This window comes from Spea bombifrons, chromosome 3 (genome assembly GCF_027358695.1).
Source record: "Spea bombifrons isolate aSpeBom1 chromosome 3, aSpeBom1.2.pri, whole genome shotgun sequence".
Classification (NCBI taxonomy): Eukaryota; Metazoa; Chordata; class Amphibia; order Anura; family Pelobatidae; genus Spea; species Spea bombifrons.
This window is the reverse complement of record NC_071089.1, coordinates 36,737,677-36,809,765: the sequence shown is the minus strand read 5'-3', so window position 1 is coordinate 36,809,765 and position 72,089 is coordinate 36,737,677. Positions and strand designations below refer to the sequence as shown.

General features: G+C 36.3%; 1 protein-coding gene across 1 annotated transcript; it reads right to left on the bottom strand.

Moving 5' to 3' along the window:
* Positions 1-12,757: 12,757 nt before the first annotated feature.
* THBS2 (thrombospondin 2) lies at positions 12,758-57,756 on the bottom strand. The gene is made up of 22 exons (XM_053458761.1): positions 57,422-57,756; positions 45,004-45,075; positions 43,822-44,384; positions 42,616-42,700; positions 35,600-35,793; positions 35,310-35,450; positions 33,982-34,075; positions 33,163-33,333; positions 31,689-31,865; positions 30,964-31,137; positions 29,408-29,535; positions 29,171-29,323; positions 27,574-27,792; positions 26,801-26,908; positions 22,012-22,171; positions 21,460-21,578; positions 20,447-20,681; positions 18,837-19,064; positions 18,317-18,588; positions 17,853-17,950; positions 16,925-17,064; positions 12,758-15,503 (listed from the first exon to the last, which is right to left on the bottom strand). Exons 2-22 carry the CDS (start codon positions 45,068-45,070, stop codon positions 15,496-15,498), a joined length of 3,534 nt encoding a protein of 1,177 aa, XP_053314736.1. The 5' UTR covers positions 45,071-45,075; positions 57,422-57,756; the 3' UTR covers positions 12,758-15,495.
* Positions 57,757-72,089: the final 14,333 nt, after the last annotated feature.

Here is a 72,089-nt window from a genome sequence, read left to right as displayed (position 1 = left end):
TTTATGCATGCCAAAACCATATTGGCCCTCGCAGCTGCTTGCTGGCATTGCGCACTGTTGTCAAGTCAACCGTTATTCCTAAATCCTTCTCACTGGTAGTTTCCCCCAAGGATATTCCATTTAAAGAATAGGTTGCATTTTTATTATTTTTACCATAATGCATCAATTTGCATTTCTCTATATTGAACCTCATCTGCCACTTGCACGCCCAGTCCCCAACTCTGTCTAAATCTTCCTGCAAAGAAGAAACATCAAGATTAGTCTGAATTACCCGGCCTAATTTTGTGTCATCAGCAAAAACTGTGACATGGCTCTCAATGCAGCTTGGGAGATCATTTATAAATAAATTAAAAAGAAGAGGACCAAGGACAGACCCCTGAGGCACTCCACTTAATACCTGCGTACAGACTGAGAAACATCCATTCACAACACCCTTACGAAAAATTACTGCAGTTTTTCTGAAGTAATACTGCTATTTTTTGGACATGAAAAAACTGCAATACTGCACTTTTACTGCAGTATTACTGCACATTTACTGCAGTTTTACCGCATTTGTACTTCACTGTACTGCAGTTTTACTTAATTTATAGAGTAGTCTTTTATGATCAAGCATAAAACAATTAAGAACCTTGAAAGTGGATAACAAAGATATATCAGATTGTATTCCACTCAATATTCACTTTTTATAAACTGAGCACACGTTGAACTCCCCTTGTTTTCAGATTAAAAACAATATATGTATGAAAGATAATTGCATTAGGTTACCATCACACATGGGAAACAAACATATGTCCATGCTCTTATTCACTGTATTTTTTACAATTGTTTTTTTATTTGATGTTTCTGTGATCCGGAATGCTGTTTGATGTTCTTTATTTTTTACTATGCTGGAATTCACAGCTGAATATTAAAGGAACTTGACTGGAGGATTTTTGGCCAAAAAGGCTTATCTCAAAACCTACAGATGGTCTGTTTTAAAAAAATTGCCAAAACACAAACGTTTGCTGAATCCACATTTGCGCAAAATCACATAAGTAATACATCTGGCAATAACCATGTCTGCGTTCTTGAAATATTCATGGATTCACTAAGCAAGTCTTATAATTTTTTTGTGCCTTACCAACCCTGTTATCTTGATAGCCGAAGACTCATCTTTGATGATGCCTGAATAGTAACACTGCCAAATGACTGACTAGACAGCCTATATCAAAGCCATATGTTTGGAAAACAGATATTATTCATATGTTTTCCAAAATAATTTAAGGTGTCAATTCATTTGTACATTCAAATGAGTTATTCCTTGGGAAAGTATAGTTTAATGCAGAATATCACCTTGGTTTAATATATTTAGGTGCACGTTATTCATAATGTCTTCAGTTGTAACAGAGGTCTGTCCTGTGTATTTAATTTTTGGCACATATTCTCTATTGGACAGAGATAATCTTGAGAAGAATCCAATGCAGTATGCATTCAACCAAAGTTCAAACATCCTAAGTATGATCTTTCCTTCCCCTGGTTTGTAGTATTCTATGCGTTGACCAGTTTTGTACTCTTCATCTTTAATGGCGTTATCGAGTCAACACAGTCTTTCTGTTGTCTGCATTGTCACTAGTAGATTCTGATTGTATGCTGTTAATGGTAAAATACACCTCTGTTGCCCACCCGTATCAGGATTAATGAAATATAGTCTGGGAAACTGCAGAGCACATAGATTACAAGATAGTAACCTTGTTCAACAAAAATAAAAATGGCATTAACTGACACTCTTTCTGGATGACCAATAGATTTTTGTCTAGAATATATAGGAGGAAGTTTAAGTTATGTTAGCATAATAGATTTTGACTAAATGCACATAAATAACAATATTATAATCAGGGTCGGCCTTAGGGGTATGCAACCTGTGCGGCCGCACAGGGCGCCATGGCGACAGGGGCGCCTGCCCAGGACTTAAATTAAAACATCGGGGTTTTTTTGTTGTTGTTTTTTAACTTTATTTAACATCCTTCATGTTAAAGTTTTTTTTTAACTTTATTTAACATGGAGGATGTTAAATAAAGTAAAAAAAAAACAAACCCTATGTTTTAATTTAAGTCCCGGGAAGGGGCGCCGAGCGGTCGGTCGTGAAGTTTTCAGCAACCGCTCGGTGCCCCCACGTGACTCCGTCACGGTGCCGGCATTTCACGCTCAGCTGTGAAGCGCGCACAGCGGCAGATCGGGAAGATGGATGCCTCACGCTCCCACCGCAGGACTCAACAAGGTAAGTAAGGGAGGGGGGAGGAAGTCAGTAAGAAGGGGCAGAGGGGGGGCTGTGAGAAGGGGAAGGGGGGGCAGTGAGAAGGGGCAGAGGGGGGGCAGTGAGAAGGGGCAGAGGGGGGAAAGGCAGTCAGAAAGGGCAGAGGGGGGAAGGCAGTCCGAAGGGGCAGAGGTGGTAGATAGTGATAAAGGGGGAGAGGGGATAGATAGTGACAAGATTTTTTTCCTTTCTTTTTTTGGGACGGGGGGGCACCAGAGGAGTAGTCCGCACAGGGCGCCAGAACACCTAAGGCCGGCTCTGATTATAATTAATAAGCATAGTCTTCACAGCATAGTCTTCACTGTGTAGAAATAATGTAAACACAAGGAAGTCTTACTAAGTACATTTATTGTGCATTCACATTAAAATACACATCTTTTAAATTTTCCAGAAATGATCAGACATACCAATTCCCAAAGAACACAGATGGGTTAGTTCTCTAATGAATGATTTGCATTCTTCTTCTTTAGAACTCCCAGATTGCTAGGGACAGTTTTCCTGTCATACATCATGCTTTTTGTAGCCTGTAGTTGGACTCTTTGTAGTCTGTGCCAGGCCTATGAGATGTTTTTCTTTCATCAACTTGTATTTGTTTCCATACAGCTCGGTTACAATTTCCTTACATATGGGTGATACTTCCAGTAAGCATTCCATTATACCAGCCATTCTTCTTGGAATCATTAGTAACTGTAGGTATTTTCTTATAGTCTAGAAAGCTGAAGCTTCTTTACAGATCAGATATGTCAGGTTAACGATGATCAAATACACATAACACAAACTATCACTATTTAAATTATTTACTCTCTTCATTAGCCTTGTAACTGTGAAACATGAATACAGATCAAGAAATATGGTCAACATTAAAAAGAAAGTTCAATACATAATATATTTTATGGAAAGCCTTTGAACATAGGCTATGTGCTATTATGGTGCTAGAAACCATTGTAGTAGTAGCAACCTTTTCCTCCAAAAAATATTGGCTATAGTTGTGAGAGTGGAGCTATAAAACAGTGGTGCTACGAAGGGTGGAGCCATAATGCAATGAGTTACAAGTAGTGAAGGCTGGAAGACTGGAGCAGTGTCTGACCACCTGTGATATTGACACTCACACTTCTGGAGACTGATGTAGAGCCCGCGCTTCCCTCCTTTGACGTTTATGGCACAAATGTGCACAGTGCACCATCTCAATATGTATTTGCATATTCTGTCAGCTTGCTGCTCCCCGTGGCCACCATCAGTAGTTTTGGGTGGCCCCTTACAAAACAAATGGTCTGGGCCCACGAACCACCAGCGATAAAAGGAGACTGGCGACAGCTCTACCAGTGAGGGCTAGGGTGACCACATTTTATTTTTGCTATTAAGGGACACAGTATGGAACTGATTAGATTACACGCCCAGGTGTACATTATATATTAGACTTCTGCACAGGCCTAAAATCATTTTGGACTAATTTCTTGGTTTTTTTTGGCTCATTCGTTTTTTTAGACAACAAATTTGGTTTCCTGCCCTTTGGGAAAGGGGGATTTTTTACTTGGAAACTAAATTTGTTGCCCAAAAAAATGCCATGCCCGCTGTCCCTCAGTCCTGCCTGTGCCCCCTGCACTTGTATCGGCTCCTACCTGCTCATTTACCTTATGCAGTCATTTTCTGGTCTCCTCTGATCTCTCTTTGCAAAAGCAGGAGAGGTGGGAGAGGGTAGTAAGAAGAGTGGAGGAGGGGGTCAGAATGTGAGGTAGTGTCCTGGTGCAGAGAAAAAAGACAACAGAAGAAAGCGAGTGGGTATATGTACTCAATGCCTGCAATAGAAGCTGTCCTAAATTATAATATGACACTTGCTTGTCTGTAGTGGTAAATACTTACAGTCATTGAAATCGTATGCTCAAGGGAGCATATTATTTATGCTCCCTTGTTATTTTTACGTTTTGCTTAAAATAACGAAGATGTCCTTTACTGAGGAGGTGGTGGATATGTGAAACAGCCTCCCAGAAGCTTGAGAAGCTTGAGGTTCACAGAACCCCTTGAGATTTGTACTTTCATTTAATGTAATAGTTGTATTTGCTGTATTTGCTAATACTTAATAAGCAGCACCTGTTACTTTTATTGGACACACTTTGAACCTTAACCACATTTTCTGGGAAAGCTGCCAAAAATGCCATTCCCAGAAAATATAGAAGTCCACACTGCACAAAAAAAATACTAGCTTTTGCATTGCTGGTATTTTACTGATACCCACACCGGCTTCAAATAGTTGATGAGGCTGTGCCTGTAAAATACTGGCCAGGTGGCAACCCTACGTAGTTTCGATGAGTGAAACTAGTCGATCCTTTCTAAAATGTCATGCCATCATAATTATTCCACATGAAATTAAAATGCCATTTATCAACAGACTTCTTCATTACACCTCCAGTTGTATTTGTGTGTATCTTTCTCACTGGGATCTTTTCACTATGAAGTAGAGTGGCTAGTGAAGTTAAAGGTCAACTGTCCAGACCTGACTGAGGCAGCAGCCCTTGTACAATAACACTTGCAAAACAACTTCTATATTCACTAATATACAGGTTGTTTGCAACCTGGAAGTATTAAAGTATTAAATTCAGGTGAGGACATTTTCCCTGACTCAAATAGTATACCTACCCATATGTGACTAAATTCATAAATAATTATAGGGTACTTGGATGGAACACATCCCCTTACCTTTAGAATTTGAGGTAGCATTTTTGTTTTACTTTATTTCTTAAATTAACCCTTCCACGACCAGGGATGGTGTTGTGGCCCTGGTTGTACAGTTGCCACCATCATAGCCATTACCAAGCCAGCCAATGAGACAGTCTCTACACATCATGCCATGATTGTATTGGCTACTTCTATCAATCACTTATTTAATACCCTTCTACACATAGTCCCTTCCCATTTTTCCTGCTGAAAGATGGCCAAAACAGGTTGTAATAGTGCCACATGTACAAACAAATGAATGGATGACAAATATGCAGAGGTTTTGCGTCCAAACTTGTTTAAAGAGATTCCTACAAATGCAAAACTTGGATGAACCTAAACACACAAGTCTAAAATATATTTATACAAGGGACGTTCAAGAAGTTTCCACACTTTTTTTAACCCATACCAACTTTTTAATGCCATCAGCAAAAAATGATTTTCGTTGAATGAGTAGCCACTGATGCGCCACTGCTTTCACATCATAATCATGATGGATGCTTCCACTGCATACTCTACTCTTCTGCAGAATATCATCACTTTCTTCACAATAACGGGCCATGTGTCGGGAACAAACGTCTAAACTCTGTCAGCTGCTTAGGCACCCACCTGGCACCCACTTTCCTTAACTTATCGCTGCCATGAATCAGGGCATAGGAAGATCCAAGACTCACATTCAGCTTTCCTGCAAACCTCATCATATAAACACACATGCAGAGATAAATTTGTGCTCCCAGCATACCTTCTGCCTATAAAAAATGCTGTTCCTCTTTGGCGCAATTTATAAGTTTGCTTGTTTTTCCAAGGAGAGCTCAAATGAAATCATCTATAGATATGAGCTAATCAAATTAAAATGTGATCTAAAGATTCTACCACTACTACTCATCTACAACTACCATCAGATACCGTAGATCAGACTGTTAAGTTGTCTATTCTCATATTACCATAAAAACTAGGAACTCTCCCCAGCACACCTGTTTTGCCCCATTCTCAGGATGTCAGAATGAGGGGGTAGATTCTCAGGGTCACGCAGTCTGGAGCTGACTCCTTCCTATTCTCCAACTCTGTGATCATATCCATTTTGTGCCTTTGTTCCCAGTATGTTAATACATTCGGCGAGTTATTACAAAGAATTTTCACAATGGGGAAATAAAAGGTTAATATTTCGAGACATTCAGGGTTGGCTTATTTAGAAAGTTCCCAGGTATGCTGCCCAGTTCCCACTGGAAAAAAAATAATATTAAATATTATAAAAGCTTAGCTCTGTGGAAATATTTAATCTTTGCTATTTTTTGTGGGGAAAGGAACGAAGTTTGTTTCAAATTTATGACTAGTTCTTTAAAATATTTTTCTCCTGGATGGCTTCCACTATCACCCTTTGTCACAGTTAGGCCTAGAAAAAGACACAGAGCTTTGAAATGTATCAACCGTATGTTTCTTATCCTCTGCTCACCCTGCAAAAATATGCTTGAGTCAGCACAAATAAACATGTATTTTTGCCTCAGCAGACGAGAGTGTATTGTGCCAAAACTGACTGTAATATTTGTGGATTTACATTCCCTTAAGAATGTGGCTAAAAGATAAAATAACATTCCTATGAATTTATCTGTAGAATTGTTTATCAATTAATATATTTTTTGTGCTATGATTTGGCACATAGATGGCTTAAGAGATATGGAACAAAGGGCTGAATGCTTGTAACTTAGTCTCCTTATAATGTTTTCCCTGCTGTTTCTCACATTTTCATTGGGTCCTTTAGGATGTGGATGGATAGATGGATGAATAACCATATCAGCTGAAACGTATTATAGTGGAAACGCATGGAATTATACAGTGGGAAGTGAAACACATAATGAATCCAAGTGACTTAAGTGCACCCAAAACCTCCTAGTATTATATGTGAAAACATTTTGGATTCTTCTCAAGTAACCACTGAAGAAATAAGTTAAAGAAAGGAGATATACATGTTTGTAAGGTTGCTTTTTAGGTATTTCTTGTATTTCTTGTGGGATTGCTTTATTTTAGTGTATTAAAGTATATTATATTAGTGTATTAAACTTGAAAAACTCGTAGATGTTTGATCATAATCCAATTCTCCATCAGGGATTGTGTTAAGTATTATATGGAAATCATGCTTCCCTGTGAGTTGCGTAGCTGTAAGGGTAGATATTTCATAGTTCAGAACACATACTTGTTTTAGTTGATATGGAAGACAAATTAAATGTACATAATATTCCTGCTCTAATTAGCAGTGGTTACAAATAATTCTCAGATTGTAACGTCCACGGTCTTTATTTTAACTTAATGCCAAATGTAACCATCTTAACTATATGTGCTTATTTCTAACACACATTAGTTTTTTCATTACTTTACAGAAACACCACCACTTAATTGTAAGTGCTGTAAAACATCCTCTTCTGTCCCGCTGTAAAAAGTTAAACATTAACAAGCACTTCACCTTGTCTTATATTCAGGACAACCATATGGCTATACCATGAATGTTTAAATTCCTTCACTTAAGTAAAAACAAAAAGAAAAAAGGATAGTATATGAATATAACCTGTTTTCTTGTTTTTTTTCTATTAACGCCTACAGTGCGCGATTTCAGTGAAGAACGTGGGATGTTTGGCCAAGCCACACCTTTCTCAAAAGAATATTAAGCTCAATGGACTTAATGATTTTGATGATTCAGAGGACCCACTGATTTCTGTCCATAAAAGCATAGAATTTGATGGCTGATAAGAAGCACTCAACCCACCTAGTATGCCCATTTTTCCTGCTTTCAAGATCTTAATCAGTCCTTGGTCTCATCTTACTGTGATTTTTGTATGCCTTGTAAGATATTTAAATGTGCAAATCAGATGATGGATTTGTGATTGCAAAATACATCTGGTTTATTGCTAACAGCAGCTGCAGATATTCAAAAGTATGTATGCTCACTGTACAAATCACCCTTGGAAGACACATTAATAGTAAAGAAAGAAAAAAGGATTGTGCAATCATTTGGTCAGAGGAAAATAAAACTATTCTTATTAGTTATTGTTAATTTGATTAATATAAAATGACTTAACTTTGTTAAAGGATAAAAATAATGACAGCCATTCTGGAACAATTTGTTCTACTAGGATTATTGAGACAATAGCACAATACCCCAGAATCTATATTTTTACAATGTTCTTAATATGTTCTGCCAGGCGAATTTTCAAGCAATCACTGGTGCAGTCTTTCCAAGTAAAGTTTACCTAATCCAATAAATATAATAATATAATTTATAACATAATATAGTTTGTATTTGTAAACACTGGTAAGACAATCACTAGACTTGCACAAATGGACGCTTCAAATGTTTCATTTTTTGGCCATTATTTTTGGACAATAAATTTAATTTCCTGCCCTTTCGGTTGAAACAAAATTCATAGGGCTTCCTAGAGCTCTTCCCCAAAAGGGCAGAACCCACGCACACACCCTCTTCCCTGGTTAAAGTAACCACAGCACTGAAACAGGGGTCTGTAGAAAATACACGCTCCCACCACAGGAGTTAAGAAAGGCAAGAGATGGGGAGAGAGGGGAGAAATAGACTTGCACATTCATTTCGGGACCCATACCATATAATGGCCTGCTCTGTGTAGGGGCAAGTGATGGGGTAGATTTTCTATGCCCCCCAGTAAAGTGTGGCCCTAGTCCTAGTCAGCCTAGGACAAGATACAGCCTTGCCCCTCTGTAAGTCCTTGGTAGTAAATAAAATCACGCTTTACTTTGGTAGGTGCGGTGTACTAGATTTTATCACTACTCGAGCAAAGATGTTCTGTGTTGCCGCTGCTGCATGTGGCTCATTATAGTTTTGACTCTGAGCAAGAAGGTTTTAGACTATTTGGGACTGGGATACCAGGAGTTATCTGACTACTTTTTCATGCATGCCTGCCACCGATATTTATCTATGATTTACTGTTTTGTGTTGTCCACAAACTAGAGGTTTTGCTGGTAGCATAAATTTGCAACTGTCTTAAACTCTACTCTTGAACAGAAACACACAGTGTGGAAGCACATTTAAATGGCTACGTTTGCCACCAATATTTTAACCCCTTAATGACAAAGCCCGTACATGTACGGACTCAAAATGCATTGTTTTCAATGGGTTTAGGGACCGCCCATTGTCCTTAAGGGGTTAATGATTTATTGTTTTGTGTTGTTCACAAACTAGAGGTTTTGTATCAACATTGTAACTGTTACTGACTGTCTCATACTTCAACGCTCATCAGTGTGCTACTACTACTACTGACAGGTTAAAATGGCGTCAGCACTCTTAGATATTTAATATTTGTGCTTTCCCCTTATAAATGCTGGGTGAAAAAAGTAAAGAAAAAACACCATCAAACCATCAATCACAGCCATAACTATCAATGAGATCATCCCCCGATGATTTGGCTCCTTCTACCTATCAGTCACTTGACCTCATCAAAGAGCACCAAAACAGGTTATAATATATAAATATGGCAAACAAGTTACCAAATCTTAAAATGTCTTAGATTTTGCAATTGTTTTGTTGGGGACCCTCAAAATTATTATTAGTTATTTGAGATTGTACGAAAGCTAAAAATGTACACATTTTTTTAAAAATAAAGTTTGTACGAATCCAAATGCACAAGTCAACTCTCCCCACATTTGTTCTTCCTAAGCAACAACCCTGCTTGCCCTAAGTGTTGCTCTAGACATGCAGGGGCATGTGAGGTTATACGACCCAGCATCCAGCCATTGGTCTCTGTAAGTCTTCTAGATCAGTCTTCTAGCAAGAAAATGTACTAATGGCCATGTTGGCAAGATATGGCCCTGCATTTATTAATATTGTTAAGCTCAGCTTATACATTTAAATACACGTCTAGTCCATGATAACTTCCATCAAGTTCTAATACATAGTAAAATATGCCCGATAAATCAAAAGTGTAAAATCAGTATTCTGTCCTACATTAAACATCTTAACACCTTAAAATATTAGAAAATAAGAGTGAAAAGGTTTAACTGAAGCTGTCATGTTGTACGTCTCTTACTTTGCTTCTTCCATATCCACTTTGGTGTGTTACTGTCTCCAGAGGAATCCCTGTTTAGGTTTCTCCTCCTTCCCCTAGATTATGCTTAAGAATTCTCAGTCCCAGTAAATCATTCTCTTTGTGACCCATTATGAGACCATTTTGAATTATATTTATTTTGAATTTATTGCATTATTTACAGTATAATGTATAGGATTTAACATTCATTACTATGGGATCATATTTGTATGTGCTTTTATGTTTCCAAAATGCATTTTATATATATATATATATATATATATATATATATATATATATATATATATATATATATATATATATATATATATATATTTCTTGTCCATTTGGGGCCATTGTTCTTTCTTTCAAAGACTGGTGTTTTGTGATTTATTTGTGTATGAATCTTTGTTTGTTTATTTGTGTATAAATTGTGTCCTTTTTCATACACTATCCCCTGATGATGTTTCTTTCCAAGCTTGTACGCATTAACATTTGTATAAATATTATGCATATTGTTATTTATAATGCGCCTCCTTTGTCTGCTTGAAATATTAACATATTATTAGATATTAATATAATGAGTAATAGAACACTGAACAAAATAATAATAATAAAAGTAATGTCAGTGATTTATCTCACATTCAGCACAAGATTTCCCAGGCTACATTTCTTGTCCATACTTGTCCTATGGGATATGTATATCAACCTGGTAGAGAATTCACCGTGTGTTATAGTTTCAGGAACAACTGCTGCATTGTAAATTAACCTTCCCCCCTTGACAAATTTAAATATATTTTAGCTAATGTTGGTATTTGTATGGAATGAGTTTAATTTAATCATAAAAACAATATAACTTAATTTCCAATGTTGCAGAAAGGTCAACAAACAATATTGTTCATTTTTTAACTGAAAACATTATATTAATGTCATGGTCTATTCTAAAATAATTTAAAAATGATGCTGTTTGAAAACCAAAATATTGTGGTTTTTATATGACCTTGGAGTTCAATTTTCTCCACTCACTTTTTATGAAACAAATCTCTCTATTTATTGAAGTTATGTTGTATTTCACCTACTAACCCAATGCTAGTTCTGTGGCAAACCAATTTACTTTATGCCTTTTTTGTCAATCCTAGGTCCCATTGATATGAATTATGTCTCAGGGGTATTATAACAAAATGTATGGAAGTAACAGATTCCAGACAACTTTAGGTTCATTATACTTATATAGTGAAATAGTGTGTTTTATTGAATGTATGCTCTGTAAATGCATGTAAAAAATGCATGCTGTAAAGTCTATGTGTCGTTTCCAAGTTAGTTTATCTTATCACGTCTATAGTCAATGGGTTCATTGCCGGGTCTGCCCAGAGTTTGAAAGTGTTTTGTTTCCTATTTGTTTTTTAATTCCTTTTAAAAAAATTAAGATCATATTAAAGTGTTTATGGGATCACTATACAGTATGTATATATATATATATATATATATATATATATAAATATATATATATATATATATATATATATATAAGATCGGTACAATGATTATCCACATTAAAATATAAATTCAACTTCAGCTGTGCCTGGACACCCAACTTTCTTGGCATACTCTGTAACTGTTGTGTAAGTTGTGCTTCAGTTATCCCCTGTATTTCTTTTTATTTTCTGGCTATCACTAAATATGCTGGTCTGGCAGTTCAACACATTATACAGCGTGTTCTACAATAGTTGCAATAAATAAAGATTTCAGACTACTTGTTGCGAAACTCAACTGGAAACTCATCTAAACCTCCTACTATTTCCTGTTTTCAGCTGTTGTCATGAGACAAGATTTTGATAGGCAGCCAATCAGCAAGAGGTGGAAGCTGTGTGCTTTGATGCATCTTTTCAGTAGATCGCTATGAGCTTGTGTGGCTTAGAGCCCAACACTTGCCCCAGTGAGGGCTGGACTGGAAATAAAAACTAGGCATGGAAATAATTGAACAGCAGTCCCCAATGTCATAGTGTCATCATTGCACAACACATTTGTGGGGTATTTGCCTCCATGTTCAGGTAGAACATGCAGATCTTCACAAATACAGCATTTCTGATGGTCCGACTATTCAGGGTTACAAATCCCATTTCTCACATGATTCTGGAGGAGTCATGATATCTGTGTGACATCACACTTACTGACTTCAGCATGTTTTTTCCCTCAATGCTGTCAAGCTAAACAAAACATTAATTGGTAACATATCGATACTTTTACCTCTTACTATATAAACTGCAATAGTAGCAAGCAGCCTTATTATGCTTTCTGCACCCATGGACCTATTCCTGTCTAAGGGGATCATATTTGTCCTCAACTTTATTAAAGCTGCCGATCAGTCTTTAAACGGCTTTCAGGATTCTGTTCTTTGCATATAACTGTAAATGCAAAGTATCTCTTTAAAAGATTTCTGTTGTACCTGCAGGACATGTTTGCCCTAACCTTACCTATTTTGTGATCCCATTATGCAATTATTATGCAGTAGTGGTGGGGGTGGAAGGGGAAGGGGGTTTTACCATGAATGGGATACATAGTTGGCACCCTAGGTCCACATTGCCAACCACATATCACTGAAAGAGTTAAATCAGTATATTGCAGTATACACTAAAGTGAAAGGTTTTTGGATTGATTATTACTATCCAGGTTAAGTAGAAGAATGTGGACAAAATATAAAGAGAAATGATCCTTTGTTTATAGTTTATTTCCTAATATTTTTGAGTAGTATAAAAAGGTAGTAGTACCTGGCTGAATGAAGGACGTCCATTTGTAAAACTTTGTCCACGTAAACAAATAAATAATTATTTACAATTTTTGGCAAACAAAATTCTTTTTTTTTCTGAGTTCAACAAAATTAAAAATAAGCAGAAAAGAAAAGAAAAATAACATCACAAATAATTTACACAGGAAAAATATAGTACAGTATGTTAATATTAACATCATTTGTCCCACTTTGAAATTTGTGGAACAAAACCTCAGACTACACATCAATTACAATGCATACATTTAATGAAATGTGCTGAATAGGAAAAGGGCATTACAAAAACCAAATTCAAACAAAAAATTCTTTTTTTTAACAGAACAGTTAAATAAAATGCAGTAAAAGCCAGATTTAGTCTAACAGATAAAATAACAAAATGTAGGAGAGTTAAAGAAGTATTAATAGGATTTCTTCTGAACTAGTTACCAATATTATGATTCCCTTCTATACATCCAAAAACCTTTTTTTATATTAAACATAGTAATGAGGAAACAAATTATAAAAATGGTAAAGTATAACTGAATATTTTATTCCTTCTTGTATATGTCAATAATGTTTAACAAAAAAGTCTTATTTACACCAGCATTCCGTAAGTATAAAAATGACTATGACCAAGCAATACATTAATGTGGTATAAATTTCTAGGTGTCCAAATAAAATCACCAGATTAAGCCTAAGTGCCATACGACTGAAAAAACACTAGGAGGTTACGTATAAAAAAATAACTCCAAAGCAGGGTCTGAAAAGTGGTCTTATCATCTTAGCAATCAATGTTCCCGCATACTGGACCACTCGATTGATTACTATTAACCCCTTATGGACAATGGGCGGTCCCTAAACCCATTGAAAATACATTTTGCATTTTTGTACGGGCTTTGTCATTAAGGGGTTAAAATCAAACCACTTTACACACTTCGCACTACCATTACTTCTCACACCAACGGCACTTACAGAGCTAATGTCAAAGAATGTCTGGGATAGAGTGACGGTGCTACAAGTTAAATGTTAACAAACCAATGTAATGTTAGCCGTTAAAAAGCACATTGCGTATACATTTGCATGTTATATATATAAGGCTAAATTGTTTAGATTTTGCAGTTTCTAAAGACAAAGGAAGACAGCTGAACCACTTAAAAAGCCAAGCTAACTCTTGGGGGTGTTATCTATTTACACTCTTTGCATTGTTACGTACACAACAAAAATGAATGATCCACCTAAATTAACTAAGATCCTTGGCAGATCACAGGTAAACAATATAAAGTTATAAAGTGCCATTGTATCCTCTGTTTTGTTGGCTATAATCAAATTCCCCTGTACACAAGTTTTGGCCTATGATGCTACCAATAGCTGTGGAACATTTGGTTGGGCATGTCCTCTTGAAGGAAGGCTCCTGCCCATAAAGATTAGGTTATGTTCTTTCCCGGTATGTGTTTATTATGACCTATTGTGTTAAAATGTAATCACTTGACACCAACATTTTATTTTGGTGTGCAGTGCTTAACACTGTGTTTAAGCTACAATATAATGGAAGTCGTAGTAAAGTTCTTCTGTGCACGTGATAAACAGATTTGCTGAGGGATTTATTATATAGTACATCTAGCCATAATCGGAAAACATTTCAGGCTCAGCCACACACCAACAAAAATAATAATACAAAAATACACCTTATAGGTGAGGTATAGATGGAACATTGGGAAACTAGGTTGAACAATGCATAACAATACACAGAATATAGACTAAAGTGGCTTCCTATGGTATTTTTGAAAAACAGGCTTTGCATGCATGTGCTCAGACCACATAAAGGCAATCTGGTGTTGAGTGCTGGGGTTAATAATCTCTTTAAATAAGCCCTTGTAGCATTGAAAAATTACTAGATCCGCCTGTGCTATGAGTCTCCTCTGGTCTAGCCTAATTTGTTATTTAAATATATCATGAAGCATGTTCCATTAGCGTCCACCTGAAACTTGCAAGCGTTATACCTAAGCTGCTTAAAAATATGAGGGTTGTGGGAAAATGTCACTGTTTTAGTAAAGACATCATTTTTTTTAATTTTTGGAGCATTATTAAGGTACTTGTTTTTAAAGTAGACATCACACATTGTATCAAAAGCACTAAGTACACTTATGGGAAGGTCATGTTTTTGGTAAAAAAAAAGGGTAATGTGACACAACAGCATCTTAAGAATCTTAAACTATCAATTATATCATCCTGGAATAAAATGTATTATTTAAATAAATTCTTCAAACTTCAGGTACAATATTTTAAAGTGTATAATGTAGAAAATTATATAATTGAGAATATTAGTTACATGAAGGCAATACAAGAGTATGTCAAAACATGTACAAAACTTGTCCAGAAATTGCATTTTATATTCACGTCTAATTTATCTGTTATTACTAAAATATCATCAGAGAAAGTCTCAAAAATTCACCCATCTCTATGTTGCTGGTTTGTCAACATAAGAAATGTATAAGATGTCATTTTTGTTCCTCTTCTCTCATGAGTCTGATGTTCACCCTTTGTTCCTCTTCTTTTTGTGTTCAAAATGTTCTTAAACAATAGCCCATCCCTGTTGCCCAGAGGTAAACTAAATTACATTTGGAGGTGTATTGGGGTGAGCTGAGGTGTCTTGGTCGCACAGCATGCTCAGTTCACCGTGAATCTTAGAAATCTGCAAAATATAAAATTTTCCAGAATGTGAAGCTGGAATTCAAATAGTACATACCAGCAGAATGCAATATAAATACACCATAACAAGGACACTTTTCCATTTTTCCACTTGGTCTCTTGTTACAAATAAAAATAACCTAAACAATGCTTTTCTATTATGTATGTGATTTATATATACTTTTTAATTATTCAGTGTTATAACAAAAGGGGGTCCTCATGTGCCGTTAAGCAATGCTCTTGTTCAGCTTCTATGGAGCATACTGTATAACCTGGTTATGGTACCACCAAGTACTAACAGTATTGCAAAGGATATCTGTACACCTGTTATATTATATACCCATTCCCCCAAGGGATCAGTAGGCTGATGGATTAAGGAAAAGACCTTACTTATTTTCAGCGGGGATTTTTTTATTCTAAAAAAATGAATTGGTATTTCTGCAAACACAAACACCTAAACACAAATTCCCTCTGTAGTATAAGTAAAGGATAACATGCATGATTTTCACTTAATAATTATTTAATAATTAATAACAATTTTATAATGATTGGGAACTTTTGCATAAAACTTCAAGCAGAGTTTATGTCTATACTGTTTATTTTATTTTATCCCTTCAGTGTCGATAGAGAATGGGGTGTTAGATGAAGCAGGAGGGTTTTTTATTTTTATATTGCAGATTAAGATTATAATTAATAATAACACACAATCATTATATTTTTTGTATAATGCATAATAGTTATAGTTTTTTGTATATTTGAAGCAAATGTACTCCAATGCATTTTTATGCTGATTATGCTAAAAACTCAGCAGATGTTGAGAGACTAAATCCTCCAGAGATTCCATACAGTTACATTATAAAAAGAATTACTTTTTGGATGCACACAGAAAGATGACTTAATGCACTGTATAAACATATGGAGTTATTAATGAGGACTCATAAAGAACAGGCTCGTTTCAATCAAAAAGTTCTTGTGGGATCAGAGACAAGTATTAAACTCTGGCCAGCAGCGTTTCCATGGAAACACTACTTATTTTCTCAGGCTCTCCACGTCTGCACTTCTTCCACATTCCCTTTTTATAAACCTTATTTAATAGTGTATTCTGCCCTTCCACATGAATTCCACTTTTTTTATCCAGACAGTTCTTTATACCAAGTGTACACTAAATTTGTACTGATCCGTAAAAATATTTCCTTTGTATGTTTTTTTTAGTATGGTATTGTAGCCCATTTGTATGTGACATAGCTATTTTTTTTTCTTTATAAACAGTTTAATTTTACAATTTTATTTATGAAACTAAAAATGCAAAAACAAATTGGTTCCAAGACCATTTCAACACTGTACAACAGTAAACCAGGGTAATCAGCATTTCAATGCTTCCTTTTAATTGTGTACATTTTCAAACATAAGTAGAGTACTACTAACCTTTACATTCATATTTAAGATCAGAAAAGAAAACCATTTCTTGAGAAAACACAAAGAGTCCCAGCCTTCCACCTGCATATGTCTTGTCGTATAGTGGCCCAGAGTCTGCCATTATCTGTTTTCCTTCATACACAACTACCCTGTAAGGCAAAACAGTCACTTTAAGCATACATATATCAAAAAACTTTAAACCCCCCAAAACCACAATCTGTAACAGCTGTCTGATGTTACTGATTTATTGGCTGGTGACCAAGAAATGTGCAAGCCCTCCCATGAAAGCTTCTCTTTGTTGGGCCAGATCTATCATTTAAAAACCTCCAGTAGAGCTCCTTAAAGTACTAAAATATTGTTTTTTGAGATTATTAAACCTGCAGCCAAATGGAATTCTTGAAACTACATCTCACACTCTAGTATGTTATCTATTAACCAGACCAGGTTTTAACTTAGTTAATCTAAGAGTTAATACTCCAGAAAGGTGCAATGATTACAAATACCACTATTTTTTTGTTGTTTGTTACCAATGTACTTTGTTACCTTATAACTAATACTTGAATAATGAACCAAATAGCCGCCAAAAGTAGATGTATTTTGACATTAGAAATTTGTTAAAGAAATCTTTATCAATATCTTATAAAGAAAACATTACTACATTGTATTCATTCCTATAAAAACAACACAGACTTTTAAGAAGCCGTTTCTGTGGAAACAGTCTATATAATTGCTGTATTGTCACTTGTTCCCAGCTAGAACTATATCTCAGGCAAAGTTTTACATCATAAATACATTATTTCTGGCGTAGCCTTAGGAATAATGTTTCTTATTGTGCAATTAGTAACAAAAATAGTAAATTCAAAAAGGGACTTGAAGGAGTGCCTTTAAGGATGGCATGTTGCGTGCTGACAATGTTGTCTCCTGATGGTTAACATACCTAATAAAGCCAGTCCTAGGCCTGTGGGTTAGATGCCATCTGTAAGCTGTGTAGTCCTTCCAGCCAATGTTTTTGGGGTCATGCCACAAGGTTCTTACCTAAGGAGAAAAAAAAACAGAACATTTCTTTATATGTCACAGATAAACAACATATTAAGGTCAACCTATTTCTTTCTTGCAACATGTTGGAACGTAAACATTCTATATATATATATACACGCTAGTTCTATTTCTCAATCTCTGAATGGAGACTGAAAACACAGCTGGGTTCCGCTAGCATACGTGTCTGAAGATAAAGCAAGAGTCACAAATTAAATAAACAGCTTGTAAGGGAACTGAACTTTGATATATCTTCAAAGTGCATTATCACTGTTTTGCATAACCTTTAAAAAGCAACAATGTTTTATAGAAATGAATTTCATAGAAGTTAAAATTGCTGAAATGAAAGGTAAGCTTGCTTCATACCTCTCCCTGTGTGTTTCCAGTGTGCCAAAGAGCGTTTCTCAAGTGTTCCCCAGTGCCTGTTGTTGAGTTGACGACTTTTAGAGACACACCAGAATATCCATAAGCTCTAGAAGGCTTGTCTTCCCAATACGTCTGGGTGGTCTGTTTCCACATAAGAACGTAGAATCTGCTGCTGGATTGATAGCCAAACACAAATCCTGCGTAATCATCATCACGATCGGTGTTGACGTAAAAAGTGCCACTGAAGTCAACTGCACTGAATTCATCAAAGCCTGTGCATCAGTGGAAAAAAATAGGCACAGTTTAATGTGCGGAAATACTATAATCAATAACGTAAATATTCTAACGCCATGCAAATATAAGCTGTATTTTCTATTATTTTCTTATTTTGTGGCCTATACGTTAAATAGTAAAGATTTATCATTTAAATCATTACATTATTTAGATATTTTGAGGAGCGTTCTTATAAAAATAGAACAATTATTGATTTTTTTTTTTGCTAAACATCAAATGCACCTACCCACTGCAATGCCAGGATCTGAGTTTGCAGTCTGTACCAGCTCCTTGCCCTGATGGCGAATGACCCAGTTGGGATCAATTTGAGCTGTTCCCTTTGGATCTAATGGAACCATCTGGAATTTCCTAAAATCAGTCTCGCTAATTTCACTGTTCTCTGGGCAGACATCAATTATGTCAGGTACGCTGTCATTATCAAAGTCATCCTTGCAGGCATCTCCCCGGCCATCCCCTAAAAAGAAATCAAAGCGTTGTTAGCAGAATATTTTTATCATACATGTACTACACAGCCTTCTCCGCCTTGGAGTTGAATAGGTTGCTGCTTGCACATGAAATTATGCATTTTTCCGCCCACCACCCTATCAGTCAATATGCAACTCATAGCACACAAACTGTTCACTGTGATTCATTTTGTATGACAGTTGTGGTCACATCTATCACAACAGGGCAGTATATATCTCTGGGCCTCTGTCCTAGTAATGTTGGTGGTGATACCTGGTAAAGTCAGATGTTCTTGATTCATTATATTATGGCATGCAACCAGGTATGTTATTTAGCTGTGACCGGCTTAGAGCTTTTATCCTGACAAGGCTGCCTGCAGCAACATTCCATGACTGATATTTAATATCAAACACATACTCTTGTAGCCTTTCTATCCAGAAAAAGATACAGTAAATCACAAAAAAAGCTTTGGGCCATATGAGTGTGAAAAAAAAAACACCTTTTATAAAATGGTTTTCGTTAAAAAAAAAACGCAACATGAAAGGGAACGTAACTCTAAAACACAAAATTGACATATCAATAGCAGGCCATTTATTTTATTAGACCACACTACCAACTGCTCTAATACAGGCATGGAATCTTGAATTAGTGCTATCTACCTAATTGCTTAATACTTCAGAAGCAGCGAGTGTCCACATCCTACACACTGCGTCATCTGCTACGTAAGAATAACCATGCGCTTATCAGCATACATTTTTTTCCCAGTGCTTTTCTCAGCTCTCTTTTAGCTTTGGATAAGTATAAACACAATGTGGTCAAAAAATAAAATATTAATATATAGAAACATATTTTTTATTACGCAAAGGGAAAAAGATCAATAAGAGTGTGCTATCACCTGTGAAATTCAGTAAAAATTTCAAAAAGGAATTTTAGCAATTTAGTTGATTTTGTTTTATCAGAGAGACATTATGTTCTGCACAATCTCCATTATTTAAAAACATACATTAGTGACTGGTAGCTGATTCCCAAGAGAATCCAAAAAAGGTGAGGGCTTTTCTTTGGACAAGCTACACTTGTATCTTCTTTAAGTTATGAAATTACACTGCACTGTTTGTTCAGTAAAATGGTGCCAGTCGGATCCCCATATCTAATGTTTATACTGTGTGTGTATTTACTTGTAACAGATACAAGCTTCTGACCTTTTTAAAAATGTTTATTCAATATTTCCAGAAAATCTTACACAGAAGCATGGAAACATAGAATCTGAAAGCAGATAAGAACTATTTGGCCCACCTTGTTTGTCCGTTTTGCCTGATGTATAAATGTTATATCTTTAACAGCACTGTAACATTCCTAAGAAATGAATATAAAACACACTAGAATGTTTCTTACCATTGGAATCCTTTTGATCTGGGTTATGAACCAGTCTACAGTTGTCTCTGTCATCAGGAACACCATCGTTGTCATCATCTGAATCACAAGCATCCCCTCTCCCATCCTTATCATGATCAGCCTGATTAGCATTGGGAATATAGGGACAGTTATCTAAATTGTTCTGGTGTCCATCATCATCAATATCTTGGTTGTTGTCACACTGATCTCCAACAAGGTCATTATCCACATCGGCCTAAAAGTAAACAGCAATAAATGGTTGTGAAGGACAATAGGGCAGCTGCGTACACAACAGGTGTCATGCAAAATTATCTTGTTAGCTATACTTGGTGCATTTTCTCTGTGGTTACATGTTCATGAACACGAAGAGAGATTGAGTAATCTTCAAATTCACAAAACATCTCAAAATATTTTATACACTCATCACTTTAACATTCAGGTTTTTACAGAATATAGTTTGAAAGTGATCAATCAAAATATGACTCTCGAAGACAGGTTTTAAGTTTAGAATTTTAAGTACAAGGGGACATTGTTACTCAACTTGTTACCAAACGCTCAGTATTGTCAGCAACATTATCTTCGCTAACTGCATAAAAAAGTTTCAGAGTGTTTTCACGGACAATGGGTATTTGTAATTTACACATGGCTGAGTTTGTATGCGAGGCATTCTTACGGTGAACTGCGAGACTCTGAATTTCACATTGAACTGCCTTGTCCAAACAAAGCCCTTAGGCTGTGAATGACTGCCATTGACTTTCGCTATTCAGCTTGAAGGTACACTTGTGTGTAATTCTACATTCCACAGCTAATGTCTTGGTTAAACAGAAAACAAAATTATCGAGCGCTGCATGTAAGCCTAGAGACTGTCAAACTTCTAATTAGCCCATTAACTCGGTGTGCAAGACACACCATGGTTATTTTAAGACAGGCTTTTTTTTTAAAATCACTTGCTGTTTAAGGAGTTACATTACTTGTGCTTTCATTGATTAGACTTTTTTCAGAGCATACTATACCTGATCTGGATTGTGCATTAATGGGCAGTTATCACACTGATCACCAACTCCATCCTTATCTGTATCAGTCTGATCGGTATTGTACACATATGGGCAATTATCCCGCTCATTTAAGACATCTAAAGATAAAGATATGTGAGATATAGCAAATCAATAATAGTCTATAGTTACTTTTAGAGGAAACAACAATTTATTTTCATGTACTCTGTATAAAATAACATGCACAACACTGTATTGTCCTAAATATGTGTGCCCCGTGAAAACCTTTAATATTTATCGTAAATCATATTTTTTATTCCCAATGCAATGTCCCAAATTCCAAAACTGTGTAAGGCATATAACTAAGGGAAACCTATATTCAGATTATTATACTATTAAAGTCCACTACACAATCATTTTAAAGCTACTAGTGATTTACTTACAAGATTCTTTAAAACAAAAACAAAGAATACATTTAAAAAAAATCTTATCCTTTTTGCGCAATTACAAAAAAATAAAATATGGGTCATTAAAAGTGTCACCCTTATTACATTGTATATTGCAACAACATACCATCGCCATCAATATCCACTGAGCAAGCATCACCCTCTCCATTGTTATCCGTGTCGATCTGAGCAGGGTTGTGCACATAAGGACAATTGTCACAGCGATCACCAACCTCATCCTTGTCGTAGTCAAACTGACGGGGGTTGTACAACAGGGCACAATTATCCTAGAAAAGAAGATGGTATATGTTCAACAGACCACCCAATGATTTGTATACCTTACACCAAGCCCCTAGAGACAAAAACATTGTTAGGATATGTATTTCAACATTTCGGTATATATTCGTAGCACACTAAAGAAGTCAAGTAATGTATTCCATTAAATGCCCAATCTGGCCAGTCGGTTTTCCTATTCGCCTCACTAAGATGTTTCTAAACATCATGTTCATTGTTATCATGACTATAAAGATTCTGTTTTATTTATTCAGATAATATAGTCCTATTGCTCATATATTCTACACACCAACCATCATATACACTGCCTGATGTGCCTCTGTGCTTCCAAGCTTTTTATGGTAAACTTGGAACTTCAGTCCCTTACCTCCCCCTAATAATGACATATAAATCTAAATCTTTAGATTTACAAATAAAATGTTATCGCAAAACTCTTTTGACAGGCAGAGAGAAACCAATACATTACATTTTGAAAACACTATGAGCAAGCTTTTAGTCTAAATCTCTCTGGAGCAGTTTGATGACATTGAAAACGAACTGGTATTACCTTGTATTACATAAATAAAAAGTAACTGAAGAAAATGAAAACATGTCCACCTGTACGATAATAGAACAGTTCACAACGCAAAAAAATGTTGCAATTGAACTTAGTAATGCTAAAATATTTTAATAGATGATACTCCATCCACCAAGTATCAAGTATTTTTTCTGAAGCTAAACTAAAGTAAAGCAGCTTTAATGGGAGTCAGATAATCAACTCTGAAGTTCCTTGTACGTGCATGCCTAGTCTCTTCTTGAAAAACGAAGACATTTGCTTGCCAACTAAAAATGACGGCAATCAAGACAACTTCTGAAAGATCCTACCAAGTGAAACTGACTGTCAAGTTATTTGTGAAAGATTCAAGTTTTGCTCCCAGGTTCCTTTGGGCAAACCTTATGTTGGTAAATGCCACAAAATCTAGAGGTTTCCAAATACGATCAGTAATTTTTTCAGTGTTGTCTAGTCTGTTAGTAAAAATGACCATCACAGAGCCAGACTCTGAAGGAAATAGATAATTAGAGAAGGGTGGGAACTTCCATATTCTCTCTGGACCAATTTTGGTATCTGTACTGGAAATGGTATGTTTTTTATGGAAAATTCCCATAAAATGTTAATAAGAGAAATTCCACCAAACTGACTGTTGTGAGTTCGACAAAATCCTGCAGGAGGCAGGAAGTGCAGTTTTTTGTAGATTTCTCCGATCCCTATAGCATGCATTTATACTATGGTGAAAGAACATGTGAGAAAAAAAAAATATGAAATGATCTGCAAAGACATTTTAAATTGTTTTTATGTCCACAAAACTTAGAGACTGGCTGAATTTTCTCGAGACGTTTACCTACCATGATGATAAGATGTAAAGGATTTAACCAATTTCTGTCGTTTCAGACACAATGATTCTAAATGATATTGATCAGTCTTATGATTTATTAGATCTGCCTAGAGGGGTTTGAAGTGAGCGTGACTTGATAAGTAAGGAGGAGATGAGGTTTATGTTTGAGCTTGTTGTCGGGGGTGTATTTATCTTACAGTAAATATCCAAAATATGTAAAACCAGTAAGCATTTTTCGAAAAACCCCAAACAACCTTCTGCTTGCTGGGAAGTTACGATAATCTACATGCTGTGCCTTTTTGTATACTATTAACTCTTTAGTGATTATTAGTTCCTATATTATAGTGAAGAGACAGTTTTGTTTACATTTTAAACAAAGTACTGAAGGGGTACAGGTCAAGTTCTGATTGCTTCTACATTGGAATTTGTCATGATTGTGTTGGGTTTAGTGGAATGTTCATTTAAGGCTGCTCGTTCAACTGTACTAGAGAAACTAATCGTGACCAGGTTCGCTGCAAGTTCACAAGTTCAGCTGCAGCGTCAAGCTGTGGAAAGTAGCTCAGCTCTGACTTAGTGTAGTGGTCTAGAAGTTTGGTCCTCAAGGCCCCCTATCAGTGCTGGTTTTCAGGATATCTGCAGAAATCTCCTTGTTTCTCCTTTACTGCCACTGGTGCAATTAACTAAACTGCCTGCACTGAGGACATCTGATACCGAAAAACCCAGCAATAGAAACATAGAAGTTAACGGCAGATAGGAACAATTAAGCCCATTTTTCCTGATGTAAAGACCTTAATCAGTCCTTGGTTTTTCCCCTAGATTAAGGATAGCTTTAGAACATTTGTTCACATCTTTTCAAGGGCCAATGAAGAAGCCTTCTCCCTGTTATATAGCCTTTTCAGCACATATGGGTAAGCGTACCATTGCTGGTACTAAAATGGTTAAGTCATATAAATATGACCTTGCCAGAAGAAAAAGAATGCATAGAGCTGAATTAAAAGTAATTGCTTCAAATTTCCCATGTGCAGGAGGATTACATTGTAGAAGAATTATCTTTACATTGCACTACTTTGATTTGACAAATGTTTTCTTAAGACCAACAGTCAGACATTGAAAGTTAGTTGGATATACATATTCAGGCATTAACTCAAAATATCTCAATTGGATTTACATGCTACTCTTAGACATAATTACTGACAAATAGGTGGTATAAAGAATTTGTCTACATTGTTGTATATTTATTGCACAAGAATTCCATGCTTATGTTAAATAAGCATCTTTGTCATAAGGCTCAATGACCATGTGGGTAACAGGAACAGTTTGCCAAAGAACACCTTGGTGTTTATACAACAAACTAGAGAGTGGTAAGATTTTGGTCTTATATTTCAGAAATTCGGAAATAACATTTCCCACATTTTGGTACACTGTAAATACACAATAATATAGTGAAAGTAACTTTATTGTCCAAGGGTCCTGTTTGTAATATAACTTCCCCAAAATTGAGCTGGACAATTTAAAGAAGAATAATATATTTTTATTTCACTCTGCCCCAGCTAAAATCTCAAGCTAAATCAGGCTAAAAACTGACAGCAACTAAATATGTTTATTCTGGCACTATGTTGATACTTATATCCCTATAGAATGAAGCAATCACTGGGCAGAAATACAGCCTTTACAGGGATCTTTCATATACGGCTTGATTTTTACCAGATGGGTTCACTAAGTTCTCATTTAAATTTTCACATCATGGCTTATAACATTCTCATCTGTAACATCCCTTGTATTTGTGTACAATATGTTTCTAGGGAATTTATATTGTGAGTTTTACAAAATATATAATAAAGTAATCTGAGTGTAACATAATATAATTCTTATGCTTTTTAATTTGAAGGAAAATGTTTTATAACCCTAGAACACATAACGTGGATCGAAAACAAGTGCTGTTTTCCTTTTAAACAACAAGAATATTTTGTGAGCCTATTTCTTATATAAATTGCTATATGAGTCAGGTGTGTTTCAATGAGTGTAACGGATGCTGGAGCCCTACTTTAAGGAAATTCTTGGGACTGAAATTTTATGTTGACTTACAGGGGTTAAATTGTGATATTTTGTATTTTCACCCTCTTGTTTCCATTTGTATGTATATTAAGAATGCCTTACTGTGTAGTCTATGTTGAAGTGTTAGTTCCCTAATCCTTTATATCTGTATTCGCCATTGTCAAATGTGTGAAGCGATTAGTCTGGAGCCGTTGTTGTCTACATAATCCCGTTGTTGTCTACATAATAACATAAGTTATTTATGTATCTCCTTTCCTGTTTATTGTGTTTGCAAATTTACTCTCCCCTGGTAAAGTGGATACAAAAACTATGCCCAGTCCAAAGTGATTTCTTGCATCCTGACTGTTGTGTGGTGACTGGTGGCAATGTTCTTTGGGAGACTCTTTTTCCCCAGAGGAACACCATTACTCTGAGAATCATAGTTGACTTTCACTACGAGGAAGGTCGCGACAACAGGCAGAGATGTCCCACTGGACCCCTGGTTAACCACTGTGTGGACACACTTCATGAGGCAGACATGTTGGCAGCAGGCAGCCTCACATTTATTAACCACCGGCCTTAACGTGCCGGGACCCATTTTAACTGCCAGTCTAGCCCTGATGAACAGGATATAGAGTATGATGAATCTTCATCAAAAGGGAATGAGAAAGATCAACAGAGACAGGGCTGACTTTCTTTGAACAGGAAATTGGATATTCACTAAACGTCTAGTCTTGTCATGTTTGAAATGTCATGTCTTCTATTAAGTTGTGTCAGGTTGCAGTTCAAGAAGAAGCAAAGAGATTAAAATGTGTCTTCTCTCTCACTTAAATGGTTTGTAGACTAAGTCAAAGGGTCAGTACTGTTTTTATATACACATGTTTTATACACAATAACACACCAAGAGAAGATCATAAATACATAAAGGCCATGCTATTCATTTCAAAGAATGCAGGTAATAAAAGTGGGATTTCCTAATACAGCTAGTTTTTAAACCATGGTTACTGGCCACAAAATATGCAGACTATAAGGACAAACAGTGGCTTCCTGCCTAAAATATTATAAAAGCACTGAAAACACTAAAATTACCAAAACGCCCATTACATTTACATACATAGTTAAACTACTATAAGTGAGATCCTCCATATACGTTTAACCTACTGTGATTGGAGGTATTACTGTGTGTTCAAAGTAAAATGTCTATTGTCAACTTACCTTTTCATCATCCACTCCATCGTTGTCATCATCTTTATCACAAGCATCACCCATGCCATCCTTGTCAAAGTCTTCTTGTCCTGAGTTTGGCAGAAGGGGACAATTATCCTGTGGAAAAATAGAAGAAAGTAAGCAAAGGACCCAGTCCAACAAATAGTTTACTGATCAGGTCCTGATGAAAGTCTAATAAACAGACTGAAACATTGATTGGAAAACTGGAGTTTCTCGAGTGATTATTTAAAGAAGTCCCTGGAGTGCCGGTAACTATTTTTGGATATTATATGAATTGCTGTTTCAGCTACTTGGCACCGGGCAGAAAAAAGTGGTAATTGGAGTGCAATTGTTAATTTTGGACTTTATATATATATATATATATATATATATATATATATATATATATATATATATATCTATGTTTTGTAGTTTCTGCAACTTCAAGCCATGTTATTATTTAACAGTTTAACTTTCACATATAAGAGAATTCAAGCACGATAATAAAACAGACCCCCCTTTATAACATACTACAAGATCATCATGTATGTCACTGTTACCAGGAAGGAACTACCATATAAGATAATTAAGCAGCCCTTTTAAAGAGCTTAGGGACTTCAAAACTAGAAACACCACCATCAGGTACAAAAATATATATTTTTTTTAATGAAACAAAAACAGGTCCTGACAGAGACATAAAAAGATGTGAGTACCTACTGGTACTATTTGTTGCACTTTAGGCTTATCTATTTTTTATCTTTTTTTATATTTTATCTATTTACCTTACTGCAGTGATATGTAGCATTAGTAGCACAGACTAAATCGCTATTTGGCCATCCATCTAAATCTGAGTCTTCTCCACAGATAATACCGTCCCCGGCATAACCTGTTCGACATTCGCACTTGTAAGATGGGTCACTGAAGTGGCCAATGTAGATACACTCTGCATATTTGTGGCAGTTGTGAGTTTTGTCTTTGCATGGGTTTACAGGTTCACATTCCTGAAAGTAGATAATTCATATAATTAAATATGCCCCTTTTATCTTCAATGATAAAATAAAAGTATGTGTCAAAGCTGAATTGTATACCTGGAATGTTCAAAAACATCACAATACATACAGGAATCATCTGAGTTTAACATATTTACTGAAACTACTAAATAAACAACAAGCTGACCACGTTCCAATCTCTTCCACCAGAAACTTTTTTCCCCATTTTCCCCATTCTCCCTGTCAGTCTTCACAGTGTCTGATGACAGATGTTGCTCATTTAAAATGCAGAAAACATTTCATCTCAGGCTGCTAGAGCAATCAATGACACAATGACAGCTACCTTGAAGGCCTTATGACCTTATTTTAAAACAAAGAACACATGCATACCCTTGTGTGGTCCCTAACCGTGCTTGTCAAAATGGTTTCTTTTTATAGTTAGTTTGTGATCTTGTGGCTATCATTGTTTAAAGGAGGGGTTTCCAAACTACAGCCCACAAGCCACATCCGGCCTGCCACGAGTTTTTATCTGGCCCGCAACAAGTTGCTCAGGCAGCAGGGACAGACTGTCCTACAGGGATACCAGGAAATTTCTTGGTAGTGCGCCTCACCCTTGGGCCCGTCTTGAGTCCGCCCCTATATGAATATTTGATATCTCCCATCCACTGTATATGTGCAAGTTGGCACCTATCATATCATATGCAGCCCGGCGCTCATGGGCAGGCTCGCAGAGCAAGACCGCAAAGCAGGCAGACTTACACACTTGGCCAGGGACAGGGAAAAACAATACGAATGAGGGCATGCTGGGGAAGGGTTTGCAGGGGAAATAATAAAGGGTACAGAGATGGAGGAGGACGATTTTGGTGCAATATGGGTTGATAGGAAATGGAAATGATGGTGGGGAGGAATATGTTGATGATGGTGGGAGGTATGAATATGGGGACATGACTTACATGAATTATCATGTGGGTTGGTGTAATGATGATCCTGGGCAGCTCTACACTTACATATACACACACAAATATTCTAACACCTTGCGCATACATACACACAAAGCCACTCCAACACTATAAACTTACACATACATATGCACTTTTTAATTAAAATTGAAGATCTTGTTAGGATATTTATTTTTAAAAAATGTTATAGGCTTTTTTGCTACACTGTGTTTCTCACTTTACACCTGCAATGCTAATTACCCCAAAAATATCCCCCAAAAAGTTATTCATTCATTTATAAAACTATTTTTTTTTCTTTGGCCTGCAAAAGCGTATAAAATATACTAGTATGTGGCCCTTGTACTGAAATGTTTGGAGACCCCTGCTTTAAATTGTACTAGACAGAAATGTGGCTTTCAGATTCTTCAATTAGTACTGTAAGCTACACATACTTGCTTTTTCTGCTTGGCTACTTCTAGCCCGACACCAAAAGGCTGGTTACCCTTGTACCGTGGTGGACATGGAAGACAGTGGAAGCCAGGATCTGTATTTACGCAGCGATGAACTCCACCGATTTTGAAGCAGGCATCGGTTACCAATGCACACTGGTAAGAAAGGAATAACTCTTGAGTATTTGGGATAAAAACACATTTAACAGACAACAAATATTGCTAAACAGAAGGTTATACCTCATCCAGATCCTCACAAAATGTTCCATTACCAATGTAGCCTGCAGGACATGCACCACATGACCAAGACCCATCAGGGTAGCTATTACACTCTGCTCCATGGAAACAAGGATTGGACAGACATCCATCTAATAATCAAAATGAAAAGATTGTGTTCATAAAACAATGACGCTTCAACCTAGGAAGTATTTCACTTAAACAGATGGCCGACTAACTCATAGGCAATGGGAATTACTCTTGTGTTCCTATAACGCTTTCTACTAGTGGTGGAATCCAGTGCCTTATTAAGGGATCATAATGTTTCCTGAAGTAGGGGTTTTTAATGTTTAACCAAATTGAAAATACATTGTAAAAAACCCAAACAATAATATACACAAATGTTCTTTAAAAATGCTATGTAGGTGAGGAGTATGGAACAACATGAGTGGGCCACATGTATAAATGGGTGAAGCATGTTTGAAAATGAAAAAAAAAGAATTGTGTGAAAAGCAGAGCAAACTGACTTTTATTGATACCTTGGGGGGTTATGTATAAAAATATTCTGTTGAAAAGTGGTTTTATCGTAGCTGCTGGCGGATTGTCCTAATATTTTGTTTAAATATCTATAAAACTCTAGTACTAATCAGCCAAGATATAAAACTAAGGATACAGTAAATTACCTAAGATAAACAACATTAAAACAACATTCTCTATTATGATTTATACAAGGATTCTGAGATAAACCTCATGGTATGTTTATCAAATGTAATTTAATCTAGCTGTTTACTCCATACCAGTATTGTATTTAGCCATGAAAGTAAAACTCTTTATTTAGACCCTATTTCCCCAGAGGTGTTTTGTAACAATGTCTAACAATAATGGATGAGTGAGTCATGGGTAACAGAATCTGCTTTCTATGCGATTTATATGATCATCAGAATACTGCTAAGCTAAGCAGTGTAATATGAGAAAGGCATTCTTTGATGAAACTGTATAATATTAGCTCATATTACAAAAAGTAACAATGCGTGTGCGTCTGAATTATTTGTTGAACGAGATCCTTCTGAAGTCAGTACAAAATGCATTAGCAGCTCCAAGAAAATGAAGTAATGAGGTGTGGTGAGTTTCACTTGAGTGGAACCTGTGAACTTAATTCACACTTAAATCACTGGTGATTTAGTCAAAGACACTTATATTTTCTAAATTACCTAAAAAAAATTCCATAGCAATAAATACATTTTAGGTGGAAATATTTAGTCCAGTTTGGGATGTTTTCTTTATTAGAGAATGACATTCAGCTCCACTGAAATGTTTCCTTAATATGAATTCTATCACAGACAAAACCAAAATTATTTTAATATGGCTGCCTTTTATATACTCTTTTAAGTGGGAGTTATACACAAAAATTGAATAATTAAACCAACAGAGACAGAAACAAGGTAAAGCATTATGAAATAGGCTCACACGATTTTTCTAGCAATGGCAATTGCTAAATTATTAATACACTGAAAAAAAAATAACACATAATTTTATAAAAGGAGAGCTCAGATAAACCTACGTAATACTGATTTACTTACCAATAGGGCAGTCTTGCTTATTGCATATATCCTTCTCTTTGGTATCTCCTGTACACTTCTTCCCACCATGCTGTGGTTTTGGGTTATTACAAAGTCGAGACCTATCTCGTAATCCTCCTCCACAGGTGACACTACAACTGGACCACGGAGACCAAGGACCCCATTGACCATTAACTGTAAGAGAAGGAATTGTATTGTTACATTTTGTCTAAGCACAGAATGTTATAAAGTCAATGAACCATTTCCATATGGGTCTTATCCCTACGCACATAGTAACAGATTTTAATGTATCAGATAACAGGACATTCAACCAGTTACGTTGAAGTACATTTGCCGCTTCGCCTAATCTTATATGTTATAGTTCAGTAGACTAAACAACATGATGGTGTGCATCAATCTAAACTAGAATCTCACCTATTGACACCTTAACTTACTTTTCATGGAATTATTCTCCCTCCTCAATAAAATGTTCCCCCCTCTTTGTTAATTTATTTCTTCTCCTTTGCTAATGGGACATTCTTAAACAGTCTCACCAAGGATCAAGGTACATAAAAGTACTTTAATACTTTATGCCCTCCCCAGAAGAAACTACTTACATAATCTCAAGATTCAATTATGGCTGCTAGAGGAAGCCAATAACTGGAAAGAAATGTATCAAATACTTTGGTTGCCTCTCCTGGTTTACTTACTATATAAATATAGGTATAGAGTGTAGTGAATCTTACTTGGACATGGCACTCCTTCACATTGTTTGGTTTCACGTCCAGCTCCTGTGCAGTTCTTTCCTCCTAGTTGTGGTTTAGGAGAGTTGCACAAGCGAATGCGAGTAATGTTACCAATACCGCATGTTACAGAACAAGCAGACCAGGGAGACCAATGACTCCATCCTCCGTCCTGACGTACTTTAAAAAAAAAAAAGAAAAAAGGGGTTATGTCATAATTAATATCAATGGAGTAAATTGAAAATAAAACTGTGTTTTTGATTTGTAATGCCATTATTTCCTGAGCAGACTCTTGTAAATTTGACACAAATTCCACCTAACAATTGTCAAAATGTAACAATGATAACAATTCATGGGATAGTTGAGGCAATTCTTTACTTTATAACAAAATACTAATCTATCAAACTGTTCCTTGGGGCTCCGGTAAACACCTGAAACAGTCCGAATACATCCTGATGTCTTGAAAAATCAGCAACTTGACTAAGGACTTCCTGCAAGAATGCTTTAAATGGAATTTTCATTACCATGCTACAAAATGAATGCTTGGATTTAGTTTCCCTAATCATATATCTTCTTTAAGCAAAGAAGACATAATTGCCAGAGAGTCATTTTGAAAGATGATATCCCAAGCATTTCTCAAGAATGTGTGAAGACACTTGTCAGTTTTCACAGTCAACATATAGCGTCTCGTGAAAGACATCTCTTGTTGCTACTAAATTACATGATCCACATTTTACCAGAGACCCACTGAACTTTCTATTTAATTCTCTTTTATTTTTTGGAATATGAGACACACTTAAATATAAGATGAAGCAAAGTATTTCAGTGCAAATTTGGAATTTACATAAAGGTTCCAGCACTTTGAAAATTGAAGACACATACGGTATGAATGCCAATGAAAAACTGAAGCTTCGTTACTACCATAATGAGATAAGAGTGGAAAGTTCTTAGTTTTTGTAATCTGTGAATGCTAGAAATTCCCTTTTCCCACTGTCAAGAAACAAATTGATTGAACCTCCATTAAACCTTTCAGTGCCATGGTCAATAATTATCAAAGGAATACCATTGCTAAGCTACAGGCTCCATGTACTAATACCTGTTTATTTTGCTTATACACTTTGTACATAATGAAAGTCATGTATATACATTAAAACCATGCAAGGCATTTCCAGGATGTTGGGGGAAAGCGCTGCTGATCATCTTAGCAGCTGGTCAGCAGTGCCAGTGCGGGCAAAAAAGGTTTCTCCTCAATTGTGGAAGAGATGGGTTAGAGTGCCATAATGCATGGTCTAAATGGTTGGCACTCATGTGTTCAACATAGTGTATCAGTATTGCTTAGACCACAGACACAAGGACATCTGAGGAATCAGTGACGTATTCCCCAAGCCTTTGTTGGCTTTTTCTCATGTCTTCAGTAAAGAATAGCTAGGATGGGCCATGTGCAAGCATTAAAGGTCAGCCATTGAAGTCAACTTACTTCTGAGGTCACATTTGCCAAGGTTACATGTCCTGGTTTGGATTGATGAACCTGCGCATGTGCTACTGGTGGCATCACATGATCTTCCACGCTGCTGAGTTCCAGAGCCACAAGTGACTGAGCATTCTGTCCACTCAGACCATGGAGACCAACCAGCTTCACTATCCATGGCTACAAAAAATGATAAATAAAATATAAGTACATTATAAGCAGGTTATACACATAAATACTTACACAAGTCCTATAATGATTCTGCTAACAGCAATTGCTCCTTACTACCTTTCCAACATTTCCTTAATTCTAGACATCTCAGAATACAAGCTACAATCACATTATGCTAAACTATTTCCAATCAGTATGCTTCATATACAGAGCTATTATGGTGCAAAGTTGTAAAGGTGGTGTAACTACTATAGGAGCCAATATAATTTTCAAGCTCCACTTGGATTCAGAATGAAATTTTAGGCTCAATTCTGTAAATGTATGTCTTCAAGAAGCACTATATGGAAATTAGTATTTCTCCACAGACCAAGATTACATACATTATTGATGTTCTTTTTAAAAAATATATACACAAAAGCATAATAACTGTTTTGTTAAATATTTTGGAAACTCTTTACATTCATATGTCATTACATGTAATTCATTCAAAGTAGATCCTTTAAATTAGAAGTGGTCTGAATAGTAATCTGGTAACAGCTGGAAAGCCACATGTTGACCACACGCAGTAAAAATACCTCCCTTGCTAGACTATGTAATGAATTGTGTTATATTTCAAATTGCTAATCTTGAAAGTTCACAGCAGGGAATGAAACTTACGAAAGCAGACTGGACAACACTCTCCCTCAATGAAAGAAGGGCTATCGCAATGCACAGCTGGGCATGTGATCTGATGACACACGGTTTTGGAATTCTGCATGGGATATAAAAATAATTGTAACCACACTTTAAATAATGAAGGAGTGACAGAGGCCTGCAACGATACACACAACACTTTTCAGACAAATATGCAATGCAATGTAAAAATAGTCTTTGTGGTATAAGGAGCATAGTAATTATCACGGCCTGTAGTCAGGATATAAGTTCAGCTGCAATGGCAATATATCATTTCGCCTACTAGGCATTGCACAAAAAAATCTTACACAAAATTCAACATGCATTAAATGAGGCAACTTGAGGTTATGTATGAAAAATGATTCTGGTGCAAAGTTTGGAAAGTGGTATTAACACCATGGCAACCAACTGAATAGCCCAAACTGTTGGTTGCTATGGTGATAAAACCAGCAGTGTATTTACTTTCACTAGTAAATAAGTGCCAGGATATGATGTAGTGCTTTCTAATACAATCTATGGAGTATGTACTGAGCCAACACAGCCGTCATAGTTTAAATAAGCTGGTTGAGAAGGGGGACACCAGGGAGTTATCTGTCCTGCCGCCCCTCCGTTTTGCAGTAAGGGGACTGCCGCCCACTGGATATTTAAAATTTCCACCAGGATCACGTTTTACTATCCTCATTGTATATTTTTTTCAAACATTTGCCATTTCCTCTTATTCTAGCAGCCTTAGAACAAACATAAGATAAGTCGTTTTTTTTTTTAAGCTTATGCTCTCTTTTCTTTTTCTTTAATATTTTTTTTTCCAACAAAAATGTCCTAAAACGTCCTAATGATTAGGCAATATACTAAAGCCTGCAATTGCGTTGTCTAAAAAAAACATCTAAAACAATCTGTTTCCGTTTTACTTCTAATTGTTATGTTTCAACCCAGATTCCATTTCCAAAATTTTATTGATTTTTAACAAAGACAGATTTAAATCACATATAATATTTTCCAGAGCATTTTAGCAACTGTTGTAGTTTATAAACATAAGTGGGTTTAAACAATTTAACTTACCGTCTGGATCTTATTATCACTATACAGTAAAGGTTAAACTGACATCTTACTGTTACAAGATATGGCTGCCACCAACCTGTATACTTTTTGATAATGATGAAAGATGGTCAAAAAGTGTGTACATTTTTTATACAAAGTGCAATCTTATTTACCCTGCATATGCAATCGAATGACACTGCTTACTGATAATTGGAAAGTATAGTATATAAATATTTCATTTATGTAATTACATATGAAGACTGGGAAAGTCTTACCTGACAGGTACATTTTGTGCAGCTGTCCACAATCCAGTCTTCGTTATCTGAAAAGAGGCGTCCATCTTGCCAACACATGGACTGGTTCTTCATGGTCTTGTTAGGCCCAATCAGTTCCCACAACACTTGGTTCTCTTCAGACTGAATTAAAACAATTTGCTTATACTCAATTTAAGGTAGGCTTCTACAGCAATATATTAAAAAGTACTAATGATATCATGTATATTAGTCATGTAGTCATGTATTTGCAACTATTAAAACATATTAATCTGTAGTTATATTGAACATACCACTTTTTGTAGGTTATCAAGCAGGTTGTTAACAACAATCCGTAGGCCAGACAACTCCGTAAACATGGTTCCTAATTCCTCACAGGATCGGTCACAGAAGTCCACTTGTCGGTCTGTCTTCTGCCCTACATACTCTGTGCTAATGGGGTTGAGGTGAAGAATTTCAGTTTTCTCACTAATGCTGTTAACATCACCTACAAGAAAGGGAAATAAAGGTATTTTTGATGTGTACTCAGCTCCAAAAAAGGATTTCTGTCCCTGATTTGAATATTTTGAATCCACATGCAAAAGAACACTAGTGGTGAAGAAGGAAATGGTTTGAGTGGGGCATCAGATGTTTTGCATTAAGAGTTTCTCTTGGTCTCCAAGTCATGTTAAATTACGTCAACAGAACTTTGTCAGAGAAAAATACCATGAAACTAAATGACACAAACAGAGACTGAAAATTCCTTGACAAGTTACACACGTTGCATAAACTTTTTTTATGTGTTGTTTAATACTTTTTCAAGACAATGTTGTTATATTAAATTAAATGTCTGACAAAATATATTTGTGAATATTATTAATTTACCAGTATTTTCAAAATTAAAACCAGGAACAATATTTTAAAAAGAATGCAATTGCATCCAAATATCTGTTTTTAAATGAATTACTTTTAAAGAGACAATAATTTTAACTAAGTCACCAGAATCAGGAATCTGCACACACTCCCCACAGGAACTCAGGTGCTTAGCTGTGCCAGGAAGGGCCAGCTCCCCAGTAAATCAAACTAGAAAAAGGCTCCAGGCACTCAAGGGTTCCATCAGGCAGATTTATTGAAGGAGAAGGACAACAACGTTTCGACCTCACGATGAGGTCTTTATCAACTTGATAAAGACCTCACCGTGAGGTCGAAACGTTGTTGTCCTTCTCCTTCAATAAATCTGCCTGATGGAACCATTGAGTGCCTGGAGCCTTTTTCTATAATAATTTTAACTAAATCCAACTAAAGCATCTAAGTTTACTTTTGATTACATTGTGTTAAATGTGGGACAAAACTGATGGAACATTTGGAAAAATTCAGACCTTTGGTTGGGCTATAAATGTTGCCCATGCATGGTTAGACTGAGATAAACTCAGTTATTTGGGTTTTCAAAGACTTTCCAACCATAAACAGGATAGGGAGACCATAAACAGGAATTGTTTTTACTTGAGAATCAATCTAAGGTACAGTGACTACATTTTATGATTATGATTCTTTCCGGTTAAATGGAATGTGGCTCCAAACAGAGTGGGGCCCCAGTCGATATGGCTTCAGGAAGGGCATGTCAATGAAGTCCTTCCAAAACATCAGTGCTGCCATGTGAGGGTCCTGCACGAAGCTATCATAAAGCTCTGCACTGAAAGTGTTAAACAGAATGCTTAAAGATTCCAACTGCAATACATGTTGTTGAAATTAAGGTACTCTTTGTGGAGCAATTACATCTACTGACAGCAAAATAGAAGGATCCTTGGCAATCAGGGACAAGTCCATAAATCAGAGGAACTGTCCATTGTGGTCAACCTAGAGCACTTATAGTGATGTTTTCTCAACTCATAACAATTCAGCAAAAAAACCCCTAAGTGCTTAACTTAAACTTGGTTTTCTAACAATGCAAATTATTAAGATTTGTTTATTCTCTTTGCCCTAGTCTCAGACATCTCTAAACTTTTTAAATGGCTTCAAATTAGCATTGATATTTTATGCTATATGTTTTTCTTACAGATGTAAACCACAAATCCATCTGCCAGAAGATGTCCTTTTCTTTACTTTTGTTGTGTTTTGTAGCTTTATTCTCGTCAGTGTTATCACCATGGCAACTGTCCTCGCCACAGGAAACAAAGAGGTTTAAATGTCCATTCAGTCATAGAAACAATGAGCTCTAGAAGACTTATGAATATTCATATGCATTCCACGGATGTCACATGAAATCCCAATACACATTAATTTCTGCATTTACCAACATTTCACAATACAAGATGTTTGATTGTCAGTAGTTATTGTAAAAACATTTGAAAGCAGTGTATTGCCATAGAAACAGCTTTAAAATATTTACTTGTCTTGAATTTGTAAGTTCGTTTATATGCCATTCGCCAACTTTTAACCTATTAAACCCGCCAAAACTGATTTGCTCTGGATACCTAGATGCAGATTTTATTTACTTTTTGTAATTACCAAAGTAATGGTAAACTAATAGTATGAAATGCATTTGGTGATGGCCCGACCTTACTTGCTACCCCCATAACTACCCCCATATTTCCAACGTCTTTTAAATAGAGAGAGACTATTCACTTTTTTGCCCCTTCTGTTTTAGCCCTATTATGGGACAGTGTGGTAAATTATGTTGACTAGCCTGTTCTATGTGCAACAAATTCGTAATCTATCCCCAAAAGCATGCAATTCATATAAGCAAATACATTTGGAAGACAAATATGTGAGCTCTACAGCACATATGCAGGAAGTATACTTAAGTACATTTCCTACTTTCAGCAGAGGCAGCCAAGGGGAGGAGACAATGATACAGAACTTTAAAACACCTGCACCGAATTGCATGTAGTAAAAATGCATTGGAGTCCATGGAAAATGGACTCCAATACATATTTCATATGAAAAAGACTAGAGTGCTCTTTTAACACAGGGTTACCACAAATGAAGCTGCAGTCACTCGCAGCTGCTGTGGAGCTACTGGGATGTTCAGGCTAATATTCCTTTCTATACTAATCCTATTAATTTATATACCAACCTTTATAGTGACTTCCAGTATATTTATCTGGATCTTATGCACATTTTTTTTACTGATCAAGAACTTTATAGCCTTTCCAACTACTAATGATTAAAAACATATGCATCTCTCATAATTTACACACACACAGCATAGACTATTAAAATTATCAAGCAGGGAGCCTGTGCCGTCTGATGTACTTTATTACCTTATTTTTATTCCTACTGCCATTCCGTAGTTGCCAACAGTTTGAAACATTTAAATATAATCCTTGGAGTTTGATTTAGACTAGTATTTAAACACATGCACAAAGTTGTCACATTATTTTAGCCCAACAAATCATTATGTTTCATGCTACTGTACTTCATACTACTGTTATTGTGATTGTGTTGTTATGATTAGTTTGAAATAAGGCAGTGTTTATTAAGATACCTTACATGATACTACATCCAGACAGCGCACAAAAACATTTATTGTTGGCACTGCTGCACACAATACTAGCCACTATTAGTTACTACTGCAATGTTAATAACGTATATGGAACAAATTGTTCCAGGAATTTTGTTGTGTAAGAAAATTTTAGGATATATGTATCAATCACACAATCTAAAAACTACAGTATGTCAACCTAAAGTCAAACAGGACTCAAAAGGTAGACTTCTAATAGCAATATGCATTCCCATAGTTGGATTATTCATTTTTTGGGTATAGGGGGTATACCTTTAGTGCTCGCAGCATCCACTTATTCTTTTGAGTAGTATTTACATTTTTTTGGAGCTATATATACTTGTATACAGGGCCGGCCCTACAATGGAGCCGACTGGGGCAATTGCCCCAGGCGGCACTTTAGAAGGGGCGGCACTTTAGAAGGGGCGGCACTTTGCCGCCCCAAGCGCTCTTTTTTTTTTTTTTTTTTTAAAGCGGAGGAGAGAGAGAGAGAGGGGCACCGAGTGGTTTTCGCTTACCCGCTCGGCGCCCCCCCTCTCTCTCCTCTGCAGCGAGTCTACCTGTTCGGTGCCGGCTTGTAATGCAGAGCGTCGGAAGTGACGTCAATTTCCGGCGCTCAGCATTACAAGCCGGCACCGTGGCAGAGCAGGGACTGTTTAAAGGTAAGTACCTTTAAACGGGGGGGGGGGGGTAAACAATGGCGTCGGCGAAGTTTAAAATGCCGCCCCCCCCGGCATCGGGCATTAATTCTTGGGCCGGCCCTGCTTGTATACTTTAGCGCTTGATCACTATATAAATTATCTGTAATTCCCATAGTTGGCCATAACTGTTAACAATGGTTAATTAAAAACCTTGACTTTACTGATATTATTTTATCTGTTTTGTAGCACAAGCAATATATTTGTGACAATTCGGCATTAAAGTTTTAACGTGCCTGAACACCAAAGTTGTCTTGAAAGCTTGCACTGTAGTACTAAAGGTAACATCATGACTTCTTTAGCCCAAACATTTTACCAAGTAGGTTATGGCTATGTTAATTCCAGATCTAAAATGTGTTTTATTTCAATATATTGTTGGATGCAGTTAAGAGTGTGGGTGCCTGGAGAGTTCTGGGGGTTCCTGGGGTTCCAATACTCAGCGTACTACCTTTTAATCTGTGTGATGCTATTAAACCTTGACATATTTGTTTTATAGCAATCACCATTTTTCAGCATATGGATATGGTTTCATATTTGGCATATTATTTATAGATCTTTTTAACTACATTGCTTTTCTAGCCCAATATGCACATGCCCTGTAAATTATAGACATCTTACTAAAGATAACAAATAGATAAATAAAAATATCTAAAAAAATGCAAACGTATAACACAGCAGTGTCATAGCCAAGGCAGAATTTGTTTTTAGAAGCAAATTTTGGCCTTTCCCGTAACAATTCTAGAAAAATGAAAGCGTCATAAATTACTCAGGCATTCAATGATAGCAACACATTTTACATCCCTCCAGTCTTGTGTCCTCAAGAGCTTAACATATGGATTTGTCTTCATTCTTTTTCACTGATAGATCCCAAGGGATCCTAAAGTGCAGAAATCCAAGTATTTCCCTTGGAGACCAATATGTCTTCAGTTGACATATATTAACAAAAACTATGTTGCCTAACATATGGGTAACCTAACACTAAAAAAGGTATTTATAAAGAAAACAGACAAGATAGAGAGCAGGGAGTTCTCCAGTTGTAATGAAATGAAAACTCTTAATACTAGCATATCATTGGCTTGTGAATCATCCCAGTAGCCACAGTATCTTTTTGAACAGGATATTATGCATTAGGTTATTACAATAGGTTTTAACAATGTAAATGCCGTAGACCAAATCCTGGCTGGGACCCACACGTCAACAGTAGAAAAGTATGAGCCACTGCTGAACCTCCTTTAATATTTTGGTCCTCATTCACGTAATGGGTTTTGTTATGTTGGGGGCTTGGAACACATCTATCATGTCTAGTGGTTGAAGCCAGAATCATAGGTGCTAAGTGTCCCAACCTGGCAGGCATCTAATAGTTTGCATACATTGATATGTTCAACATAAGATTAGACATACAACAGAAACGATGAAAATATTGTAATTGAAGAGTGGTAAAACAAATAAAATCCTCATATTTTATTTCCATAATCATAGAATTATTTCTATAAGACTGTACAAAATACTAAAAGTAAAAAAAATTGCAAGAATATTCATGATATTTACATGGTTTTACTAGATGCATCTTATTACAAATACGTTTATGATTTTGAATAGCTGCTGACACAATCCTTCTATTGTTTAAACGTAGCAATTACTTGTCTTGAAAGGATGGCTGGGATTGCAGCTAATATTAATCTGTTATCTTTAATGTGCATAGACAAGACCATCAGTATCTTATTTTTCCTCTTATCTTTCAATAGTCAAATTATTTTAAAGATGATTAAGGTTCCTGTGGAATTACAAGCTTCACATTTCATTGCTCTTAGACAAAGAATACAGGAGAGGGAGCATTGCCCCTTGACCTACTGACGAGGCCCAGAAAAAACGCTCCTGTAGGGAATAAAGTTGATGAACAATCTTGCATTAAATCTACAAATACCCCCGGTAAGCACTGGCATGTTAAACTATTTGAAACGTTCAGCATGCTTAATAGTGTTTTCTTTTGGCATCTAGACCTGAACATTTCTGCTTCAGATACATGAACCTAACAACACTTGATAATGTTATAATGTTAGATTTATACTGAGTCTCCTAACTTTGTATCCTGTACCTTTTACTGAGTCATCAGTTTGCTATGTGGAATCAAAATAAAAATATGGAGCATACTGACAGAAAAAAAAGAATCAAAGAGAGGGTTTAATGGGCCTTTGGAGCTGTTCTCTCATTTTCGGAGGCTATCCAATTTATTATTTAGAAGAGTGATTCACTTTCTTAAAGGGGCACTGAAGCCATCATTTGTACTCCCATTTGCAGAATCGATATTTGTGAAATTACTTTGCACACTAAGTTGCCTGTGATGTAATTGGTACAGCGTTCAGACCTCCAGTATACTTCAAGGACACGGGAATAATGCATAATGTTTTCCAAAAATATAATGGAAAAAATTGAAGGGTTCTCTTTGATGCATATGATAGCCATATGTCTATTAAATAATGTTTTTCTCTCTCACAATTCATTGATAAGAACAAATCTCTTCCGATGCCTTTGCCTCTCCTACCCAATCAATGGGGAAATGTATCTTAATTTCCTGTTCTCAAGGTCTGCATGACTATTACTCCCAATTAAGTTATCTTAACGGTTGTTAAAGTGTCAACTGTTAATGACTGGTTGAGGCAGCCCTAAAGAGTAGAGAAGAGAGAACTTCAAGACAAGAAGATGAATAGATAGTGCTGGCTTTGCCACTCTAAAACAGATTTCAGCTTCCATGAGAAAAACTTTTCATCTCAAAAACCAAAAATACAAAGTATAGGTAGTTTTAATAAATTAATTTAGTTAAGAACGAAAGACAGTAATGGTGACATTTCCCCTTTAAGGCATATACATTACTAAACATTTCAACGGTGATCATTTACCTCATCAATCCTACTTAAATTGCATTCTGTATACTGACAAAATAATAAAATTCAAACCTCATTTAACAAGATAATGATGTGTTACGTGCCCCCAAGGTAGATATTTAACAATTGCAACAAGAAAAGTGTAGAGGTCACACATCAGTGAAGAGAGAAAAAAGATTAGACAACTAAATTACTGGTATCAAATTACGGAAGACTTGACTGTTTGGTATGCATGGAAATATTTGTACCTGTGTGGCTTAACTGACAGCCTTTCTTCTTTAGAACATCTTCGATTGGAGTATCAAAAATTAAGTGAACATTTTGAAGCAGTCCCTAAAAAATTAATTAGAAATACATTAATACAGACTATACAGTTGCATTGTTTAGCACATATTTAAAAACACTTAACCTCCCAGTGTCAATTATAAAGCACAATGTATATGTAATATATATATATATATATATATATATATATATATGTAAGTGTTATTTTTTTTAGATTTTTGAAGTTCACCAGTTGGAATTGACTGAAAGGCAAGATATTGGGTAGATATTGGCAATGGTACTCCAAACCATTTTGAACTGAGGAGTCTCCAGGATGACCCTCCACAATGACAGCAGGTAACTGTTAAGTTAAGACCAGTTCATGGGTAGATCTTAAAGGCGCAAAGCGTTGTTTAATGAAATCTGTGGAGTGTAACTAAGCTCATCGGGGAGGTCAAAGATCTCCTTGTAACCAGCCCATTGTGCACTGGGACCTTTGGGGGGGGGGCTTGATCAATTGAGAGGGCCTCCCTAGGCCTAGTCGGCCTAGGCCTGGACACGCCACTCGCTACACATACACAAATGTATATAATACAGATATTTTCACACTTATATAATGAGACATTCAGCAGTGAAGGCTACTTTGCAACAATGTGACCATAACAATAGAGCAAAAAAAAAAGTACACATAACTGTATGGAAAGTTACTCTAGAATACAATAGGAACAAAGAAAAATACTAGGGGGGATGTAGATATAACTGTGACAAGGGTGTTGGTGTCAGCTCCCTTGAAACAGCAATTACAAATTTATGTGAATTTTATATAAAACATTGGTACTGAAGCACATGCTCTTTGTACAGTGGTGCAATTCTATATTATTTTCATTTAATCATTTACAATATTGCAACTATCATGCGCAGAAGACTCATCTATCTACAGTCAACAGGTTGTCACAGGGAAAGTAAAAAAGGTTGATATACTGCTTGTTTAGCTGAAAAAGGCTTACATTGTTTGCTTTAGTGACTGCTCTTTAAAAGTGTAACCTCAGCCACTTAGGGATCTTAATATTTTACCAAAAAGGCTTCCAAACAGTGTGTCTGCGAGGCTTGGAATAAAAAACTTCACATTCTGTTTTGCCAGCATTTCTGGTTCTGGATGTCCTACAAAAATAAATGAAACATTTGCTTACCCTAAAGTGGTTTTCTCTTATTGAACCCTTAGCCAAATACATTTTGTTGTTGTTATCAGCATTTAAATGTTCAAAGAATGGCTCCTCCAGGCGGAAGCTGTCAATGAGATCACAGCCAACGTAGAGATTGAAGTTTTCACCCGTCACCTGAACAGTAATATTTTTCCACTGTGAGTCTGCCAGGTCCACGTCTTCCAAGGATATAACATTCTGGGACCCCTCTACCCAATAAATTAGGTCCAGAGTATTGGCTCTCCCATTTGAAACAAGCTCAAATAGTCTGTTGGAGATGCCAGGACCTTCCATAGCAATTATGGTTCCCCTGTTTTGTTTATCTTGCCTGAAAGTGGCTGTGAGAATGAAACCTTCATTTAGCTGCATCAGCGCAATAATCTGCTTCATCTTTTCAGCATTAACGGGAGGTATTTGATCAAATCGAAGGAATCTATATGCGGGGGAACCTTGATCCGGCCCCCGGAACATTTTGGCTCCTACTGTCTTTCTGTTTATATTGCTGATTCCGATTAGATCAAATGTTGTTTCATCTTCTTTTTCCTCTTCATCTAAAAATACAACATATTGTTAGAAATGTTATGTGCCAATGGTAACAATCTGCTAATGTAATAACCAGTTAACCCATTGTTTTATACAACTTTAAGGACTATGATTACACTTCCACCCACAAATTTCATTGAACTGGCGCACTGAATCTTTTGTGGACTAAATTCAATGCTACTTCTCTCCTTTATCTGATGAGAACAGTTGGGAACTAAGGGCCTGACTTAATAATAAGATGGTAAACCCTCCCCCTTCTATTACACTTTTTTCTATTTTGCACATTACTTCAATAAAAAGATTAAATCCCTAAAGCATAAGCTGGTAGGTAGGTTAGCAGCAGAGTTGCAGTTTCAACTCGCCAACTTCATTATCATTGATCAAGCCCTGTGAGCCTCTCCAGTACAAGCTTGGTCTATCAGCAAAAGGCATTGAGAAATCAGGGAAATTTCCTGATTTCACCGATTTAACTCTACATTCATTATACAGGGCCGTCCAGTCCCTTGTGCAGAATAAGCTTACCGGTGCTAATCCTGAAAGGTAAGGTCAATGAGCTGAGCCTCTACATAAACATGTAGACATTTAATATTGTCATTCTTTTTCTTTAGTAATATATATATCTATTACCTTGAGCGTGAAGTGAAAAACAGCAAGATAGCAAGATGGATAACCACAACAGTCTTCTCTGTAGCATAACTCCTAGAAAAAAGCATAGTCAGGGAATTAGCACATAACTCAGTTGAGATATATTGAGCGCGTGACAACTGAACATCAATTAGAGCACAACAAATTCAACAATGAAAAGTGGTATCCCCATTCCCATTATCTCTGGTAGTACTATGCAAATAATACATAAATTAATTTATAGAATTCCTCAGTATTATATATTACCTATACAAGATTTTTACCCTGATTAAGGCAGATCCACCTATAACCTACTTGTCTCCTGCTGTTCCAGGACTAATCCAAGTTACACACGGATCTCAGAATAATGTTGATTCAGCATTTGATGCAAAACGGTCCAGTTTCCAAATGTTCAGCCAATGATTTTCACAAGGGTTTATTTATACAGGCACAGTAAAGTCACATAAAAAACCTTACATTCACAGCAGCATTCATACACATATGTTTTGAGTCTGCAGAACCTATTTTTGGCATCTGTGACATAGCTTCTGTCTTTGTCAATGCTTTTTGGGAAGCAGTCACTCAATAAAGTGTGACCCCTGCCGCAGCCTCACAGTAGCACCTGCAGTTTGTGAATGGGGTGGGGTGAGCCATGCAGGATCAGGGTTAGGTGGGTTGGATTAGGGATGGGTTAAATAGCTGTTTTAAGACACATCATTTTCACAAATTGCTGTCCAGCGTAGCATGCCTAACTGTCCTGCTTTGCTACTCTAGCCTGCTGTCCCCACCGAGCTCTAGCTCTGTCCCACTCGATGGGACATCGGGGATACAGGACCACAATCTCGATTTCATTGTCCAGTGTCTGTGACACTAGAGAATGTATACTACGCATGTGCAGAATTTTGAACATGCACTGACAATCTGCCTCCCAAGCCCAACCTCCTGACGTACAGATTCGATGGGAGTAGAAGTTTCCGAGGTATGATGTAGGTAAATTGTGGGACGGCTAACCTCATAGAAGGGAATCATTGATCTAGTCTGCCCATTTTTCTTGACTTAATCAGTCCTTGGTCTTGTCTTAGGTTCAGAATATCTTCATGCGTATTCCATGTATGTTTAAATTCCCTCACTGTATTAGCCTCAACCACTTCTGATGAGAGGCTGTTCTACTTACCTACCCACCCTCTCACTACAGATGGGCCAAGGTTGTCACTTGTGGATAACAGAGCTTCTCTATCTAAAGATCGAACGTTATGGAGATTTTTCACGTACGCCTACAATTCTGGTTTTGATTTCTTTTATATATGAATAGAAAATATCAGTGAAGTTGGGTCCAGCCTCTAGTTTGGGAAGTAGGAAACGGTATCACTATATTGGCTGCAAGATCTGCTCTTTTATGGGTTCACCGGTAAAGCCATTTCAAAAGGACAGACGTGCCCCCTCGCAAAGCCACTTCTTCAGAAGAGGGAGCGCTCCATGTAGCCTACCCTAGGAAATTCCCATGTATCGCCTATGATCTGCATATCCAAAGGCAAATCCAGCTTTTTAGGGACTATAAGCAATATAAAAATAGATGGCTCCTTCTCCGATAGAAGTCGATTATTAGAGACACACCAAGAGACACACCAAGGCAATATGTATGATCTAAAGATGGTTTAAAAAAATCCATCATAGTGATAACATTTTATGTGTAATCTCTTGGCCCTCCCACATGCTCCAAAGGGGCCCTAATTAATCTGCTAATAAGGTTGGGCCCCTCTTCATTTTTCTAGTTAATTATATGATTGCATTCCTTAACCAACTCTGACTCCATGTTGGCTTTTGATTTGGAGACACGTTGCATCTCCCAAAATGCCTTTATCATAGAAGATGCCTCAGATTAATTTTTTTTATCAGGCAATACAAAGAATGTTCTATTTAAAGAATATATTTTTCAGATTCCAGTGCTATTCTTGGGTTCAGCAAGACTCAACTAGAGTTAAGAATCTATGAAAACAGTTTGTTTAGCAACAGTGTGTGCCTCAGGTTCTAAATAACTTTGTAAGTTATAGATAGTCAGTAGTTTGGAGGTATTCATGGTATGTTAAATATAAAATGACATGTCCATATAGCCTTCTCTTTCTGTGATTTCTGACACAATATTGCGGCCATTCTATCACCTAAAATGTGCATGTTAACAATATCAGTGCCAGGAAACCACATTGGATATGCTGGTAATGTTACAGTGAAATAGGAAAAAAAACAACTTACAGGAATTAACCATAAGTCATTCATACATATTTAAAAGTGGTGATTTTATATTTTTACATGATAAAAACAATTGACCGTTTTAGCATGGAGAATATAAACAACTCTAAACATGTTTTTAGTTATGAGCATATATTAAGTTGGTTATATTACAGCATAACTTTCCTATGTCCATTAAATAAATGTATATATATATTTTTGTAACAAAAAATTATGACAATTTTTACAAACGTAACTCATTTTAACAATTTTTAAGACATACTGTAATAATAAAGGAAAGCAGGTGAAAAGCATACCAGTCTTAACGTAAGATTTATAACTATCCATCATACTAGGAAGACAAGGGAAGGCTTGATTCATATCTACTGTCAGCCTGTCCCAAACAGATGTAGATAGCCAAAAGGGCATATAGCAATTAGGATATCACACCTGTGCCCCTTGCACAATCCTTCTTTTTGCTTTGGAAAAGACAGCTTTAACAAGGATAAGGATTGGAAAGTTATCTATTTTAGACAGCATTTAATAACCATGATTGTATTATATAGACAAGAATGGGATTTAATGAACATTTTACCACGTGAGGATAAAGCCATAAATGAAAGCAATAAGCATTCCCCTTTCATCTTATCCTTCCATCTATCATTTCTTTTCAATATGTGAATTTGACAGAAATATACTATATGAGGTGTATCAATCTATGCTTTTGGTAGACAACAGAAATATAAAAATAAATCTGAATAAAGTTGAAATGGAACATCAAATTATTTTGTAATAACACAAGGGGAAGATTGTTTTCAGTGATTTCATCAATTATTGTCATATCTCAAATCAAACAGTCTGCCTTAAAGCACTGCACGCTTTGTATTACAACAGCATTACAGATAGATAGATAGATAGATAGATAGATAGATAGATAGATAGATAGATAGATAGATATTAATACCTGTCTGCTATAAAAAAAGAACACTAAAACAAAAATGCCTTCAAACTTTAAAGATACAATTGTAACTTCTCTAAGTGTGATCTGTGATGTACCCTAAATTAATAGTTGCCCTAAGTATGTAACTGGTTTCCCTGTAATGCTTTATTCAATTTTCAGAATGTTCCTGAGGCTTCAAAAGATCATCTTATTTCTTTGATCTTCTGATCATTTCATCAAAGGAAACATAGAATACACTCAATTCTCTTAATTTCACCTCAACACAAAAAAATAATAAGAAGCTACTTGTAGTGTCATGATTGCTATTACCGCTTGTGAGAATCAGATGTCTTACACAAAGTTAAATGTGCTTCAAGGCTAAATAAATCCATTCCAAATGTAAACAAAGACATAACAATACACTTCAAAATCTATATAAACGTTGTGGCTATTCAATTACAGAGACAGCACAATTTTCCTTAATTCTTTGGAATGTAGTCTGCAAGCCCTTAACTTTTAAAGTTTATGCTTCATAATGACATAGTAATTAGAGAGATGATTTATGTAATGCGAAGAAGGCTATTTTCCTGCCAAACTGATTACATCCCAATACAACCAACTTGGCACGTGAACATGAAAGTACACATGTTCAGTTATAACAAAGAAAGCCACTCAGCACTGCACATTAGCCAAATGATTTTCAGCGTCAGATCTTTAATAAAACATGGACTGTGTTGTGTACACAAAGCTGAAAGTCATTACATGGTATTTGGTGGTACACTGTCAAGAAGCATAATCTTATCTCAGATGATTAATGTTACTATACCATGCATACACAAAAGCTACCAGTTCACCCTGTTTTGGGCCATCACCTGTTACATAAGCTGAGGTTCTGCAGTTTGCCCATATCCATTGTGGTCAAAGCTTGCATAAATGCTGAGTAACACACATGAACTTCTAGATAATATGTAGGGAAAGACACTGATGTCCTACAAGCATTGGCAAGCTGCCTTAAGGTGTACTGGACTGTTATTTCAATGTGACATTGTTGAAAACCAGCCTTCCTCAACTGTAGAAATGCATAGTCTACTTACTAAAAATCCTCACATATATTGCATGGAAAAGCATTCCAAAATCAGCAATGTATACATTTTATCTTAGTTAGTGAACCTAGAGCAACATCTCCAGCACTGAAATCAGCCCATATAATCTTATGTATAAAATGTAAATCAGCTGTACTTTATGAGTACATTTTAAAACATAAAAAAAATTAAATTATTCACTTAAGGAGACGCTGTAGTTAGAGAGCTGCAGCACCCTGCCTAGTCCATGTCCCAACACTCCATGGCACTGATAGGCTGCTTAAACAGCCAATAAGTGGCAGGAAAGTGCTTCCATTTAGATCAGTGGGAGTACTTTCCAATCATGAGTCTCCACTGCCAAGCCAACCCTGGAGCTGACAGTAAGTATATCATTTGTCAGTAGAGGTGTTCGGGCGAACACGTCTCTTCCCCTGGTAATAGCTGATGGGTGCAAATGCAAACGGTATGTGTGCATTCTGCAGCATTCCTTCATGCATTTGCATCGCATTCATTTAATAATGACCTCTCAGCAATCACATGAATTAAAGTGCATACAATGGCTGGAGTGTCCCTTTCAAAGTAAAAACTATGCAATTATTTTAATATAGACTTAAAAGCTCACTAGGTGATCCAGAAAGAATGTAACAGTTTAAAAGGACATGCTGTATACAATGACACGCATTCTTTGATATGAAAAGAATTCTTAACGTGAACAAATAATTCAATGGTACAAATTTAATTCTATATTTTCAACAGTAATATCTGCAAAATCAGCCACAACAATACATTAAAATACATTAAATTATATATATATATATATATATATATATATATATATATATACACATATATATATATATATATATATACTGTCAGAGTTTAAGAATACAAATAAAAATATTGGCTATAATGAAAGGCAAATAAGCACATGAATTATGTATAAATCATGCACTAACATTTACTTTTGTACATTGCTGTTAAGAAATATATATATATATATATATATATATATATATATATATATTGTGAACTGGTTTCAATCAAATTCACAGTGTAAAGTCATTAGGGTAATCTAAAAAATATACGCATAATGTCTACTGGACAATCTCCCAAATGGAAATGTATCATTAAAATGAAATCCAGCTGTTGATTCGCATCCAGATCTTATTGTAGTAGCTAACTCATAGTTCAGTTTCACCCTGAACCCCTTTAGGGCCATGTGAGCTTTTTTTCTGTACAGCCAGCAAGAAGAATAAAAGAAACCCTAGAAGGACCAGCCACACCAACCTCATACCCCAACAGTGAAGGGATTCACCTATCCTAAAAAAAAGCCATTTCAGTACAAATCCAGCCATGGCCAAATAATGAGCCATAAAAGCTGGAAATCCCTGGCATATAAATGGTATCAGACGAACCCTCCTAGGATTCATAAATAAAGTAGTTTATTCTACATGCTGCAGAAACATGCTGGAATCCCAGAGCAAAAAGGAATGTCTCAAGCTACTACAAAATCACCTTCTTAAAAGCCCATTCTCCATATTATTTAAAGACAGAGAACTTAAACAATTTCTAACAATCACCAGGCATGTACTTTAACTGGAGTCAAGCTATCAGACAGTTTCAAATCAGTGGTCATGCCATCAGACGCTTTTTCTTTAGATTAGCAAAAGGTGCCTTAGACCTGGAAATGTGATAATAATCATATAATGTTACAAATTTTAGTGGATTTTGCAGAGTTCTCACACAAATATATCTCCCTGCAAAATTAGATACGTTTATTAAACAAATTAAAGGTAAATATCCGCTCATATCTAGCAAACTACCTTTTATAACATTTCTGCATATATTACAAAATTCCACCGTTGGACCAACACATTTACACTGCACATATCTCACACACACACCCCTTTATAATATCTTACAATATTGTGCATTTTTACTGTGGAAATTTAAAGATATAGCACCCCAAATAGCAGTGCAGTACTTGATAAATGTCATATTTCAACATTCTACATGGGGTTAAAAAAAATCCCCCCATTGGACCAATACAGTTACACTGCACATATCTCAAACACAACCACCTCTATTATTTCTGAGAATATGGTGCATTTTTACTGTGGAAATTTAAAGCTATAGTGCCCCAAGTATCAGCCCGGTAGACAGCAACCGTAATTTTTCAACATTCTACATGGGGTTGAAAAAAATTCCCCCATTGGACCAATACAGTTACACTGCAGATATCTCAAACACATGCCCCTCTATTGTTTCTGAGAATATGGTGCATTTTTACTGTGGAAATTTAAAGCTATAGCGCCACAAATATTAGCCCAATACATAGCAAATGGGATTTTTCTAAAATCTACAGAGGGTTAAAAAAAAATCCTCCATTGGACCAATTCAGTTACAGTGCAAGTATCTCAAACACACCATCCTCTATGATTTCTGAGAATATGGTGCATTTTTACTGTGAAAATTTAAAGCTATGGCGCCCCAAATATCATCCCAGTGGACAGCTAATGGGATTTTTCAACATTCTACAGAGGGTTAAAAAATATTCCCCATTGGACCAATACAGTTACACTGCAGATATCTCAAACACATGCCCTTCTATTATTTCTGAGAATATGGTGCATTTTTACTGTGGAAATATAAAGCTATAGTGTAATTTAGTTATAAATATAAAGGTCCTGGTATATGTCACTGTCAAACAACCCCCCAATATGTGTTCAGCAACATCTCCTGAGTATGGTGATACCCCACATGTATAGGTTTGTCAGATTGTTTGGCTGGCAAAAGGCTACTTTTGGGACATGCGTAATTCAGGTAGTCATTTGGTCATTCTGCCTCTATATCCTCTTTGGATCATCTTTGAAGCAGACTACTTCAATTTACCCCATCAAACCATATATTTTTGAAAACTAGACACCACAAAGTATTTCAAATGCTGGTATTTTAACCCTTTTATGCATGAGAATATAAAAATATTTATATTTATTTATATATGTTCGATAGTGACGCATACCAGGAGCTATGAATTCATTCCTGAAGTACAATTTGTGTGGAAAAAAATACAAAATTAAATTTTGGGAAAGACAGGTGGTAGAATCTCATGCCAGTTGCTGTCTACTGGGATGATATTTGGGGCGCTATAGCTTTAAATTTCCACAGTAAAAATGCACCATATTCTCAGAAATAATAGAGGATGGTGTGTTTGAGATATTTGCACTGTAACTGAATTGGTCCAATGGAGGAATTTTTTTTAACCCTCTGTAGTATGTTGAAAAATGGCAGTTACTGTCTACTGGGCTGATATTTGGGGCACTATAGCTTTAAATTTCCACAGTAAAAATGCACCATATTCTCAGAAATAATAGAGAATGGTGTGTTTGAGATACTTGCACTGTAACTGAATTGGTCCAATGGAGGAATTTTTTTAACCCTCTGTAGATTTTAGAAAAATCCCATTTGCTATGTATTGGGCTAATATTTGGGGCACTATAGCTTCATATTTCCACAGTAAAAATGCACCATATTTTTGGAAATAATAGAGGGGCATGTGTTTGAGATATCTGCAGTGTAACTGTATTGGTCCAATGGGGAATTTTTTTTTAACCCCCTGTAGAATGTTGAAAAATGGCAGTTACTGTCTACTGGGCCGATATTTGGGGTGCTATAGCTTTAAATTTCCACAGTAAAAATGCACCATATTCTCAGAAATAATAGAGGGGCATGTGTTTGAGATATGTGCAGTGTAACTGTATTGGTCCAATGGGGGAATTTTTTTTAACCCTCTGTAGAATGCTGAAAAATGCCAGTTGCTGTCTACTGGGATGATATTTGGGGCGCTATAGCTTTAAATTTCCACAGTAAAAATGCACCATATTCTCGGAAATAATAGAGAATGGTGTGTTTGAGATACTTGCACTGTAACTGAATTGGTCCAATGGAGGAATTTTTTTTAACCCTCTGTAGATTTTTGAAAAATCCCATTTGCTATGAATTGGGCTAATATTTGGGGCGCTATAGCTTTAAATTTCCACAGTAAAAATGCACCATATTCTCAGAAATAATAGAGGGGCATGTGTTTGAGATATCTGCAGTGTAACTGTATTGGACCAATGGGGAATTTTTTTTTAACCCCCTGTAGAATGTTGAAAAATGGCAATTGCTGTCTACTGGGCTGATATTTGGGGCGCTATAGCTTTAAATTTCCACAGTAAAAATGCACCATATTCTCAGAAATAATAGAGGGGCATGTGTTTGAGATATCTGCAGTGTAACTGTATTGGTCCAATAGGGAATTTTTTTTAACCCCCTGTAGAATGTTGAAAAATGTCAGTTACTGTCTACTGGGCTGATATTTGGGGAGCTATAGCTTTAAATTTCCACAGTAAAAATGCACCATATTCTCAGAAATAATAGAGGGGCATGTGTTTGAGATGTCTGCAGTGTAACTGTATTGGTCCAATGGGGGAATTTTTTTTAACCTTCTGTAGAATGCTGAAAAATGCCAGTTGCTGTCTACTGGGATGATATTTGGGGCGCTATAGCTTTAAATTTCCACAGTAAAAATGCACCATATTCTCAGAAATAATAGAAGGGGTGTGCTTGAGATATGTGCAGTGTAAATATATTGGTCCAATGGGGGAATTTTTTTGAAACCCCTGTAGAATGTTGAAAAATGACGGTTGCTGTCTACTGGGCTGATATTTGGGGTGCTATAGCTTGAAATTTTCACAGTAAAAATGCACCATATTCTCAGAAATAATAGAACGGGGTGTGCTTGAGATATGTGCAGTGTAAATATATTGGTCCAATGGGGGAATTTTTTTTAACCCCTGTAGATTTTTAAAAAATCCCATTTGCTATGTATTGGGCTAATATTTGGGGCGCTATAGCTTTAAATTTCCACAGTAAAAATGCACCATATCCTCAGAAATAATAGAGGATGGTGTGTTTGAGATACTTGCACTGTAACTGAATTGGTCCAATGGGGGAATTTTTTTTAACCCTCTGTAGATTTTTGAAAAATCTCATTTGCTATGAATTGGGCTAATATTTGGGGCGCTATAGCTTTCAATTTCCACAGTAAAAATGCACCATATTCTCAGAAATAATATAGCGGCATGTGTTTGAGATATATGCAGTGTAACTGTATTGGTCCAATGGGGAATTTTTTTTAACCCTCTGTAGAATGCTGAAAAATGCCAGTTGCTGTCTACTGGGATGATATTTGGGGCGCTATAGCTTTAAATTTCCACAGTAAAAATGCACCATATTCTCAGAAATAATAGAAGGGGGTGTGCTTGAGATATGTGCAGTGTAAATATATTGGTCCAATGGGGGAATTTTTTTTAACCCCTGTAGATTTTTGAAAAATCCCATTTGCTATGTATTGGGCTAATATTTGGGGCGCTATAGCTTTAAATTTCCACAGTAAAAATGCACCATATTCTCAGAAATAATAGAGGGGCACTTGTTTGAGATATCTGCAGTGTAACTGTATTGGTCCAATGGGGGAATTTTTTTCAAACCCCTGTAGAATGTTGAAAAATGACGGTTGCTGTATACTGGGCAGATTTTTGGGGCGCTATAGCTTTAAATTTTCACATTAAAAATGCACCATATTCTCAGAAATTATAGAAGGGGGTGTGCTTGAGATATGTGCAGTGTAAATATATTGGTCCAATGGGGGAATTTGTTTTAACCCTCTGTAGAGTGTTGAAAAATGCCAGTTGCTGTCTATTGGGCTGATATTTGGGGTGCTATAGCTTTAAATTTCCACAGTAAAAATGCACCATATTCTCAGAAATAATAGAGGGGCATGTCTTTGAGAAATCTGCAGTGTAACTGTATTGGTCCAATGGGGGAATTTTTTTTAACCCCTGTAGATTTTTAAAAAATCCCATTTGCTATGTATTGGGCTAATATTTGGGGCGCTATAGCTTTAAATTTCCACAGTAAAAATGCACCATATCCTCAGAAATAATAGAGGATGGTGTATTTGAGATACTTGCACTGTAACTGAATTGGTCCAATGGAGGAATTTTTTTTAACCCTCTGTAGATTTTTGAAAAATCCCATTTGCTATGAATTGGGCTAATATTTGGGGCGCTATAGCTTTAAATTTCCACAGTAAAAATGCACCATATTCTCAGAAATAATAGAGGGGCACTTGTTTGAGATATCTGCAGTGTAACTGTATTGGTCCAATGGGGGAATTTTTTTCAACCCCCTGTAGAATGTTGAAAAATGACGGTTGCTGTCTACTGGGCTGATATTTGGGGCACTATAGCTTTAAATTTTCACAGTAAAAATGCACCATATTCTCAGAAATAATAGAAGGGGGTGTGCTTGAGATATGTGCAGTGTAAATATATTGGTCCAATGGGGGAATTTTTTTTAACCCTCTGTAGAATGTTGAAAAATGGCAGTTGCTGTCTACTGGGCTGATATTTGGGGTGCTATAGCTTTAAATTTCCACAGTAAAAATGCACCATATTCTCAGAAATAATAGAGGGACATGTCTTTGAGAAATCTGCAGTGTAACTGAATTGGTCCAATAGAGGAATTTTTTTTAACCCACTGTAGATTTTTGAAAAATCCCATTTGCTATGAATTGGGCTAATATTTGGGGCGCTATAGCTTTAAATTTCCACAGTAAAAATGCACCATATTCTCAGAAATAATAGAGGGGCATGTGTTTGAGATATCTGCAGTGTAACTGCATTGGTCCAATGGGGAATTTTTTTTAACCCTCTGTAGAATGCTGAAAAATGCCAGTTGCTGTCTACTGGGATGATATTTGGGGCGCTATAGCTTTAAGTTTCCACAGTAAAAATGCACCATATTCTCAGAAATAATAGAGGGGCATGTGTTTGAGATATCTGCAGTGTAACTGTATTGGTCCAATGGGGGAATTTTTTTTAACCCCTGTAGATTTTTAAAAAATCTCATTTGCTATGTATTGGGCTAATATTTGGGGTGCTATAGCTTTAAATTTCCACAGTAAAAATGCACCATATTCTCAGAAATAATAGAGGGGCATGTGTTTGAGATATCTGCAGTGTAACTGTATTGGTCCAATGGGGGAATTTTTTTCAACCCCATGTAGAATGTTGAAAAATTACGGTTGCTTTCTACCGGGCTGATACTTGGGGCACTATAGCTTTAAATTTCCACAGTAAAAATGCACCATATTCTCAGAAATAATAGAGGGGCATGTGTTTGAGATATCTGCAGTGTAACTGTATTGGTCCAATGGGGGAATTTTTTTCAACCCCATGTAGAATGTTGAAAAATTACGGTTGCTTTCTACCGGGCTGATACTTGGGGCACTATAGCTTTAAATTTCCACAGTAAAAATGCACCATATTCTCAGAAATAATAGAGGGGGTTGTGTTTGAGATATGTGCAGTGTAACTGTGTTGGTCCAATGGGGGGATTTTTTTTTTAACCCCATGTAGAATGTTGAAATATGACATTTATCAAGTACTGCACTGCTATTTGGGGTGCTATATCTTTAAATTTCCACAGTAAAAATGCACCATATTGTAAGATATTATAAAGGGGTGTGTGTGTGAGATATGTGCAGTGTAAATGTGTTGGTCCAACGGTGGAATTTTGTAATATATGCAGAAATGTTATAAAAGGTAATTTGCTAGATATGAGCGGATATTTACCTTTAATTTGTTTAATAAACGTATCTAATTTTGCAGGGAGATATATTTGTGTGAGAACTCTGCAAAATCCACTAAAATTGTAACATTTTATGATTATTATCACATTTCCAGGTCTAAGGCACCTTTTGCTAATCTAAAGAAAAAGCGTCTGATGGCATGACCACTGATTTGAAACTGTCTGATAGCTTGACTCCAGTTGTACTTTATTACCATTATTCACTACAGCTGACATAAATCATTTAACCATTTTAGGACTCAAAAGTAGAAAAAGCCCATTTCTTAAAAAGTGCCCATCTGGCACTTAAAGGGTTAAAGAAACTGTGGTCTTCCTTTACTCCAGTTACATATAAATGCACACAAAACACTTTGAAACCCCCTATAATAAAATCATTTTACATCTAAGTGAGACCAGATGAATAATAGCATGATTCAGAAAACGTCTTTGAATTATACATTAAAATTATATTAAAACAAAAGAAGAAAAAAAGTACCTGATTGTGGAGGAAAAGTGATTCAAGTTCTTCTTTCTTTCTTATCCAATCCAAAGTGTGTTAATAATTATTTTTTTGTTTTAAAAAGGAGACCAAAAATGCCTTAGATTTCTTATATTCTCCAGAATGGGTAAGTTTTACTTAAGGGGAGCCTTGTCTAGAATGCATGAGGAAGAAAGGCTCAAAGCCATTTATATAGTCTGCTTTCCATTCCATGCTGTCAATCACTCCCATAAGGAAGCACTTTCAAGAAAGAAAGAAAAAAAACATCATTCCTCTGTCTGATGACATAATCCTCCTTAGACCTGACTGAATGCTCTGGTCTTCCTGAAGGTGATGTTGAAGCCTGCCCCCTTCTGTGAATAAGGAGGACATTCCCAGTCTGGTGAGGAGGGGTTAGATGGAGTCAAAAACCTCCTTGGCTTCTTTTGTTTCGTCAGAGAAAAGGATCTATAAATAACTGGAGGGATTTCTTATGTCAGAAGAAGATTTTTTTTTATGAAAACCCTCTTACAAAGTTACAGAGGCATTGATTGGGAAGGATCTCTGACTTATTTTTAACAGAACCATTAGAAAAACTGACAATGGGCAGACAGCTCTAGACAAACTGTGACTTTCTGTGCTGGGTTACAGAGGGAATGTTAATGGATGTTCACGAACCATCTGAACTCCTCACTGCTTAGGACTTCAACTCCCATCATACACATAAGGCTCCTGATGGCCATATGCTGGGTGTTGTAGTTATGAGCTGCAAGAATAAATTGCTGATGGGTTCTGTTTGTGTATTTGCTTTTCACACACTAAGTTAAAACTCCATAAAGTCTTAGAACTTTTAAGCACAGCATATTAATTCATGTGCAAATAAAAACAATTCTAGTAGAGAGTGTCATAATATAAATATGTTAAGTAACTATAATACAATTATTATTATTTATTATTATTATTTATTTAAATAGCTCCAACAGTGTATGTAGTGCTTCTTACAATACATATATTCAAAGCAGAAACTGGAGATACATAAGTTGTGTTGTAAAAATATTTATTTTAGTAGATGTTGCTACCTGCTATATATTACAGACATGCATGTTTTAATATTGCACAGTGGCTAAATATTTAAGTTGCTGTTCCACCTATTCTGCTCAATGTAACAGTTTTATAACTAAATGCAGCATCAAAACATAATACAGTTTCTTCAGACAATGAAACACTGTTGTTGAAATGACACTATATTTCCAAAACGTGTTAAGTGATGCTAGTATTAAAGCTATATATATGGAGGGAGTTCCTCTTTAAATTCATACTTATGGGTCCAATTACTTTATACACGTGCAGAGAAAATTAATTTCTACGAAGTTTTAGCAACGTCAATATTTCTCTCCTGTTTTTGCTACTATTTATAGGAATCACAGCTGTCTTTAACTGAAGAAAGAGACATAGATAGAAACGGTCAACTTTCTGAATTAAAAAGATATTTAGGAAAAAGGGTTAAACTATCAAAGGGACAATCCTGCAATCGTATGCACTTTGTTGCGTGTGATAGCTGAGCGGTCCCTTTACATTTTCATGTTGTCTCATTTTTCTTTTTTCTTTGTGAGTACTTAAATAGGTATTCTTCCAAAACAGAGTCCCTTTAATCAAACTTGGGAATTCAGTAAAGTGGGTGTGTTGAATTCTCAGCTCCTGGAATATTCACTAAGATGTGAGTGAGTGCGTGCAAGCTGGCTGTATGCATGAGTTTACAGTCAGTACAACACATCGGATTGCATATTTACTAATAACGCTCAACTCACCCATCGGATATGGTGAGCTCAGTGATTTTTCCATTCACTGTCCTGGCACCCAAAGAGTGCATTGGATAGCTTTCATCACCCTACCTGGGGAACTTAGTGATAAGTGGCTGGCAGGTAGGTTGAGGTTTGTACATCATATGACCAAATGTATGCAGACACCCTCCCTAATAATTGATTGTAGGTGTTTCAGCCAAACCAAACACGCATATAAAATCAAGCACATAGGCATGTAATTTCCATAGACAAACATTGGCAGTAGAATGGGTCAGTGACTTTACTGTTTGTAAGCTGGAGAGAGATGGGAAACACTAGTAAATGTTTTTTACCTGACCCTAAGGGGTTAATTTTGTATATATTATTTTTGGGTGTTGTGGGGGTAGTGTGGAAATAGAGTAGGTTAGGCAGGGGTTAAAAACCAAACTAAAAAAATAAAGATTATAAATAAAAATTATAGTATAGGGTTTTAAAATCAGGGCAACTTTTATGCAATGTACTTTGGTGTTTTTCACTGTGAATAATTTCTATTCAGGTAAAGTGTGAATAAATGTTTTCTTTAATCCTATTTAAAAAAAATCATAGAAAATAACATGGTACACACAGTGTATGAATAAAGGTATTTTTTGTTTTTTGAAAAAAAAAAGCCCTACTTGCCCCCCCCTATGTGGGTTTACTAAATGAGAAATAATGGTCTTAGAAAGACATAGAGAAAACATCACAATTGTGCTGGTCTTAAGGGTTTAAATGTGTCACTGCCATAGGATGCCACCTTGCCACAAATCAGTTTGTGAAATTTCTGCCCTGCTATATCTGCCTCAGTCCTCTGCATTTGCTAGTATAGTTCCAAATGGCCCCCGGAAGCAAGATCAGCAGAACAGGACAAGCACTGTGGGAGCCTCATGATATGGGTTTCAGAGCTTGACCAATTTAGTCTGGTTTCAATGCTTGGTGTAAAGCACACCGTCACTAGACTCAGACTATATGTGTGTACTTGTGTGTGTGAGCATGCATGTGTACTTGTGTGTGAGAATGGGTGTGTAATTGTCTAAGTGGGGTGAGATGGAGTATGTGTTAGTATGAGTAAGTGTGTTTAACTTGTGTGTGTTTAAATATGTTGTATGTAGGAAGGGGGGCAATGATGGCACAGACTAGCTGTTGAAGTTGGGGGGCCAGGGGCAATTTTTTCACACCGAGGCCTGTCGGTTTATTGTTATGCCCCTGTTCATTTCCAGGGAACACGTTTCCACTGCTCCTGAGTATATATAGATGGATAGATAGATAGATAGATAGATAGATAGATAGATAGATAGATAGATAGATAGACAAATATACATATATCTCATCGTGTGACGTCACGTGACCCCAATACATTCCTGTCTCCACGTGCCAGTTCAAAATAGTTTAGAAAGGGCCCTCCTAATCTGTATCGGTTCGGTCCGGGTTGGAATGGCCCTTTCTAAACTGTTTTATACTGGTATGAGGAGAAAGGAAGAAAGGGTCGCAGGGGTCACACCGGGCCCCCTAGAGGTATAGGCCCAGTCGCATCTGTAACCACTGCAACCCCTGTAGTTTCACCAGTGGTGATGAATCAAGCTTTACAATCTGGAAGTCTGGTAGACTAATCTGGGTTTAGTGGATGTCAGGATAACACTACCTATGGTAATGCATAGTTCCTCCTGTAAAGTTTGATGGGGGGTGAATAATGGCTTGGGGATGTTTTTCAGGGTTTGGGCTAGGCTCCTTAGTTCAAGTGAAGGGTAATGCTAATGCATACAAATTCATTTTAGATAATTGTATGATTCCAACTTTATGGCCCCAGTTTCCTGTTCCAGCATGACAAACTTGGTGCTAAGGCCTAGACAAACCTCATTGAACACCTACCTACCAATATGCCCAGTGCCTACTGAAAAGTTTGGTCTGGGGCAGTTTTAGTGTTTGTCCTAGGCTCCTTAGTTCCAGTGAAAGGGAAATGTTAATGATATGGGTAGTGCATTTGTGTGTGTGTGTAAGGACAGTGCCTGTGTGTGCATATGAGCAGTATATGTGTGTATGTATGGACAGGCATGTGAATGAGAAGTGTACGTGTATATGTGTGTGTATAGGCAGATGTGTGTGAGGGCAGTGTATGTGTGTGTAAGGGCAGTGTATGGGTGTATGAGCAGATATGTGTAAGGGCAGTGTTTGCGTGTGTAAGGGGACTATATGCATGCAGGTATGGAGAAGCAGGTGTAAAGGCAGTGTGTCTGTCAGGGCAGTGTGTGTGTGTGTGTGTAAGGGCAGAAAATGTATGCATGCATAGGCAGGTGTGTTTAAAAACAGTGTATGTGTGTGTGTGTATAAGGGCAGTGTAGGTGTCTGTGTAAGGGCAGTAAATGTATGCATGTATAGACAGGTGTGTGTGTGTGTGTGTGCAGGCGTGAGGCTGTAGGCTTACAACCAGATGGGGAGGGGCACAAAACTTTATTCTGCCCCAGGGGACAATAACTGCTGCATATAATATATATTTTATTATTGCAGTTAATCCCACGTCACAGTTAATGCAGCAGGGTGGGGCAGGCATGGGACATTGTTAACCTCACCATACATACATAGTTTGAATCTGAGTTGATTAGCAGAACTCTGAAGCACCGTTTAACTCCAGGCAGAGACAGTAGCATCCCACATCTACAGCAACTCTGGCCTTCAGAATGCCACTCTACTCCAATCCACACATACTAATAAACCTTTTTAAATATTTAATAAAAGTATTACATAAAAAATTCTAATTCTGAATTACCAAATAAAACAAAAATAAGTAAATAAATTCAAGTAATAAGTAGTAGTCTATCTTATCTGTGTGAAGATCTTGTGACTCTTCAATTGTTTCTTCCAATTAATTCATACATAAAAAATAGTGATCTCTATTAATATTAGCAATTAGATGTGGACTTAAGACGCAAATGGTTCCTTTTGGACTTCTGCAAAAGCTTAAATGATTATAGTGATCTACTGTCAGATATGTGAGCAACATTGGCTAATAACTTGAAATTTAACAGACTTTTGTGAGTGGAAAACTTAATCCAGTCTGCTCATGGGGTTCTGGAGTCACCAACAATTAAAAATAATTAGCTGTCTGCAGTAAACTGTAGATTTTATTGTTAGTACACAATTTAGTGTCTCTAAGGTCAAGGAAATGACTAACCGACAGGGATAGGGTTTGGATGTTTAAAAATGTTTCAATACAAGGATATTACAATTTTCATCTTATTTGATAGAGATTTTTGATTTTTGTTGTTTACTTCATTATTTTTATTATCTGATCCTAAAGAGGGGATATTTCACCAAATTACTTAACAAGGAGCACACCTACATATACAATTCATGCATAAAATAAAAATTTTACATATCACCCCCAGGCTGCCACCAGTCTCCGCTTCCAATGAAACGACAAAATCTGTATATTCCTTATGCTTCCAAAAAAAAATCAATATTCATAATATAAATATTATACAGACTCAACTCTGCACCATAATAATTATTTTTCCCCTTTTGTCTCATTTTAATAGAAAATAACTTTAAAATAAATAAAGTGAGACATGTTTAAATGTTTAAACTGAATATACTTAATAGACGTATTTCCTTCCATGAAGGTGTTCCTCTCCTTTGGTGATGCCTTTGGAAGGGAGGATGAAGGGAATGAGTGATAAGGTCATGCAAAGAAAAAAAAAAAGAAGAAAAGAAAAAAGAAAGAAAGGAAGTGAGAAAAAGAAAGAAATGAAATGATTCACAACTACTTGAAAAAAATGTATTGTGAAAAAACTAAAATAGAGTAAATAGCGTGGGTTTGTGCGTAACCTCCTAAATGTCAACGCTCTGATGATATCATCATATACAGATTGCTGATGTATGATGTGTATCTGTACAAAGGTCCAGCACAAACTGAACCTTTCGTTTCCTTTGATGTCAGTTTTGCATATTTTCCATTATTTTCAAAACCATTCCACATTTTGGACTAAAAATATGCAGATGATACACAAGTTTCCTATTTTTCCAGTTTGCCTAATTGCATTCTTTTTCTATTTGGATGAGTCAGTCTTGGCATCAGGAAGCCAGACAAAGAACAGTGCCTTTTATATTATTAATAAAGAACCCCAAAAGAAGAGAGGAAATTAGTCTGTACAGTAGGATTAATTGAGGTAAATATTTTTACGTTATGCATAGTATAAAAACTTAAAACTGTGTGTGGGGTCTGAGACTTGTCAACCTTTTCCTGCTTCCATGAATATTTATTATTCTCCTACATACCCAAAATATGCAGTTCTGTCTATTAGACCTTATAATCCTTCCATAGTCATACTTCAATCCTCACTCACTTACAGCTTTTCTATTTCAACTTAGGTTCTTATTAAAGCTCGGTAACAGAACTATCATGCAACATAGACAGCGGCTTGCATCATAAGCTGAAAATTGTTATAAGTCAAATTGTTATGTTATATACTACTTGTTATGTCCTGTTTACTCATTGTATAACACTGTGGAATATGACGGTGATATAAAAATAATAATAATAATAATCTGCTTTATTCTTCATCTATCTATCTAGCCACATCCACTATAATTATGTACAAATTAATGTTCAACCTCTCGCGTTTAAATGATACAACCAGGGCCTGCGCTACCTATAGGCAAGAGCAGATAGCTTGGGGGTGCCTCCTCTGTGGCACTGATCTTCTCTAACGGGGAGTGTGTCCAGCCTCACTGCTGCGTGCCATGAAGGGTATCAGAAAGGAAAATGTGAGTGATTGGGAGAGATAGGATAGAGAGAAACTAGACAGATATAGGGGAGAGATAATGAGGAGGAGTTTGTAAGTGTACTGTATACGTGTATTCTGACAGTCTATCCTTTTCTGTTCCTGTTTTGGGCCTAAAGGTTATAGATTGAATAAAGGGAGCATGTGAGCCAGACTGGGGAAACACCCAAGACTCAGAGAGGAGGCCACTGTGTAATGTAAAAATAGAAGGTTCCCGTCACAGTAGATAAGTGGAACAGCCTCCCAGCAGAAGTGGTTGATGTTTACAGAGAATTTAAGCTTGAACGGGATAGCCGCATGGCTATCATAGATCTAAAACAAGATTTAAGTCTTTAAAGCAGGGGGGGGGGAAACAGACAGACAAGATGGGCCAAATGGTTCTCATCTGCTGTGAAAATCTGTGTGCCTATGTTTTCATTTGCCAACTCTACTGTGCACAACCTTTAGTAATTAAACACGAATGGCTCAGATACCTGCCAGGCAGGTGAGGATGCAGATGTTAGCCAAAAGGAATAAGGAAGAGTAATTAAATTTTAATATTTAAAAATATTTAAATATTTAATATTTTATGAAATAAACATTGAATTTAAAATTAATTTAAGAATCCTTACTCCATTGAGTATGTAGGACATCTGACACAATGAATACTAACCAGTTGAATAAAATTACAGAGATTTATGTTTCCAACCATCATGCTACATTGGCGACAGATTTTAACACCTTTGTATCTCAGGGAGCTTGAATGGTACAGCCATGCGTTTTTAATTTCCCTGATGTTTCCCAGCAGCTGTAGCCAATACTCACAATCTACTGTAAGTGTTTTGTGTAACAGATTAAGACAAATGTGTCAAATTATCAAACTTGACAAACGTAGCATTGTAGCATAAGATTTGCACAGTGAGGAATGTTTATTCAATCACATACTATGTCAGTGGGAAAACAGATCTCTTTGTGTTGCAGCTACCATCATTTTTTGGTTGGAAGACGTCTGCTGGGAATTTGCTATAGACTGTACAAATATCTTTTTAAAAGCTCACTAAAAAATGTCTACTAGACCTTACCGGGAAACCAGGAAATCTAATAAAACTAGCCTTTTCGTTTAGGACAGTAACTTGTTTGTATTTTGTATTTAACTAATACCTCGTAATAGGATACATTTTTTTATCATACATGTGGTTTGTACATGTAATTCCTTTGGCAACAATGTGTGTAACATTTTGTGGTATTTAAATGATCCTGAAAAAGCTGGTAGTAATGCCATCAGAGGCATGATGGTATTACTGGGACAAAATAGATACTAAAAGGGGTGGGACTAATTCGGGCGACTATGGAAAACATTTATGGGTTTGGCCAACGGTGAAGCTTGATTTCAGAAGACTCAAATTTGAGCTCACATTTGACTTTGTAGCAACAAAATATGTTACATATTTACATTCATGCTGACACATTTACCCATATGCATTCAAGGACTCACACACATATACACATTCATGCTCACGCACACTATCACATACACACCCATGCTCATGTGTGTCAGTCCCCCCCCCCTGATGAGTAGTCCCTGGGGGAGGACTTACCCCCTCCCATGTATGCCATTGGTCAGAGCTGACACAATTACCATAGCATGCCTGAAAGAACCAGCTCAGTCAGTGGTGTATGAAAGTCAATCAATATATGACTTAAACTGCCAGCCTCCATGTCTGCAGATAAAGGATGTCTAGTTGAACAAAATGCGTTAAACCAAGGTTTTAACCTGCATTAGTATACAGCACCTTATTTTTGAATTTTTAACACAAAACATTCCTCTTTAAGATTGACGCCAGGTTTCCTGAAGTACGAAGGCATAAGCACTCACAAGCACTCGTACATTCACACACAATTGGTAGTACTTCTGCGACAACTTGCAAGCTCTTGGATTTACAGGAAAACTAGTCCTAGACCTCCAGTAGTTATCCCTTCTGAGCATTGCTTTTGCATCACCTTTTGCAGGGATTACAATGCAGCATTCTCATGTTTATTTAATGGATTTGATATAAGAAACACTTTTGCTGGCTGTACTGCGGACTGACATATATTCGTAACTGCTGGAGTTTCATAAGCATGAGCTCACAACACCCAGCACTGTACATAACTCAATTTTGCATAGAGTTCAAACATATAAAACCAATCTTAAATTTCAATCTCATTAATCAGGTCTTTGAAGTTAATCGTGCAATACGATCTTAAGATCATTATAAGAGAAAACAACATGAAAAGAAAAGTTTTATTCTGTCTGCCAAATAATTTATATGCTAATTAATTATAATCCCAAAATAATGTCCGGGTGTTTACTCAAAGATGTGTTATATTTAGCCAAGTATGGGCTGGGTAGGCAAGCTTAAGTGCCATAAGATATGTAGAAAAAAGTGCAAAGTAACAAAGTGGTTTTATCAGTATGGGAACCAATGGAATTAATATTCATTTTTTTTATTTTTCTTGGAGGCTAACAGAATGATTATAATAAGACAATGCTTCTTAGACCAAGTCTTAATACACTTTCATTTGAATGTGCCTATTTCTGAATGCCAGACAATGTAATAATTTACTTGTTTTGTACTGATATTAAAACATTAACCTTCGGGCAGGGCGTTAGGCTGGATAGCCTTCGGACAGGGTGCTTGGCTGGATACACTTCGGAGAGGGCGCTTGGCTGGATAGCCTTTGGATAGGGAACTTGGCAGAATAGCCCTCAGACAGGGCGCTAGGCTGGATAGCCTTCAGACAAGGTGCTTGGCTGGATAGACTTCGAACAGGACGCTTGCCTGGATAGCCTTTGGATAGGGAACTTGGCAGAATAGCCCTCAGACAGGGCGCTTGGCTGAATAACCCTAAGGCAGGGCACTGCAAGTAGCAACAGATCAGGGAGCCAAATGGCAGAATGTTTGCAGAAAGCAGCAGCTACTTATAGGGCAAGGCTGTACAGGATAAGGTTCTAAATGAGGCCCCTGGGATTCAGGGTGAAACCGTGACAAGGTTTAGGCTTATGCATTTCTTTTAGTCTATTAATATTTACTAAGTTATTATACATAGGACTTTATGTTTGCAAAAAGGCTTTTAAAGAATAGAGGAAAGGCAATTCCAGCCAAGAGAACCCAATTTTTTGTAGCCTATATACCACATAGGTAAAAGAGCCATCAAAAGTAAAAGAGCTAGGTTCCCATCCACAATATTTCTTGATGGTATATGAGGTCTACAACATTCATAGGTGGTGTGACATTAACCCGTTACCTCTGTTCTGGTTTTTGTTTTATTACATTATATACAATCAGGAAGCTTGGCCCACAGAGATAACAATATATTAATGTTCTATGATCATTTTACATATAATCATCTTATGAGAATTTTTGGGATTCCACATTAAGCCCATGTATGACACCCTTAGTAGAATCCACCTGAAAAACTGATGAATCTATTTTTCTTCTTAGTATTAAGGGGGGACCTATGGTGAGATGTTATACAGGATATCTAGCATAGGATAAGCAACATTCCCATAGATGTCCTTGGGTGATCCCTATGAAAATATCTTCTTTGCACGGCTAAAGTCATATTTTTTTCTGTGAGTCATAGTAAAAACGCCTTGTATACATGCTTCCGGACCATTTTCACTCTGTAATATGTAGCCATATTAACCTTAATGTTTTAATGTTGACAGAACTGACAATTTAGCTCTTTGGTCTACTCAATATTACGTCTAAACAAATATTGAAGGGGTTAATGAAGGGGTTAAAGTTTATGCCTTCAATTCACAATCAATGCTGTGCTCCTATGACAAAAAATCTTCAACAGAACTGACCTGGAAGCTATTTCCAGGTCCGTTGCTGTCAGTTACACTCTCCAGCAAGATAAAAAACAAAAACAAAAAAAACACACATATACACACACTTACATTATTAATAAAAAATAAATATTTTAATTTTTTTTACATTTTAATTATGTAACGGTTTACTGTCAGATCACTGGTTTTTGATTGGTGTGATTACAGTCTTTATTTTACAATATTATTATTTTACAGCTTTTACCCTAATACGTTGTTATTTGACCAATAATTAATGACTGTTTAGGTCACTGATCATTTATCAGTGACCTTTTCTAGTGTACGCATTATACCTGAGATTGTACTGTATAAGTCTATATGCGATTTTAAAGCTTTCCTTGTTATATATAATACTTTACATTGCAAAATATCTTTGACCTTAACTAAAGGGTAGATCCCCATTGCAGACTTCACAATGTGTTATGCAGATGTTCCCTTGGTGATCATCATAAAGACGTCTTATATTCATTTACATTTTACTACCAACAATTCTTTGCATTTTGTTCTTTCTTTCTCATGCAATGTAATCCACATTCCAGATGTAGTGTTTCTGTTTTATTTATTTCTAATGCTATGTTATGACATTTTGGCTAGAAGTGTCCTATTTTTATTATTTGTTTATTTATTTATTTATTACATTTCTTCTGTTTCTTGCAACAAGCTATGTTGTACTCTTCATCATCCAGACATAGTATGTCTCTCCCTTTTCCCAAAGTATACATTTAACAGTTCTATATACGAAAGCTATAGATATTACGTTTCCACAAGTGGGGGCAGCTATATTAACTTTCTATTCTCGTGATCTATATGATTGGTCTTCCACATTATTTCCTTTGATTTTTGAAGTGGACTTTGTAACGGTGGTTGATAACAGGAAATTGATCAAATATGCTAGTTGTTTTGCCATCAGAATTACAGACAGATACTCATAAACACAAGCTATGGGGATTTTAATACAATAACTTTTAATACGATACGTTTGGTTTTCCCTAAGTAACTGTGCAGCGTCATTTCCATAGGAAATTGGCTCAAATTTCTTTGGGGTGGGGGTACAGTAATTACTATACTTCTGTTTCATTACATGTGTATGCATGCATATTTTTTATTCAAGATGTACGTAACACTAACATTTACAGTAAAATAAGAGGTACAATAAGTGCAGTCATGGAAAAATATACAGTAGCTGTATAGAAATTATGATCAAGGTAGTTTCGGAGACGATGTACATGCCCCATAGAGCAGTGACTTCATAAAGCAGATTGTACTGTAATTGTACAGTGTTTAACCTAACATTATTATGACATAGCCCTTTTCCTGTCATAAAGGTCTTTTTAAAACTTTATAATGGCTGAGAAGCATATCTGCTCAAAATAGCATAAATGTAATATTATTAAACACCCCTATTTTTAGTTAGATAAGTTGACTTGCAGTAAGTACAATTTACAGATATATTTCTGTAATTCTATATTTTAAAAATGTAATTTATCTTTTGATAGGATGGGCATTCCCATCAACAAGTCTGGTAAGGAAAAATAATTTCCACATCCATGTTCTTTCAACAAACAAAGATCTGTTGCTAGATTCTTTCAATGCTAGCAAAACACAAGACATACAAAACCACTTTGTAGTACCCTTTACTGTGCAGAGCAGTAGGCTATGATGTCATATCCTCTTGTTACACACAAAGTAGCCACTGCGACACAGGCCTCTGGAGAGGGTAGAGTTTGGTCAGGCCTAGGACTCTTCTCATAATTTTATCAAACATAATGAAATCATTTACTGAATTCTGAATATTCTTAAATACATTTAAGCCTAAAAATATAAGATACTCAGAGTATATTTCTTTAAGTTATTCTTTCACTACTGAATTAATCTCAATATTTGTTATTGATGTAAAATTTTAGTAATTGCATGTCCTTTGGTATCACAATATTCACCGCAATTTAGTTCTGTAAGCTTTATTTGACATTTAAATAACTCTCTTCTTGGAATATAATAATGGCAAGACTAGATCAGCAAATAAGTCATTAATTACAGAGAATGAAGGTTATGTAATGCCATATCAGTTCCATTTATGATATTACAGAACGTATAAATGTTTATCTGGGACATGACCATGGAATGCGGTGTCCTCTACTTAATGAACAGTTAGAGGAAAATCATATGAATTACTACTATCTGTTGCTCAACAGAATACTTTGACCCTGTAGGATCTGGAAAGAAGTATATGTAATACACATTGTTTTTATTAGTCCAAGGGAAATGGAAAAGCAAGCTTGAACCAAGAATCACTCACCACACAGCAAATACCAAGAGTATTTTGGTGTCATGGTCAAAATACAGTACACCATGTAATGATATATTCAGAAATTACCAGCAGAAAATGCTTACCCTGGAAAACACACTATGAAGTTTGTTGTACTAAGACTGGTCCGATCTATATTCTGCTGTTTTTCCTAGTTGTTAATATGGAAGTGGTGTCAGCAATCAATCTTTTTGCCATTTAAACCAAGGAACTCATATCGCTTAGCCAAATGTTTGAACAAGCCAATCAAGCCTATTCACTAACCTGTAAGTGCTTCCAGCTTATGCACTTAGGCACTTATGCATGTATACCGGAACTTTATTGTACATTAAACCACTTTATATTTATCCGTGGAGTGCAAAGCCTGAATAGTTATGTAAAACAGCAGGCAACTCACAAACTAATTAACCTGTGAGATAAAAATACAAGTCGGAACTCAAACGGGTGTGAGGTGACTTGACAAGTCCTTGCCCCTCCCTATACAAATACATTAAAAATAATATATAAAAGGGCAATTTATTGGGGTTTTTAAGGTGGACTTAGAGGTAGGAGGTTATTTTTTAAATGATTTAATTACTTTTTTAAAATGTTTTCTTAGTTTTTCCTCTATCCCACAGGGCAGGGATGGGGGGGGTTTAGGGCTTAATATTACAGCTCCACAAAACTAGCCTCATGGCCAAGGACATAATATCATATCCTCTGCTACTGTCACCGACCATGGCTAACAGCAGCCACCAATTAGCAGCAGGACCACTGCTCAGGACCAAAATGGGAATTAAAACCAACCCAGGAAAAAATTTCATACCAGCCCCATATTTTATAATGACATATTTGGGCAAATAACACATGTCAGGTTCTGGGACCAATAGTGTTTGTTTAGAATGGGGACAGACCCTTCATTTTAAAGTAAATTTGAAAAACACATTAGTCTTGCAGGGGAGCTGAGATGCAGTCCCCACGCTCAGCCCCTTGCTGAGCTGTCAGTAGGTCCTCCCAGTTCCAACACTTGCGCCCCCGCGAACATCAGTAGATCAGAGCGGGGCACGCATCATGACTACATGAGTGGACGACTATCTCATGAATATTCATTAAAGGAAATAAAAGGGGCCCGTTATCAATTTTCTCCACCCCCTAATTAAACAGGTAGGAGGATCCTCAAGCTAGGAGGGATATTTATCCCTCACTTTGTAACCTAACAGTACCTCTGTACTTCACTAGCATTTTGATTATCTCTGAACCTTTGGTATTTAATTCTGCTTGTTTACTGACTACCGCTGATTACCGCCTGCCCTGAATTGTGTTTCGTGACCCCAGCTACACTTTTGCCTGACCCATGTTTGTTCATTATTGGTTCCTGGCTCCTGACCACAGTTGGGTTCTGATTCTTCTGCTCTATGCCAGTGTGTCTGCTTTGCCTTTGCTGTACCCGTGTACTACATTCAGCTCCATCTGTAGCAGTGTCCCTTGTCGACCGCTAGGGGGCAGCTTTCTCCATTTTCTGCTGCGATGATCCTATTCTAGATCTACCTGAGAGCTACAGTGTGTGTGTGTGTGTGTGTGTGTGTGTGTGTGTGCGCGCGTGTGTGGCATGAGGGCACACCAGAATTTTTTCAGAATGTCAATTTAATAAGATATTGGGTTATAGTACAATTTTATATCTGACAAAAACTATTTTAGGACTAAAAGAGTATGCCTTTTTTAAGAAAGCAGAAAAATAACAATGAGTAGATTCTCATGCATTAAACTTTTACTACACAATATGGGAGTGGAACTCTCCCCATAGTATAAACAACTATCGCTGTTTATACTGTCTCACAGTTGATGTGTTTTTCCGTGCTATGTTACAATGCGTTTGTTTTTTTAACCAACTCGGTTTCCATCTTGAGCCATTGTTGATTTCTTAGAGCATCTACAACATAAAAGCTGCTTTTTA

Bases quoted from the DNA above. Each gene is read 5' to 3' on its own strand.
- THBS2 (XM_053458761.1), bottom strand. From the start codon at position 45,070: ATGCTACAGAGAAGACTGTTGTGGTTATCCATCTTGCTATCTTGCTGT. The intron at 31,138-31,688 runs GTAAGATTCACT...CTTCTCTTACAG, and splicing joins TGAAGGAGTGCCATGTCCAA to TTAATGGTCAATGGGGTCCT. The intron at 21,579-22,011 runs GTATGTTGTTGC...CTTTATCTTTAG, and splicing joins AGTGGATATTGATGGCGATG to ATGTCTTAAATGAGCGGGAT.